Raw genomic sequence first — 70,589 nt, forward strand, 5'->3', positions numbered from 1 at the left:
CACTCTGGTATGAATTTATGAGGTTACTTAAAATGCCCTCTTCAGGACAATAAAATATCTTACACCTAGGAAACAAAGACCTGAAATTGTTTTTATTTAGGCCTATTTCCAACTTCTGCCAAACAACTCCTGATGAAACAGCATACCACCCTGCATACCACTGCTGGCTTGCTTCTGAAGCTAAGCAGGGTTGGTCCTGGTCAGTCCCTGGATGGGAGACCAGATGCTGCTGGAAGTGGTGTTGGAGGGCCAGTAGGAGGCACTCTTTCCTCTGGTCTAAAAAATATCCCAATGCCCCAGGGCAGTGATTGGGGACACTGTCCTGTATAGGGTGCCGTCTTTCGGATGGGACGTTAAACGGGTGTCCTGACTCTCTGAGGTCATTAAAGATCCCATGGCACTTATCGTAAGAGTAGGGGTGTTAACCCCGGTGTCCTGGCTAAATTCCCAATCTGGCCCTCAAACCATCATGGTCACCTAATAATCCCCAGTTTACAATTGGCTCATTCATCCCCCTCCTCTCCCCTGTAACTATTCCCCAGGTCGTTGCTGCAAATGAGAACGTGTTCTCAGTCAACTTACCTGGTAAAATAACGGTAAAATAAAAATAAAATAAAAAAAACAGGAGCAATAAGAGAAAGCAAGGGAAAGAGAGAAAAACAGATTGAAAAAGAGAGAATAGAGTATTGGTAACAATCCTTGCCTGGAGTTCTAAATGTGGTTGTAAGTCTCATTTCAATTCTGGAAAATGTACTGATCTCCTTAATCGCACCATTCATAAATCAATGACATATTTCACATTTTGTCACAAGGTCAGATTACTAAATAGGTAAATCAATGTGCAGTAATCCAGTACTCTCAGAAATAAATGCAACAGAGATGTTTATTGAAACATCAACAGCCATTACTTGCTTTAAAAAAGAAACGTGGATGGAATACTGTGTAACAACCCATAGTGCACTACTATTCAGTGATTTTTTATTTTAATTGACCAAAAACAAAATATATACCAGAAACTGGACTTAGACGCATTGCTGTGTAGAGTTGATCTTTATTTGCTCTGGAATATATCAATAGGTGCTATCCAATATCTCTAGAGATGGATTGTTGAGCAAGTTACATTCCATTTTCAATAGGTGCTATCCAATATCTCTAGAGATGGATTGTTGAGCAAGTTACATTCCATTTTCTTTTAATGCTTTTCATTGTCAGCAACGACCACTGCAAGCACTTTCATGTCCTAGTCCAGACAATTAATTAATATCACTTGTAAATAGTGAACCTGTAGTATGGCCAAATAGTATTTTTGGACAAACCAAACATGTAGAAAGTACTCATATTGTATATCGTCACTTTAACTGGGGGGATGGGTGCTATATGGATTCATAACTTATTGACACATTGACCTGCAACAGCTTTTCAAAACAAAGTATTTGTTGGAAAAGAGTGTGGAAAGCGGTCATCAAGGCAAGCTGTGGCTACTTTGAAGAATCTCAAATATAAAATATATTTTGGTTACTACATGATTTCATAGGTTTTATTTCATAGTTTCGATGTCTTCACTATTATTCTATATTGTAGAAAATAGTAAAAATAAAGAAAAATCCTGGAATGTGGTGTCCAAACTTTTGACAGGTACTATATAAAGTCTGGCATTCTCTGATTTTATGTAGCATCAAAAGATACCATGTTTGTATGCGACTTTATTAACGTAAGGATCTTTTTTTGTTGTTGATTGTTTGCAAACTGACATGTTACATGTATTAATGGCAAAATAACTTGCCAAACAGGCTATTTAATATATATGTATATATATATATATCCTTGCCCACAAGGATCGTCACACCACCTTCCTGTTCAAGTGAGCACAGCACAACAAGGTGAGTCAAAACATGTATTGTATACTGCCGCATAAATTATGTAATCTGCCAGGGAGATACAGTATATCACAAAAGTGAGTACACCCCTCACATTTTTGTCAATATTTTAGTATATCTTTATGTGACAACACTGAAGAAATGACACTTTGCTACAATGTAAAGCAGTGAGTGTACAGCTTGTATAACAGTGTAAATTTGCTGTCCCCTCAAAATAAGTCAACACACATCCATTAATGTCTAAACCGCTGGCAACAAAAGTGAGTACACCCCTAAGTGAAAATGTCCAAATTGGGCCCAATTAGCTCGTTGTCTTCTTATGCCATAGTTAGTACATCTCAATTGTCAGTAGAAAGCACATTTGTTTAAGCAAGTCAACCATATCGGCTATGTTTTTCTGCTTTGCTGCCAGACAAGGCTCCGCTGATAACCAGGTGGAGCAATGGTAAGGATTCACTCCATGGTGCTGAAAAGAAAGCTCTGCTGTCAGGACAGCTTTATGTAGGTCCTAACAGTTTGTGGGCACCTGTCACAATGGCGTGTATAAGTGGCAGAGGAAGTCAGGCGCAGGAGAGTCAAATAGAGTGTAGAATGGAGTACTTTAATTAAAGTCCCAGTAATCTGCTCCATAACACTCACGGAAAAAATATAAAACAAATCTGGGTACGAAGACCCGTCGCACACCTATACACAATCAACACAACGAACAATCTCTGACAAACACATGAAGGGAAACAGAGGGTTAAATACACAACAGGTAATGAATGGGATTGACAACAGGTGTGTGGGAAGACAAGACAAAACCAATGGAAAATGAAAAATGGATCGATGATGGCTAGAAGACCGGTGAAGTCGACCACCGAACACCGCCCGGACAAGGAGAGGCAACGACTTCGGCAGAAGTCGTGACATTACCCCCCCCCTGACGCGCGGCTCCAGCAGCGCGTCGACACCGGCCTCGGGGACGACCCGGAGGGCGAGGTGCAGGGCGATCCGGATGGAGGCGGTGGAATTCTTTTAACATGGAAGGATCTAAAACGTCCTCCACCGGAACCCAGCATCTCTCCTCCGGCCCGTACCCCTCCCAGTCCACGAGGTACTGAAGGCCCCTCGCCCGACGTCTCGAATCCAAAATGGATCGAATAGCGTACGCCGGAACCCCCTCGATGTCTAGAGGAGGCGGAGGAACTTCACGCACTTCAGCCTCCTGGAGCGGGCCAGCCACCACCGGCCTGAAGAGAGACACATGGAACGAGGGGTTAATACGGTAATTAGTGGGCAGTTGTAATCTATAACATACCTCGTTCACTCTCCTCAGGACTTTAAACGGCCCCACAAACCGCGGACACAGCTTCCGGCAGAGCAGGCGGAGGGGCAGGTTTCGGGTCGAGAGCCAGACCCTGTCCCCCGGTACGAACACCGGGGCCTCACTGCGGCGACGGTCTGCGCCAATTTTCTGGCGCCTTATGGCACGCTGAAGGTGGACGTGGGCTGCCTCCCAAGTTTCCTCAGCGTGCCGAAACCAATTGTCCACCGCAGGAGCTTCGGTCTGACTCTGATGCCAAGGAGCCAGAACCGGCTGATACCCTAATACACATTGAAAAGGGGTAAGGTTAGTGGAGGAGTGACGTAGCGAGTTCTGGGCTATCTCTGCCCAGGGCACGAACTTCGCCCACTCCCCTGGCCGGTCCTGGCAATAGGACCGCAGAAACCTGCCCACATCCTGGTTAACTCTCTCCACCTGCCCATTACTCTCGGGGTGAAAACCTGAGGTAAGACTAACCGAGATCCCCAGACGTTCCATGAACGCCTTCCAGACCCTTGACGTGAACTGGGGACCCCGATCAGACACTATATCCTCAGGCACCCCATAATGCCGGAAAACATGTGTAAACAGAGCCTCCGCAGTTTGTAAGGCCGCAGGGAGACCGGGCAAAGGGAGAAGACGACAGGACTTAGAGAACCGATCCACAACGACCAGGATCGTGGTGTAACCCTGTGAAGGTGGAAGATCAGTCACAAAATCCACTGACAGGTGCGACCACGGCCGTTGAGGAACGGGTAAAGGTAAAAGCTTACCTCTAGGCAGGTGTCTAGGAGCCTTGCACTGGGCGCACACCGAACAGGAGGAAACATAAATCCTCACGTCCTTAGCTAAAGTGGGCCACCAGTACCTCCCATCAAGACAGCGCATCGTCCGACCTATCCCAGGATAACCAGAGGAGGGTGATGTGTGAGCCCAATAGATCAATCGGTCGCGGACAGCAGACGGAACGTACAGACGACCAGCTGGACACTCAGGAGGAGAGGGCTCTGCACGTGACGCCCGCTCAATGTCCGCGTCCAGCTCCCACACTACTGGCGCCACCAAACACGACTCTGGGAGTATGGGAGTGGGCTCCATGGGTCGCTCCTCTGTGTCATACAGCCGAGACAATGCGTCTGCCTTGACGTTCTGGGAGCCTGGTCTGTAAGTAAGCGTAAACACAAAACGAGTGAAAAACATGGCCCACCTTGCCTGGCGAGGATTTAGTCTCTTCGCCTGCCGGATGTACTCCAGATTGCGGTGGTCAGTCCAGATGAGAAAAGGGTGATTAGCCCCCTCAAGCCAATGCCTCCACACCTTCAAGGCTTTTACGACAGCTAACAGCTCTCGGTCCCCCACATCATAGTTACGCTCCGCCGGGCTGAGCTTCTTCGAAAAGAAAGCACAGGGGCGAAGCTTCGGTGGCACACCCGAACGCTGAGAGAGCACTGCTCCTATCCCAGCTTCGGATGCGTCCACCTCTACTATGAATGGCAAAGAGGGATCCGGATGAGCCAACACAGGCGCCGAGGTAAACAGAGCCTTCAGTTTACCAAAAGCCCTATTCGCCTCGGCCGACCACTGCAAGCGCACCGGTCCCCCATTTAGCAGTGAGGTAATGGGAGCTGCAACCTGACCAAAACCCCGGATAAATCTCCGGTAGTAATTGGCAAACCCTAAAAAACGCTGCACCTCCTTTACCGTGGTTGGAGTCGGCCAATTACGCACGGCTGTAATGCGGTCGCTCTCCATTTCCACTCCTGAAGTGGAAATCTGATGCCCTAGGAAGGAGATGGATTGTTGGAAGAACAAGCATTTCTCAGCCTTGACATATAAATCATGCTCCAACAGGCGACCAAGCACCCTGCGCACCAAGGACACATGCTCAGCTCGTGTAGCAGAGTATATCAAAATATCATCGATATACACCACTACACCCTGCCCGTTCAGGTCCCTGAAGATCTCATCTACAAACGATTGGAAGACTGATGGAGCATTCATCAACCCATATGGCATGACCAGGTACTCATAATGACCTGAGGTGGTGCTAAATGCCGTCTTCCACTCATCACCCCTCCTAATACGCACCAGATTGTACGCACTCCTGAGATCCAATTTTGTGAAGAAGCGGGCCCCGCGCATTGACTCCATTACTGTATTGATCAAAGGTAGCGGGTAACTATATTTTACCGTGATTTTATTAAGGTCTCGATAATCAATGCACGGGCGTAAACCGCCATCCTTCTTCTTCACAAAAAAGAAACTCGAAGAGGCGGGTGAAATGGATGGCTTAATGAACCCCTGACGCAGGGATTCAGAGATATAATTATCCATAGCCACTGTCTCCGCTTGCGACAGAGGATACACATGACTCCTGGGATATGCAGCGTCTACCAGGAGATCTATCGCACAATCCCCCTGTCGATGGGGTGGTAATTGAGTCACCTTCTTTTTACAGAAGGCGAGTGCCAAATCGGCATATTCTGAGGGAATGCGCACGGTGGAAACCTGGTCTGGACTTTCCACCGTAGTAGCACCAACGGAAACCCCTACACACCTACCTGAGCACTCTCGCGACCACCCCGTGAGAGCCCTCTGTGGCCAAGAAACAGTGGGGTTATGAGTAGTTAACCAGGGTAGGCCTAACACCACAGAATACGCAGGGGAATCAATAAGGAAAAGACTAATCTTCTCCTTGTGACCCTCCTGCGTTATCATAGACAAAGGTGCGGTGACCTCCCTGATAAACCCTGACCCTATTGGTCGACTATCTAAGGCATGAATAGGGAAAGGCATATCCACAGAAACAACAGGAATCCCTAAACTATGAGCAAAATTTTTATTAATGAAATTCCCAGCCGCGCCTGAATCTACTAGCGCCTTATACTGGGAATGCAGGGGAAAATCCGGAAAGGTGACAGAGACAAACATAAGTGCAGCAGAGGGCTCTGGATGAGTATGGTGCCTACTCACCTGGGGTGATGCCAGAGTGCCCTGCCTGCCTTCTCTATTCCCAGAGGAACCAACCCGGCACCGATCAGCAGTGTGATCTCTGCGATCATAGATGGTGCTCAAGCGGGTACCCCCTCCGGTCTCCCTGCGCACCATCCCTCCCAATTCCATAGGTTCGGGAGAGAGAGTGCGGGAGGATGGAACAACCAGACCCCGATCTAGACGTCCCCGAGTAGCCAGCATGTTGTCCAGCCTGATGGACATATCCACCAGTTGGTCGAAGTTGAGGGTGGTGTCTCTACAGGCCAGCTCCCGACGGACGTCCTCGCGTAGACTACAACGGTAGTGGTCGATCAGGGCCCTGTCGCTCCATCCAGCGCCGGCAGCCAAAGTCCTAAACTCCAACGCGAACTCCTGAGCACTCCTCTTCCCCTGCCTCAGATGATAGAGGAGCTCACCTGCTGCTCTGCCTTCGGATGGGTGGTCGAATACCTTCCGGAAATGGCAGATGAGCTCCTCAAAATGGTCCAACGCCTTATCCTCTCCACACACAGCGTTGGCCCACTCCAGGGCTTTCCCGGTAAGGCATGAGACGAGGGCGGAGCTTTTCTCACGGTCTGATGGTACTGGAGAGACCGTGGCCAGATACAAGTTCAGTTTTAGGAGAAAACCCTGGCAGCTGGCAGTATCTCCATTGTATCCCGTGGGTAGGGATAACTGGATCCTGTTCTGTTCCGGAGGATAAAAAACGTTCAAAGGAATTCCAGGTGGTGGTGGAGGTACTGGACAAGCTCCCTGTCTCTCCCAGCGGTCCATACTCTGGACAATGCGATCCATGGCAGCGCACAGACTGTCAATCTCCGCCGCGTGTTCCAGGACGCGTTCCTCAACCTCCATTAGCGAAGTGCCTCCTCCTGCTGACTTCATTTTTTATGGTCAGAGATTCTGTCACAATGGCGTGTATAAGTGGCAGAGGAAGTCAGGCGCAGGAGAGTCAAATAGAGTGTAGAATGGAGTACTTTAATTAAAGTCCCAGTAATCTGCTCCATAACACTCACGGAAAAAATATAAAACAAATCTGGGTACGAAGACCCGTCGCACACCTATACACAATCAACACAACACTTGACAACGAACAATCTCTGACAAACACATGAAGGGAAACAGAGGGTTAAATACACAACAGGTAATGAATGGGATTGACAACAGGTGTGTGGGAAGACAAGACAAAACCAATGGAAAATGAAAAATGGATCGATGATGGCTAGAAGACCGGTGAAGTCGACCGCCGAACACCGCCCGGACAAGGAGAGGCAACGACTTCGGCAGAAGTCGTGACAGCACCATTTGTCACTGTTATAGTGCAATTAATGTATTGTTTAGTGTAGTGGCTTTGCTGGTATGCATCTAAAAACAGTTTGCCCGACCAAGATTTATCTGCAAAAATCGCCACTGATCATCACGCACAGCCTTGCTTGTATCCACAATAAGTCCGTTTGATGGAATCTGTCGCCAATTGGATGGAAACCTAGCTTGTGTCCGAAATGGCACCATATTCCCTATATTGTGCACTACTTATTACCAGTGCACTAGGTCATATGGTGCCATTTCAGATGCAGACATTTAACTGCATGTCTAGATATTGTCCATGTGATAGAAACACTTTGAAACAGTCATCCTGAACTAATGAATATCACTGGCCAAAACAATGCTGGTGATTGAAGACCAAGGTCAACCCAATTGACCCATACAAGAAGGAGGTGGCCATCATAGCTATGGCAGTCTTGAGAAGAGTGATCTGGAGCGTAAGAACACCTTAAGTCAATCACGGCCACTCCACAGTCCTATCTCCGGAACTTTCTGTTCTGTACATTCAACGGCCTTGACTCTGGCCTTGGTGTTTGAAGTCAGTAAACAAGGAAGGTAAAAAAGATTCAGATTTCAGATTTCTTGCTGTGAAACCATAGTCTCTGCTCACAAAAACAATCACTTTGCGTTATTCATCTGGCCAGGTCTTGCAAGCCCCTTGAAGACGTGAATCTTCCCAGTCCCGGTTAGTTCAAAGTTGTAGTCTATTGTGATGTAGGGAGTCTCTCCCACAATTCCTGTCTGTAATAGAAAGAGGATGTGGACTAAGGTAAAGCAAGGATATGTTGCAAGAATGAGTGACTGAACCAAAATAACCTGATAGCTAAAGCTGACACTGATGGAGAGGAACAGGACAGTCCTGCAATATTTGAATGGTTGGGTTTGGGCAGTTGTGATTTTTCAGTTTTTCATGTATATGTTTAATAATAGTTGATATTTGAGTGTCAAAGTCAAACAAAGACATCTTACAGATGATTGAGGAGTGGAGAGTACAACGCTGCATGCAGTGTTTAGATTGCTTAGTGTTTGGGATGTATCCTTTTGTCTTACCTGCCCTGTGAGGAGGATGTTGGGCAGTGTGACAGCACCCAGCAGACCTGACAGAGGACTGAGGGAGCTACAGGTGTACAGGCCACGGGCCATGTCCACTCCCCAAAGGACACCTGCTGAGAACAGAGGGAGATCCTCAATTGCATACTCCTCGCCTCCTTCTCAAAATCCATTGGAGGAGAAGGACCTCTGGATTTCTCATCCAATGGGTATTGAGAAGGAGGCGAGGACACGGGGAGTATGCAATTAAGATTCTCCCAGAAAGAAATGCAATTTAATAGATTACCCACACCTTAGAGTTTTGTTATCCCTCCATCCATTCAAAGAGTTATTCATCCATGATGGGGAGATGCCGAACTTTATTACTGTTCTCGGATAAATAGATGACAGTTGTCCACACAGAAAAGTGACAGACTAACATGTCAGAGGAGGCTGGTGGGAGAAGTTATAGGAGGACGGGGTCATTGTAATGGCTGGAATGGAATAAATCAATTCCATTCCAGCCATTACAATGAGCCAGTCCTATGGCTCCTCCCACCAGCTTCCTCTTTAACATGTGTATGGGTAATGGGCATAGACCTATATATACTTACCAAATCCCACGCAGGGACAGACAGGGGTTTGAGAGAGCAGAACTGGGCCTCCCCTGCCTGATACCTTCTCATTCAGACAGCACAGCCTCACCAGACTGGCATTGGCAGCGTAGAGCACATGAGCTGGTGCCACCTCACAGTGCGTCAACCCCACCGCCACTGCTGAATGGCGAACCTGTACGGAGAGAACAAGGGAGGGACGTAGTGGAATTAGTATATTCTAAAAGGTAAAAATATTACAGACTTGAATCCTATGCTTATCATACACAGACATTAATAAAAACTGATTTGACATGAGCAGGCCGGCAGAACACGGCACTTATCAATGACATCAGCGCTAGAGTGAGGCTACATTCTTCTCTAAAAGTTTGTATTATTTCTTACCTGGTAGGGGTGAAGCCGTGCAGGGGTTTGACGGAGCCTGGTTCAGGGGACTGCAGCTGGCTGAAGTAGCCCAGCAGAGCCAGGTCACGCTGCTCATTGCTACGCTGGTGTCTCCTGTGGAAGAAAAACACACACCAGAGGGGGGAGGAGACAGAGGGGTGAACTCAGAGAAGTAGGGCAAGAAAATCTCTGACAAAGGCTTATACATCAGCTTAATGAACATGTGATACTGGCAAGTGCAGAGTGGGTTTGTCTTTTCTCCAAATAAAATGGCAAGTAGCTTCCTTCAGCAGAAAAATGTATATCCATAGTCATGGCAACCAAGAAAGCTATTGTCTTGTTGGGACTCTTACATTTTGCCCGGGCGCCCCACTCCTTCAAACTCTGAGTGAATACTGAGTGTAACTCAGTGTAACTCCACTGGAGAGGATGGGATCCAGAGTTGTCCTCCCCCAGGGCTGACTGGGCAAGCGGGTGTGTCTGCCAGCCATGTGATGACCTCAGGAACTCAGGGGTGAGTTGGGGGCACATGACTTTATCCCCACTACTGAGCTGCACCACGTGAGAAACGGAGCAGAGGCGAATGATGTCCACCAGCAACTGAAAGCCAAAACCTGAAGAGGCAGACACATGTCAACAGGTCAGTATGAAGAATTCAACAACAAAAAAGTATTAATTACTACACATTATTACTATGCATTATTTATTTGTTGACATGTGTGCTTGCTTTCCCCCCTTTTTGAGGATTGGGTGAAACATGAACATGGCAGCTTGGGACAAATGTAGCTGTTTTTTCCCCAGGTGGCCAAGAATACTGCGTTACTGACCTTTGACCCAGCCCATTGTGTTGATGACTATGGGCATGTCTCTGTTATGCAAGCCCCACAGGGACTTGAGACTCCAGAGAGCATCCAGGTCCGTTTCACAGGACAACTGGCCATAGAATCAACTCAAACTTTATTTGTCACATGCGCCGAATACAACAAGTGTAGCCCTTACTGTGAAATGCTTACATACAAGCCCTTAACCAACAGTGCAGTTCAAGAGTTAAAAAAATATTTACCAAATAGACTAAAGTACAAAAAATAACAAAATAACAAAAAGTAAAACAAGATTAACAAAGCTATATATAGGGGGTACCGGTACCGGGGGGGGGGGGGGGGGGGGGGGTATTAATTGTTTAGCAGTCTTATGGCATGGGGGTAGAAGCTGTTGAGGAGCCTTCCAAGACTCGGCGCTCCGGTACCGTTTGCCGTGCGGTAGCAGAGGAGAAAACAGTCTAACCTGGGTGACTGGAGTCTCTGACAATTTTATGGACTTTCCTCTGACACCGCTGACACATAGGTCCTGGTTGGCAGGAAGTTTGGCTCCAGTGATGTACTGGGCCGTACGCACTACCCTCTGATACTTCCGGCGCCGACCAGCTTTGCGTTCATAGGAAAAATGCAGTAATTTGTTTTTTTATGTGGTATTCCTTACATTGGTACCCCAGGAAATCTTAGGTTTCATTACATGCAGTCGGGAGGAACTACTGAATATAAGAGCAACGTCAACTCACCATCGTTCCAACCAGGAATATGACTTTCCCGAAGCGGATCCAGTGTTTTGCCTTCCACCCAATACAATGGATCTGATCCCAGCCGGCGACCCTAAGCGACGCGGTAAAAGGGGCAAACGAGGGGGTCTCCTGGTCAGGCTTCGGAGACGGGCACATCGCGCTCCACTCCCTAGCATACTACTCGCCAATGTCCAGTCTTTTGACAATAAGGTTGATGAAATCTGAGCAAGGTTAACATTTCAGAGAGACATCAGAGATTGTAACGTTCTCTGCTTCACGGAAACATGGCTCACTCAAGAGACGCTAACGGAGTCTGTGCAGCCAGCTGGTTTCTTCACGCATCGCGCCGACAGAAACAAACATCTTTCTGGTAAGAAGAGGGGCGGGGGTGTATGCCTTATGATTAACGAGACGTGGTGTGATCATAACAACATACAGGAACTCAAGTCATTCTGTTCACCTGATCTAGAATTCCTCACAATCAAATGTCGACCGCATTCCAAGGGAATTCTCTTCGATTATAATCACAGCCGTATATATTCCCCCCCAAGCAGACACATCGATGGCCCTAAACGAACTTTATCTGACTCTTTGTAAACTGGAAACCAAACACCCTGAGGCTGCATTCATCGTAGCTGGGGATTTTAACAAGGCTAATCTGAAAACCAAACTCCCTAAATTCTATCAGCATATCGATTGTGCAACCAGGGCTGGTAAAACCTTGGATCATTGTTATACTAACTTCCGCGACGCATATAAGGCCCTCCCCCGCCCGTCAGTGATGTGTACACCGAGGAACTTAAAACTTTCCACCTTCTCCACTACTGTCCCATCGATGTGGATAGGGGGGTGCTCCCTCTGCTGTTTCCTGAAGTCCACAATCATCTCCTTTGTTTTGTTGACGTTGAGTGTGAGGTTATTTTCCTGACACCACACTCCGAGGGCCCTCACCTCCTCGCTGTAGGCCGTCTCATCGATTGAGTTGGAGGCGTGCATGGCCACGCAGTCGTGGGTGAACAGGGAGTACAGGAGAGGGCTCAGAACGCACCCTTGTGGGACCCCAGTATTGAGGATCAGCGGGGTGGAGATGTTGTTACCTACCCTCACCACCTGGGGGCGGCCCGTCAGGAAGTCCAGGACCCAGTTGCACAGGGCGGGGTCGAGACCCAGGGTCTGACGGGATGACGAGGGTCCCAGGGATGACGAGTTTGGAGGGTACTATGGTGTTAAATGCTGAGCTGTAGTCGATGAACAGCATTCTCACATAGGTATTCCTCTTATCCAGATGGGTTAGGGCAGTGTGCAGTGTGGTTGTGATTGCGTCGTCTGTGGACCTATTGGGTCGGTAAGCAAATTGGAGTGGGTCTAGGGTGTCAGGTAGGGTGGAGATGATATGGTCCTTGACTAGTCTCTCAAAGCACTTCATGATGACGGAAGTGAGTGCTACGGGGCGGTAGTCGTTTAGCTCAGTTACCTTAGCTTTCTTGGGAACAGGAACAATGGTGGCCCTCTTGAAGCATGAGGGAACAGCAGACTGGGATAAGGATTGATTGAATATGTCCTTAAACACACCAGCCAGCTGGTCTGCGCATGCTCTGAGGACGAGGCTGCGAATGCCGTCTGGGCCTGCAGCCATGCGAGGGTTAACACGTTTAAATGTTTTACTCACCTCGGCTGCAGTGAAGGAGAGCCCGCAGGTTTTGGTAGTGGGCCGTGTCAGTGGCACTGTATTGTCCTCAAAGCGAGCAAAAAAGTGATTTAGTCTGTCTGGGAGCAAGACATCCTGGTCCGCGAAGGAGCTGGTTTTCTTTTTGTAATCCGTGATTGACTGTAGACCCTGTCACATACCTCTTGTGCCTGAGCTGTTGAATTGCGACTCTACTTTGTCTCTATACTGGCACTTAGCTTGTTTGATTGCCTTGCGGAGGGGATAACTACACTGTTTGTATTCGGTCATGTTTCCGGTCACCTTTCCCTGGTTAAAAGCAGTGGTTCGCGCTTTCAGTTTCACGCGAATGCTGCCATCAATCCACGGTTTCTGGTTTGGGAATGTTTAAATCGTTGCTGTGGGTACGATATCGTCAATACACTTTCTAATGAACTCGCTCATCGAATCAGCGTATTCGTCAATGTTGTTGTTGGACGCAATGCGGAACATATCCCAATCCACGTGATCGAAGCAGTCTTGAAGCGTGGAATCAGATTGGTCGGACCAGCGTTGAACAGACCTGAGCGCGGGAGCTTGCTGTTTTAGTTTCTGTTTGTAGGCTGGAAGCAACAAAATGGAGTCGTGGTCAGCTTTTCCGAAAGGAGAGCGGGGGAGGGCCTATTTGCGTTGCGGAAGTTAGTATAACAATGATCCAAGGTTTTACCAGCCCTGGTAGCACAATCGATATGCTGATAGAATTTAGGGAGTTTTGTTTTCAGATTAGCCTTGTTAAAATCCCCAGCTACGATGAATGCAGCCTCAGGGTGTGTTGTTTCCAGTTTACATAGAGTCAGATAAAGTTCGTTCAGGGCCATCGATGTGTCTGCTTGGGGGGGGAATATATAGGGCTGTTATTATAATTGAAGAGAATTCCCTTGGTAGATAATGCGGTCGACATTTGATTGTGAGGAATTCTAGATCAGGTGAACAGAATGACTTGAGTTCCTGTATGTTGTTATGATCACACCACGTCTCGTTAATCATAAGGCATACACCCCCGCCCCTCTTCTTACCAGAAAGATGTTTGTTTCTGTCGGAGCGATGCGTGAAGAAACCAGCTGGCTGCACCGACTCTGTTAGCGTCTCTCGAGTGAGCCATGTTTCCGTGAAGCAAAGAGCGTTACAGTCTCTGATGTCTCTCTGGAATGTTACCCTTGCTCGGATTTCATCAACCTTGTTGTCAAGAGACTGGACATTGGCGAGTAGTATGCTAGGGAGTGGAGCGCGATGTGCCCGTCTCCGAAGCCTGACCAGAAGACCGCTTCATTTGCCCCTTTTACGGCGTCGTTGTTTAGGGTCGCCGGCTGGGATCAGATCCATTGTACTGGGTGGATGGCAAAATACAGGATCCGCTTCAGGAGAGTCATATTCCTGGTTGTAATAATGGTGAGTTGACATTGCTCTTATATTCAGTAGTTCCTCCCGACTGTATGTAATGAAACCTAAGATTACCTGGGGTAAGCCATCTAGCTCCTCTGTAAATGGAAAATAACAACAATCAATAAGTCATCTAGTTAAAACATCTCAGTATCCCTCATGTGGAATACAACGTTGTGGCGAAATCTTGTACGGAGCCTTCACCGTGCACTGCCACTTTAAGAGTGCATCAGCAGTCAGGACGGAGGAACTAAAGATAGCTTTTCCGGCTCTGTGTGGGGGCTCTCGGTTGGCGTGGCAGTTTTGACAGTTGGCCTAGCGTCGTCCGGGTTAGGCCGGTAGGGATATCCTTGTCTCATCACGCACCAGCGACTCCTGTGGCGGGCCGGGCGCAGTGTGTGCTAACCAAGGTAGCCAGGTGCACGGTGTTTCCTCCAACACATTGGTGCGGCTGGCTTCCGGGTTGGAGGCGCGCTGTGTTAAGAAGCAGTGCGGCTTGGTTGGGTTCTGTTTCGGAGGACGCATTGCTTTCGACCTTCGTCTCTCCCGAGCCGTACGGGAGTTGTAGCGATGAGACAAGATAGTAATTACTAACAATTGCATACCACGAAAAGGGGGTAAAATTTTATAAAATAATAAATAAAAAAAACAACAACACAGAGTTACTCATAAACAAACGTACAGTCAATAACACAATAGAAGAAAAATTGGGTGGGTGTTGCTATGGTGACCAGTGAGCTCAGATAAGGCGTGGCTTTACCTAGCAAAGACTTATAGATGACCTGGAACCAGTTTGGTTTGGCGACGAATATGTAGTGAGGGCCAGCCAATGAGAGCATACAGGTCGCAGTGGTGGGTAGTATATGGGGCTTTGGTGACAAAACGGATGGCACTGTGATAGACTACATACAGTTTGCAGAGTAGAGTGTTGGAGGCTATTTTGTAAATGATGCCAGAGAGCGATGTGTCCAGCAAGTCTGAGCTGTCTCTCTATCAATGAAATGTATTTATAAAGCCATTTTGACATCAGCAGTTGTCAGGGTAACTCTACAAAGAAGAGGCCTGTACAATAAAAGTCTATATGAAAAGGCTTTAGAGATAGATGTGACTGTCAGTGTCAACCCACCGAACTGAGTCCAAACAGCTCGTTGAGGTCTGAGAAACTAGTGAGGAACCACGTCAGAAGAGTATCCAAGGGCACCAGCAGGATCACACTGGAGTCTGAATCTACTTCACTAAACAGCCTCTTACGTGTCTCTAAACAGAACACAAAAAATAAAGAGTAGCATTTGAACTCTAAACAAAACAATCTACTGCTTCAAAGGTGATCTAACTAGGTCTAGAACTGTAAACAATCACTAAAAGAAGTCAGCCGAGTAAAGTATTATGCAAATAATTTCAAGGGTGGATGGTGTCATTCAAATTCTCTCCTTACCTGAGAGGTACTTGCGGACAATGGCTTTGGCCACTAGACGGCCTGCTTTCTTGGTCTTGTTGGGGTTAGGGCAGACCCCCAGTGTTGTGATGGTGAGGGGGCAATGTGAGGAGGGAGAGAACCGCGGGTAGGACTGCTGACTCTCCTCAATGGTGAAACCATACACCTCCAGTCGACCGTACAAACGTGATAGAAGGCACTTCCCCCTAAAACACAGGGTCTGCAGGAGAAAGACATCAAGATGATTTATAGAACTTTAATCCCACAGCATGGCCAAATTAATAATAAAATATATAAGAAACACAACACTGATGGTAATAGTGGGGGGGGATCAGAGCAGGTAGCTTATAGCCGGGAGTGTAGTTGCCACTGAAAAGTCAAAAGTGTAGCCTAAAAGCCTGCGCCCGTACCTGACTCTGTTGCATGACCAGCACTGTACGATTATGGACGTGGTCTTGCTCTGCACAGTGAAAGAAAGACGCTCCTCTATCCAGCCAGGAGCTGCATTGGCTGAGACAGAACTCTCCTGGCCCTCCATACTCTCTCCATCACCATTCTGATGTAGAACAGACTTGGCAAAGGAGCTCCAGTCTTGGGACTCATCTGACTCACTGCCCTGCTCTGATCCACCTGCTCCCCTGTTGGTCATGGGGTGACTGGGGGGTTATCCCTGTGTCTGCCAGAACCTTGACCTGTGAAACACACAGCCTTGGCCTTCTGCTTTAGTCTCTCCAGGTTATGCTGGTCCTTTCTAAGGTTAGATGCCTGGTGCTGTAGCTTGGCCATGGCAGTGCTTGGGCTTAGGTTTGACTCAACATTCTGTTGGGCTTGAACCACTTGTCCTTACAGTGTTGCCTCATGGACATCTGCTTGGCCTCGATTGAGCTTTGCGCACTTTCATGGTTCCTTATGGCTTTCCTTTTGCAAGTATGATGAATATGGGGGAACTCTGAAGAGAAGAGTACAAAATGAACACAACAAGTAATGCAATGAGCCAGCATATGTACACACTACTAGGCTAACGTTACATAGTTAGCAAGCTAACAGTGATTGTTTTTAGCTGACGTTAGCTAGTTAACGTTACTGTAAATAAAACGTGAGCTGGATAAGTTATCTATAAGTTAACTTAGCTCACTAGCTACTGTCAGTAACATCAATTGAGTTTCTTAGCTAAGTTGAATGAACACAGATGCTGCCCAATACTGCAGTTGAATGAATCTCTGGCTAGCTAGCCAACTAACGTCACAGGTATCTGAGGCAGCTAGCTGTTAGCTTAGCTACCTAGCCAGCAAACGTTATTGTGATGGATATCTTTTTTTAAATGTAACCTTTATTTAACTAGTCAGTAAGAACAAATTCTTATTTACAATGACGGCCTACCGTCATTGCAGTGGGTTAACGGCCTTGTTCATGGGAAGAATGACAGATTTTTACCTTGTCAGCTCGGGGATTCGATCCAGCAACCTTTCGGTCACTGGTTGCTGGCCCAACGCTCTTACTAGGCTACTTTAAAAATTTATATATATGTATACATATATATATATATATATATATATATATATATATATATATATATTTATATATTTATTTTATTTATTATTAGGAACACAAAAAATACAAAAAACAGAAATATACAAACAATAGTAAACCTAACAGACAGGGGTATTACAAATCAAGATTCATTTTCAATTTGTTAAATAGTTTTATGGTGAGTATTGCTTTTTTGTTTATACTGATCATTTCAAAATAATATTTAAATTATATCTTAAATAATGTGAAGAGGGGTTTGTTCTCTGCACACTTAATTTTATGGATAAGGAATCTTCCATGAAAGATAAACAAATTAACAATGAACGTTAAATCAGGGTCCATATCATTTGAATCAAAATAAAACATAATATCAGAGTCTCTCAGATTAACATTAATAGTCGTTTAATTTAAAATAAAATCTTCTAACTCACTTCAAAATCTTCTGACATAAGAAGTACTAGGATACCCGTTTACACCCTGATCAGCAAAAGTTGGATACCAAGCAGTACCTGCAAATCAGGTTGACACATTGCTTTATTGTTAACGAACGTAACGGTTCCACCATGTGAAGCAGCCAGTCGCCATCTGATTAAAGTTACATTATTACTCTCTTCTCTGTATGCATCAATGATGTCGCTCTTGCTGCTGGTGAGTCTCTGATCCACCTCTACGCAGACGACACTATTCTGTATACTTCTGGCCCTTCTTTTGACACTGTGTTAACAACCCTCCAGGCGAGCTTCAATGCCATACAACTCTCCTTCCATGGCCTCCAATTGCTCTTAAATACAAGTAAAACTAAATGCATGCTCTTCAACCGATCGCTGCCTGCACCTGCCCGCCTGTCCAACATCACTACTCTGGACGGTTCTGACTTAGAATATGTGGACAACTACAAATACCTAGGTGTCTGGTTAGACTGTAAACTCTCCTTCCAGACTCACATCAAACATCTCCAATCCAAAGTTAAATCTAGAATCGGCTTCCTATTCCGCAACAAAGCATCCTTCACTCATGCTGCCAAACATACCCTTGTAAAACTGACCATCCTACCAATCCTCGACTTTGGTGATGTCATTTACAAAATAGCCTCCAAAACCCTACTCAATAAATTGGATGCAGTCTATCACAGTGCCATCCGTTTTGTCACCAAAGCCCCATATACTACCCACCACTGCGACCTGTACACTCTCGTTGGCTGGCCCTCGCTTCATACTCGTCGCCAAACCCACTGGCTCCAGGTCATCTACAAGACCCTGCTAGGTAAAGTCCCCCCTTATCTCAGCTCGCTGGTCACCATAGCAGCACCTACCTGTAGCACGCGCTCCAGCAGGTATATCTCTCTGGTCACCCCCAAAACCAATTCTTCCTTTGGCCGCCTCTCCTTCCAGTTCTCTGCTGCCAATGACTGGAACGAACTACAAAAATCTCTGTAACTGGAAACACTTATCTCCCTCACTAGCTTTAAGCACCAGCTGTCAGAGCAGCTCATAGATTACTGCACCTGTACATAGCCCATCTATAATTTAACCCAAACAGCTACCTCTTTACATACTGTATTTATTTATTTTGCTCCTTTGCACCCCATTATTTCTATCTCTACTTTGCACATTCTTCCAATGCAAACCAACCATTCCAGTGTTTTTACTTGCTATATTGTATTTACTTCGCCACCATGGCCTTTTTTATATTTTTATTTATTTATATATATATTTAGTTTGCCTTCTCCTCCCTTATCTCACCTCACTTGCTCACATGGTACACTGCTCAAAAAAATAAAGGGAACACTTAAACAACACAATGTAACTCCAAGTCAATCACACTTCTGTGAAATCAAACTGTCCACTTAGGAAGCAACACTGATTGACAATAAATTCCACATGCTGTTGTGCAAATGGAATAGACAAAAGGTGGAAATTATAGGCAATTAGCAAGACACCCCCAATAAAGGAGTGGTTCTGCAGGTGGTGACCACAGACCACTTCTCAGTTCCTATTTTTCCTGGCTGATGTTTTTGTCACTTTTGAATGCTGGCGGTACTTTCACTCTAGTGGTAGCATGAGACGGAGTCTACAACCCACACAAGTGGCTCAGGTAGTGCAGCTCATCCAGGATGGCACATCAATGCGAGCTGTGGCAAGAAGGTTTGATGTGTCTGTCAGCGTAGTGTCCAGAGCATGGAGGCGCTACCAGGAGACTGGCCAGTACATCATGAGACGTGGAGGAGGCCATAGGAGGGCAACAACCCAGCAGCAGGACCGCTACCTCCGCCTTTGTGCAAGAAGGAGCAGGAGGAGCACTGCCAGAGCCCTGCAAAATGACCTCCAGCAGGCCACAAATGTGCATGTGTCTGCTCAAACGGTCAGAAACAGACTCCATGAGGGTGGTATGAGGGCCCGACGTCCACAGGTGGGGGTTGTGCTTACAGCCCAACACCGTGCAGGACGTTTGGCATTTGCCAGAGAACACCAAGATTCGCAATTTCGCCACTGGCGCCCTGTGCTCTTCACAGATGAAAGCAGGTTCACACTGAGCACATGTGACAGTCTGGAGACACCGGGGAGAACGTTCTGCTGCCTGCAACATCCTCCAGCATGACCGGTTTGGCGGTGGGTCAGTCATGGTGTGGGGTGGCATTTCTTTGGGGGGCCGCACAGCCCTCCATGGGCTCGCCAGAGGTAGCCTGACTGCCATTAGGTACCGAGATGAGATCCTCAGACCCCTTGTGAGACCATATGCTGGTGCGGTTGGCCCTGGGTTCCTCCTAATGTAAGACAATGCTAGACCTCATGTGGCTGGAGTGTGTCAGCAGTTCCTGCAAGAGGAAGGCATTGATGCTATGGACTGGCCCGCCCGTTCCCCAGACCTGAATCCAATTGAGCACATCTGGGACATCATGTCTCACTCCATCCACCAACGCCACGTTGCACCACAGACTGTCCAGGAGTTGGAGGATGCTTTAGTCCAGGTCTGGGAGGAGATCCCTCAGGAGACCATCCGCCACCTCATCAGGAGCATGCCCAGGCGTTGTAGGGAGGTCATACAGGCACGTGGAGGCCACACACACTACTGAGCCTCATTTTGACTTGTTTTAAGGACATTACATCAAAGTTGGATCAGCCTGTAGTGTGGTTTTCCACTTTAATTTTGAGTGTGACTCCAAATCCAGACCTCCGTGGGTTGATAAATTTGATTTCCATTGATAATTTTTGTGTGATTTTGTTGTCAGCACATTCAACTATGTAAAGAAAAAATTATTTAATAAGAATATTTCATTCATTCAGATCAAGGATGTGTTATTTTGGTGTTCCCTTTATTTTTTTGAGAAGTATATAGACTTATTTTTCACTGTATGTTTGTTTTACTCCATGTGTAACTATGTGTTGTTGTATGTGTCGAACTGCTTTGCTTAATCTTGGCCAGGTCGCAATTGTAAATGAGAACGTGTTCTCAACTTGCCTATCTGGTTAAATAAAGGTGAAATAAAAATAAAATAAATTTGGCTAACCGGCATCCCACCATAAACACCGGCACTTTAACTGCAAAACGAGCTTGCTATCTACCTCATATTAGTTAAGATACTTAAAATAGGGATCATTTGTGACAATAACCAGCAACGCAATCTGGACAAAATATTTACTATAGCTCAGACTACTACACGGTCAAAACAAAAATGTCGAGTCTTCGCTCGTTACCACAGCCACAAAGTCATGATTATGGCTAAACCCCGCCTATTTCTCTCATTGGAATATAATCATAACCTTAACCACACTGCTAACAGTATGCCTAACCGTACCCGTACGAAGACCAAAAAGCTATTTTTTGTTTTCAGAATTTTTTACGGCCATTTTGACTTTGTTCCTGTGGTAACTAGGGATATTGCTCAAATATAATGAACCTTCAAGGAGTTCACGCATGCTCAGCTGTTCACGTAGGGTGCGTTCGTATATTCCGTCTGGCTATTTATTCCTTTTTTAGAGTAACTGATGACTTTACGAACGCTCAACACCCGTAGAATATGGCCGGTGTCAGTAAACGTCGGCAAAAAAACGTAATTAAATGGTTGCCAGCAGTACAGTTACAGACACCAACGCTCTGGATAACATGGAAACAGCCTAACCACCTCTGCTAGGGCGAGTAAAGTAAAATGGTCAGAGTGAAGTGTTCTCTAATTTGTGTCTGGGAGTGGCTAGCTTGGGTGCTTGACTGCTGTTGTGTGGTCAGAACGCTCGAATCAACTCCAGCCAGAGCGTCTAGTGTACGCTCAGAGTACGAAACGCTCTGAATTTACGAAAGGACAATCTGACAACGCTCTGAATTTACGAACGCCCAGAGCGCACTCTGAGTGCACTCCAGATTGAATTTACGAACACACCCGTAGCTAGCTACTAGTGGAGTAGACAGACAGCTGACCATGCATCCACAAAACTGAACATAAACTCGAGAGAGAATTATCCAGTCAAACCCAAACTAATGCAATGATATAGCTATACGATCGTATAATTTAAACGTGATGTTTACATGCTAAGTTACACACGATTTCATTTCAATTTCACAGCACGACGCTAGCCTAAACGTCACATCCGGTCCCAACCGCCTGGCCTGGACTAAAAAGAACGCAATTCTTGTTCCTGAGACGTTAGTCAAAATAACTTTTTATACATTATATTATATTCACTGCACCATTCCGACAACTGATAGCAGTGATACGAATGTCAGCATCCTGCAAAGGTGAGGGTGACTCGCATCTCTGTTTCTGCTGGACAGATGAGTTTAGGGAGCGTCTGTATAATGTCTGAAACGTCGAGGTGCGTAGCTAGCTAGGGGTATAGGCCTAACGTTAACTAATAATGTATAAGTATTGTATTTGTCTGTGTCTAATCTTCAACTAATTCTATTTATTTGACTATTAAATTATTATCTCATATAGCCACATGTTGGTATATTTGAAACTGCTCAACACCCTTGTGCAAATGTCCCATAAAGTGAATATCTAGCTAATAATGCACTTCATCTGAAGTCTGGACTAATTTATACATTATGAATTGCTGATGATGCTATTGCATTTTCAAGAATGCTAATAGCCTAATGATATTAATATAAGTTACAGAAAATAACCTATTTTCTATCAGTTTTTCTGAATTTTCATCTGTTTTATGACCCTTTCAGTTGCATTACACTGAATCCAGTGTCCCTTGCAAGCCGCAATCTATTGTCAAGGGTGAGAAATGCATACGAAGGTGAGTAGCAACCATGCCCAACGGGTTTTGTCCTTTCTGAATGAGCAGAGGAGTCTCAGCTCCTTCTGTGATGCCAAGCTGACTGTAGGAGGAGGTGGGAGGGTGTACAATGCCCATCGCAATATCCTGGCCTGTTTCAGTGGGCGGTTCCAGGAGTCCGAGCCAACCACCACCATGGTTAAGGAGGTCTCCCTCCCAGAGGAGTTCCCCACTGATGGCCTGGAACTGCTTCTAGACTTTTTCTATACAGGGGAGTTAAACATTGACTCTCTGAATCTGGAGAATGTGCGACAGGCTGCAGACAGCTTATGTGTACCAGATGCGCTCGCACTTTGTCAGCAGTTTGCCACAGAAGGGACAGTTTCTCCAGAAGGACTGCAGTCTGCATGTCTTCTGAGACATCATTTTCAGCCAATCTCAGCTGTAACTTATGTGGAAACCAAGGTCACCCTAAAAAGAGGGAGGCCCCCTAAAAAAAGAGGGAGGCCCAAAAAATCCCAAACCCCTAGTAGCGGCTCAAGTAAGAAGGATCGTCTGGAAGCTACCGCCACCACAACTGCCATCACAACTCGCTCTGGGAGTAGGGTGAAGGCCTCCAGATGCCCGCTTGGAGAGGGCCCCGGTGTGCGTCTCCTGCTCCATGGGGAGACCACTAGCAGGGGGACTCCACCACTAGTTATTAGCCTAAAGGATAGGAGTGATGGGGCTGAGGGACAAAGCCTCCCTCAGCCTACAGATACAACAGAGGTAGGCTACAATATGTTACCTTATCCTAAAATGTAAGATTGAGTGTGGAGGGAATGTGCCTACAGATTTGTAGGTTTTATACTAGAACTATACAGTTGGCCTATACCTTACTACAAGCACTTAGGCTATAGCTACTATATGATGCATCAAATATTGTCTCCCAGTTGCAGGTGGATGGGCCAGAAGATGTGATGAATGACCGTAGAGATGATGATGATGATGATGATGATGATTCATTGTATTTGACAGGTAACAGATGTGTTCGGCAGCCTTGTACCAGATTTGAGCTACAAAGCTAATTCTCATCTGCAGCCTCTTGATGAAGAAGACTATGATGATGATGATGGCGGTGGTGGTGGTGGTGATTTGGTAGAGGGGGTAGCTGAGGACACTGATGAAGAGTATGTGCCCCATGCCCTGCCGTCTACCTCCTCCAGCCCCAAAGGCAGACGTAAAGGACCAACCAAAGCTGTCAATAAAGAGAACGGTGAACGGGCAGCCAAGGGGTCTACAAAGGGCTCTGTTCAGTGCCCCACCTGCAATAAGACCTTCCTCAGCAAGTATTACCTCAAAGTACACAACAGGTATATACATAACTGCTATCATATTGTATTGACTTTGCCAATCACCATGTCTATATTAAACCACCTTTGTCTTTACAGGTTTGTTCTATTTAGATAACTTATATTTTGCAAGAGAGACCTGAATAATGAAAAATACCGGTATTATTGAATGACTAGTGTGAATCGTGTGTGTTTTCTGTTCTTCCTGTGTTCCTCAGGTGTCATACAGGTGAGAAGCCCTTTCCATGCTCTAAGTGTGGGAGAAGGTACTACAGGAAGGAGAATCTGATGGACCACCAGGCCAGAAACTGCAACTGTGGTGAAAAAATAAAAGCAGTGAGTGACCAGCAGGACCAAGGCCTTGTTTACTAGGCATCAATAGGAAGGAAACTGAGCATAAAGGGGAGGGACTACCTTGACATTTATTTTTTTATTTTTTTTATTTCACCTTTATTTAACCAGGTAGGCTAGTTGAGAACAAGTTCTCATTTGCAACTGCGACCTGGCCAAGATAAAGCATAGCAGTGTGAACAGACAACAACACAGAGTTACACATGGAGTAAACAATAAACAAGTCAATAACATGGTAGAAAAAAAAGAGAATCTATATACAATGTGTGCAAAAGGCGTGAGGAGGTAGGCAATAAATCGAATAATTACAATTTAGCAGATTAACACTGGAGTGATAAATCATCAGATGATCATGTGCAAGTAGAGATACTGGTGTGCAAAAGAGCAGAAAAGTAAATAAATAAAAGCAGTATGGGGGGTGAGGTAGGTAAATTGGGTGGGCTATATACCGATGGACTATGTACAGCTGCAGCGATCGGTTAGCTGCTCGGATAGCAGATTTTTAAAGTTGTTGAGGGAGATAAAAGTCTCCAACTTCAGAGATTTTTGCAATTCGTTCCAGTCGCAGGCAGCAGAGAACTGGAAGGAAAGGCGTCCAAATGAGGTTTTGGCTTTAGGGATGATCAGTGAGATGCACCTGCTGGAGCGCGTGCTACGGGTGGGTGTAGCCATCGTGACCAGTGAACTGAGATAAGGCGGCACTTTACCTAGCATAGCCTTGTAGATGACCTGGAGCCAGTGGGTCTGACGACGAACATGTAGCGAGGGCCAGCCGACTAGGGCATACAGGTCGCAGTGGTGGGTCGTATAATGTGCTTTAGTAACAAAACGGATGGCACTGTGATAAACTGCATCCAGTTTGCTGAGTAGAGTATTGGAAGCTATTTTGTAGATGACATCGCCGAAGTCGAGGATCGGTAGGATAGTCAGTTTTACTAGGGTAAGTTTGGCGGCGTGAGTGAAGGAGGCTTTGTTGCGGAATAGAAAGCCGACTAGATTTGATTTTGGATTGGAGATGTTTGATATGAGTCTGGAAAGAGAGTTTGCAGTCTAGCCAGACACCTAGGTACTTATAGATGTCCACATATTCTAGGTCGGAACCGTCCAGGGTGGTGATGCTAGTCGGGCGTGCGGGTGCAGGCAGCAAACGGTTGAAAAGCATGCATTTGGTTTTTACTAGCGTTTAAGAGCAGTTGGAGGCCACGGAAGGAGTGTTGTATGGCATTGAAGCTCGTTTGGAGGTCAGATAGCACAGTGTCCAAGGAAGGGCCAGAAGTATACAGAATGGTGTTGTCTGCGTAGAGGTGGATCAGGGAATCGCCCGCAGCAAGAGCAACATCATTGATATATACAGAGAAAAGAGTCGGCCCGAGAATTGAACCCTGTGGTACCCCCATAGAGACTGCCAGAGGACCGGACAACATGCCCTCCGATTTGACACACTGAACTCTGTCTGCAAAGTAGTTGGTGAACCAGGCAAGGCAGTCATTAGAAAAACCGAGGCTACTGAGTCTGCCGATAAGAATATGGTGATTGAAGGAGTTGAACGTCTTGGCCAGGTCGATGAAGACGGCTGCACAGTACTGTCTTTTATCGATGGCGGTTATGATATCGTTTAGTACCTTGAGCGTGGCTGAGGTGCACCCGTGACCGGCTCGGAAACCGGATTGCACAGCGGAGAAGGTACGGTGGGATTCGAGATGGTCAGTGATCTGTTTGTTGACTTGGCTTTCGAAGACCTTAGATAGGCAGGGCAGGATGGATATAGGTCTGTAACAGTTTGGGTCCAGGGTGTCTCCCCCTTTGAAGAGGGGGATGACCGCAGCAGCTTTCCAATCCTTGGGGATCTCAGATGATACGAAGGAGAGGTTGAACAGGCTGGTAATAGGGGGTGCGACAATGGCGGAGGACAGTTTCAGAAATAGGGGGTCCAGATTGTCAAGCCCAGCTGATTTGTATGGGTCCAGGTTTTCCAGCTCTTTCAGAATATCTGCTATCTGGATTTGGGTAAAGGAGAAGCTGGAGAGGCTTGGGCGAGTAGCAGTGGGGGGGGGCGGGGCTGATGGCCAAGGTTGGAGTCGCCAGGAGGAAGGCATGGCCAGCCATTGAGAAATGCTTGTTGAAGTTTTCGATTATCACGGATTTATCGGTGGTGACCGTGTTACCTAGCCTCAGTGCAGAGGGCAGCTGGGAGGAGGTGCTCTTGTTCTCCATGGACTTAACAGTATCCCAGAACTTTTTGGAGTTAGAGCTACAGGATGCAAATTTCTGCTTGAAAAAGCTGGCCTTTGCTTTCCTGACTGACTGCGTGTATTGGTTCCTGACTTCCCTGAACAGTTGCATATCGCGGGGGCTCTTCGATGCTATTGCAGTTCGCCACAGGATGTTTTTGTGCTGGTCGAGGGCAGTCAGGTCTGGAGTGAACCAAGAGCTATATCTGTTCTTAGTTCTGCATTTTTTGAACGGAGCATGCTTCTCTAATATGGTGAGGAAGTAACTTTTAAAGAATGACCAGGCATCCTCAACTGACGGGATGAGGTCAATATCCTTCCAGGGTACCCGGGCCAGGTCGATTAGAAAGGCCTGCTCGCAGAAGTGTTTTAGGGAGCGTTTGACAGTGATGAGGGGTGGTCGTTTGACCGCGGACCCGTAGCGGATACAGGCAATGAGGCAGTGATCGCTGAGATCTTGATTGAAGACAGCAGAGGTGTATTTGGAGGGCAAGTTGGTCAGGATAATGTCTATTAGGGTGCCCATGTTTACGGATTTAGGGTTGTACCTGGTGGGTTCCTTGATGATTTGTGTGAGATTGAGGGCGTCTAGCTTAGATTGTAGGACTGCCGGGGTGTTAAGCATATCCCAGTTTATGTCACCTAACAGAACAAACTCTGAAGCTAGATGGGGAGCGATCAATTCACAGATGGTGTCCAGGGCACAGCTGGGAGCTGAGGGGGGTCGGTAGCAGGCGGCAACAGTGAGAGACTTATTTCTGGAGAGATTCATTTTAAAATTAGAAGTTCGAACTGTTTGGGCATAGACCTGGAAAGTATGACAGAACTTTGCAGGCTATCTCTGCAGTAGATTGCAACTCCTCCCCCTTTGGCAGTTCTATCTTGACGGAAAGTGTTATAGTTGGGTATGGAAATCTCCGAATTTTTGGTGGCCTTCCTAAGCCAGGATTCAGACATGGCAAGGACATCAGGGTTGGCAGAGTGTGCTAAAGCGGTGAGTAAGACAAACTTAGGGAGGAGGCTTCTGATGTTGACATGCATGAGGCCAAGGCTTTTTCGATCACAGAAGTCAACAAATGAGGGTGCCTGGGGACATGCAGGGCCTGGGTTTACCTCCACATCACCCGAGGAACAGAGGAGTAGTAGGATGAGGGTGCGGCTAAAGGCTATCAAAACTGGTCGCCTAGAGCGTTGGGGACAAGGAATAAAAGGAGCAGATTTATGGGCGTGGTAGAATAGATTCTGGGCATAATGTGCAGACAGGGGTATGGTGGGGCACGGGTACAGTGGAGGCAAGCCCAGGCACTGGGTGATGATGAGAGGTTGTATCTCTGGACATGCTGGTCTCAATGGGTGAGGTCACCGCATGTGTGGGAGATGGGACAAAGGAGGTATCAGAGGTACGGAGAGTGGAACTACGGGGTCCATTGCAAACCAAAACAATGATACTAGCCTGAACAACAGTATACAAGGCATATTGATATTTGAGAGAGACATACAGTAAGGCATAAAGTGATTGCAGGTCTTGATTGGGAGAGCTAGCTAAAACAACAGGTGAGATAACAGCAGCTAGTCAGCTAACACAGCAACAGCAGGTAAAAATGGCGCCGACTAGGCAGAGAGGGTCGGATTAACTACACACAGAGCCTGAGTTAAAACACAAATAAACAGAATGGAGTACCGTGAATTAATGGACAGTCCAGCAGGCATCAGCTATGTAGCCAAGTGATCATAGTGTCCAGGGGGCAGCCGTAGATGGAGCAGGGAAGCCGCCACTAAGCTAGCACGCGGCGTTTAAAGTTAGTAGCCCGGGGGGTGGTCTGCTCAGACGGAGGGGGTCTGCTCAGACGGAGGCCGGTTGAGGGCACAGCGGATGGGGTATTCGTCTGCAGACCAGACGTGGTCGTGTCGACAGAGAATCCAAGCTGGATGGCGATGGCGAACAAGAGGTTGTCATTGTAGAATTGTGTTTGCTAACTGGTGCTAGCTTCGTGGCAGTGGCGCTAGCTGCGCTAGCTGCGCTAGCTGCAAGCTAGCTGTGAGGATCAGAAGTAGTGGCTCAGGGATTTCGGCAGGAATCCGGCGTTGTTGTCGAGAGACAGTCCGATGCTGGTAAATTGGTGAGTAATATTCAGGCTAATAACAGGGCTGGTGTCTGTGTAGAAGGTAAAAGCTGCTAGTAGCGGCTAAAAATGACTAAATAGCTTGTAGCTGGTTAGCTACTGGGGGTTCTTGAATGTGTTCCAAAGTTAAAATGTCCAATAAGTAAGTAGCCTTGCACAAGCCTTGGCTAATGCAAGCTGGAAAGGCTTATATGGCAGGAGCCGATCTCCTGTTTGTGTAGCGTGAGGCAGCTTGATGTAGAAGTACACCTCCTGGACCGGACACTAGTCTATCGCAGGGCCTTACCCCCAATCTCCTTAATGTTAAGTGCCAAGCGGAGACTCATCAGGTCCCATTTTTACTCTTTGGTATGACTCGGCCAGGGATTGAACTCCCAATCTCAGGATGGACATTCTAACCCCAAGGCCACTGACTTGTCCAATAGGAAATACCATAAATGATACAATGCTTTAGGTTTTCCCTCATGTACTGTATGCGTGAATTCTTGTTTTTACTACAGGTACACAACTGCCTTCAATGCCACATGTCATTTGACAGATTGGGGGATCTACGTCTGCACACGGTCTTCCATACAGGGGAAATGCCCAATAAGGTCCAGTACCTACCACAAAATATTATTATTATTATTTAAATGTAACCTTTTATTTAACTAGACAAGGCAGTTAAGAACAAATTCTTATTTACAATGACAGCCTACCGGGGAACAGTGGGTTAACTGCCTTGTTTAGGGGCATAATGATAGATTTTTACCTTGTCAGCTCAGGGATTCGATCCAGCAACCTTTCAGTTACTAGCCCAACGTTCTAACCACTAGGCTACCTGCCGCCCCGATACACAGTACTGTGAAGATGCCATTAATTGACATTGTAAGACTTATCTCTGGTGTGGTTTGTATCAAACTCATATTGACTCATCGCTTGATGTTGTATCTATTTCAGTGTACGTCATGCTCGGAACAGTTCATGCATAAAAAAGATTTAAGAAGTCATGAAATCAAAATCCATGGTGCACCCAAACCACATGCAGTAAGTCTCTCTCTCCTTTGTGTTAATTGGTCTTCTTTTTCATGTATTCAATCCTTTATTCCTTCTGCATTATTGTCAAGATTTATGACTGCTTGCTTGCTGATCACCTTCTAACCTGTGATAATACTTTTTCCCACAGTGCTCTCTGTGCAGCAAAGCATACCTGTCTAAAACAGAGCTGCGTCTGCATGAGGCGTCCAAGCATCGCGGCGAAAAGCTCTTTGTGTGTGAGGAGTGTGACCATCGAGCCTCCAGCCGACACGGCCTGCAGATGCATATCAAAGCAATTCACAGGTGGGGCTGAGACTGGCCATGGTAGTGGAAGAGGGGTTTGTTACCATGGGGGAGCTAGAATGTTTGACTCAGCCTTACTGTCGTGTGACGTGTTAAATAATGTGACGTCCCTGTTTGTCTTAATTTCTCAGAAACGAGCGTCCATTTGTGTGTGAGTACTGCAACCGTGCGTTCACCCAGAAGGCTAACCTTAACATGCACTTGCGGGTTCACACTGGAGAGAAGCCCCATCAGTGCCACCTCTGTGGGAAGACCTTCCGGACACAAGGTAACAACTTCCTCCTGCCCGCCATCCTCTCACTAGGCCCTGTAGATGGCAGAGCAGGACAAACCCATTTCTAACAACAAACGTAGCTGCTCAGATCATATGTTATGATTTAGTCTCATAGTAATCGTTTAGAGACACACCGGTTCTGTCTCACAGACTAACACAAACTCTCACATTAACATCCAGTGTGCTTTCACACTGTCTATTCCAATGCTCAACATTGTGCTTGTGCCAATGCTTATGTCTGTTCATTGTGTGATTTCAGCCAGTCTTGACAAGCACCACCGCACCCACACGGGAGAGCGTCCTTACAGCTGTGAGTTCTGTAACCAGCGCTTCACAGAGAAAGGACCAATGCTCCGCCATGTTGCCAGCAAGCACCAGGAGGACCGCCCTCACTGTTGCAAGATATGTGGCAAGACCTTCAAGGGTGAGAATGGCCACATGAGATCGTGGCACCACAGTTAAAATATATTTATTTCCTGTCATGTTGAGTTTACAAAAAGCTTTGTAGTACTAAGATCTTTGCCTAAAACAGGCTTAAGATTATTTATTTTATATTTTATTTAGGCTTTATTTAACTAGGCAAGTCAGTTAAGAACAAATTCTTATTTACAATGGCGGCCTACCCCGGCCAACTCCTAACCCGGACGACGCTGGGCCAATTGTACGCCGCCTATGGGACTCCCAATCACGGCCGGTTGTGATACAGCCTGGAATCCAACCAGGGTCTGTAGTGACGCCTCTAGCACTGAGATGCAGTGCCTTAGACCGCTGCGCCACTCGGGAGCCATTATCATAGTGCTACAAAATGTTTGGGAATCTCACACCTAATCAGTAGATTGCTTCCAGAAGTGATTGCATCCCGACTTCAGTTGAACAAGACAAGTTTGCCATATGTTTTCTTATTGTCTTGTTTACTCCACTATCCGCCAGCCATCGAGCAGCTCCACGTACATGTGCGTCGCCATCAGGGCATGAGGAAGTTTGAGTGCGAAAAGTGTGGCTACAAGTTTACCAGACAGGTAGGCCATGCATTTCCAGTGTGCTAGCTTGGTTCTTCAAATTTCATGCATGCCTACTGCTCACCCAGCCACTGAGGGGATCATTAAATTTGTATTCAATTTATATGAACGCTGAAGTCTCCTCTTTTTTTCCAGGCTCACTTACGGCGTCATGTTCAGGTCCACACCCGTACAGAGAACTACAATCCACGGGAGAGAAAGCTACGGAACCTGATAGTGAAGGATGTGGGGTTGCCGGATGAGACTAGCCCCTCACAGATACCACCCACTGAGAAGGAGACACCCGAGGGGCCAGCGCCTGTCTCTGGACCCAGTGTCCCAGTCTCTGTTCCTGTCTCTGGACCTATACCTGGACCTGGAACTGTACTAGGAGCCAGTGACATCCTCAGGGTGGTGATCCAGCCCCTTACAGAGGAGGTGGTGTCCAGCCAAGGGCAGATGGAGGTGGGCTTTAACCAGGACCAAGTGGGCTTTACCCAGATTGGGGTGGCACAGGGACATGGCCAGGTGGATGTGATGTCCATCAGCCAGGGTTTGACTTTGGCGGGGCATAGCTTCAATGTGACAGATGTGATGGAGCAGACTCTCCTGGTTGCAGATTACCCCATCCCGGAGACCACGGTGGAACTGGAGGACATACAGGAGGATCCTCCTGCTAAGAGCAAGGCCTGAGGACTAAGAGCAAGGCCTGAGGACTAAGAGCAAGGCCTGAGGACTAAGAGCAAGGCCTGAGGACTAAGAGCAAGGCCTGAGGACTAAGAGCAAGGCCTGAGGACTAAGAGCAAGGCCTGAGGACTAAGAGCAAGGCCTGAGGACTAAGAGCAAGGCCTGAGTACAGGACAGACTGGTTAGTATCTCACACCACTAGACATTTTCATTGGAGAACACTAGAGCAGCTTGAGTACTGCAAGTCTTCAAGAACTCCCAGTGTGGCTACTCGCTCTGCTCTGCAGTCGAAGCATTCATTTAATTTCAGTCATTATTGTAACCATGTTTTCTGTCTAAATTACTGTACAGAAGAACTGGTTCCCACTCAGCCCAGTAGATGATGAACCCCTCAAGACATTCCCCTACTCTGTGGACATCATATTCATTTTGCCTGTGCATTGGGTCTGACAATGTAATATAAGTTGGCTTAGGTTTTATGAAGTTTGTTGTGTTTTTACACAATTTGATGAGATAAGGCAATAGGTCAGGTTGTGAGAAGTGAATGTAAATCAATGGGATTGTCTTGCATCAAGTCAAACGGTAAACAGAATAAAGTGGCAGTCCTGCCTGCAGTTTTATTGTAATCACACTGTAAGGATGACCTCACTGCATTCTAATCTTCAAATAATATTTTTGCAGGAATCTCCTTGCGAATGATTTTGCCGAAGATTGTATCTCCGAAGATTGATCAGCTATGAAAAGCCAACTGAAAATTATTCATGATTATTATTTGACCATGCTTGTCACTTATGAACATTTTTGAACATCTTGGCATAGTTCTCTTATAATCTCCACCCGGCACAGCCAGAAGAGGACTGGCCACCCCTCATAGCCTGGTTCCTCTCTAGGTTTCTTCCTAGGTTTTGGCCTTTCTAGGGAGTTTTTCCTAGCCACCGTGCTTCTACACCTGCATTCTAGCTGTTTGGGGTTTTAGGCTGGGTTTCTGTACAGCACTTCGAGATATTATCTGATGTACGAAGGGCTATATAAAATAAAATTGATTGATTGATTGACTACAGTATACAAACAACGCAAATATGAAAAACTGTGTTTGGACAACACAAACAACTTGTATGAAAACTAAGAAAACACACAACCGAATGGAATTACAGTAAGTAAACAATACTAAAATTAACTTTAGTCAAACACGTGTTGCATGAATAAATTGAGAATGTGTTACCACCTCCAGTTATCATAACAGCGGTTGTCACCGGTATCTATCTTCATATGTACCTCTGCCTCCTGTTGCACTAGGAAAACACACTAACATTATATGAACTAACACTACAAATGCATTTTCATAAATAAAACTAAACCATTCTAATAAAATATTAAAGCATCTATAGTAAAACAAATGTACCTTGAAAGAAAATATGACCAGTACTTCATGCAGGCTAGATTGGTAGTCGTGCCAATTAGGTGTAAACAGTCAGTCTGGCTGAGGGAGAGCAAAACGGTGATCAGCATCTGATAATCTATCATATCAATAAAACAGGGACACATCTATTTAATCTATCACTTTGATGTGGTTTTAGCAACCCAGTCCCGGTTGCATCACATGCTCTGATTCCATCCTACGGTTCCATAGTTGTACAGAACTGGACAAGTCTCCAGATTAATTTCTCAACCGTTATCAAAGCTGGTTAGTGCTGGAAAACATTGTGGTGGTTGTATTAGCTTTTGGAATGTATGGGGTCATGCCACTGATTATGAGCGATAATGTTGGCTCTCACGCTAAACAACCGGAAAGTGGAAAACAACTCTGTAGTTAGTTGATTAAGTAAGATAAAAAAATAAAAGATATACAGTTGAAGTCGGAAGTTTACATACACTTAGGTTGGAGTCATAAAAACTTGTTTTTCAACCACTCCATACATTTATTGTTAACAAACTATAGTTTTGGCAAGTCGGTTAGGACCTCTACTTTGCGCATGACACAAGTAATTTTTCCAACAATTGTTTACAGACAGATTATTTCACTTATAATTCACTGTATCACAATTCCAGTGGGTCAGAAGTTTACATACACTAAGTTGACTGTGCCTTTAAACAGCTTGGAAAATTCCAGAAAATGATGTCATGGCTTTAGAAGCTTCTGATAGGCTAATTGACATAATTTGAGTCAATCGGAGGTGTACCCGTGGATGTATTTCAAGGCCTACCTTCAAACTCAGTGCCTCTTTGCTTGACATCATGGGAAAATCAAAAGAAATCAGCCAAGACCTCAGATTTTTTTTTTTGTAGACCTCCACAAGTCTGGTTCATCCTTGGGAGAAATTTCCAAATGCCTGAAGGTACCATGTTCATCTGTACAAACAATAGTACGCAAGTATAAAAAGTATTTAGTCAGCCACCAATTGTGCAAGTTCTCCCACTTAAAAAGACGAGAGAGGCCTGTAATTTTCATCATAGGTACACTTCAACTATGACAGACAAAATGAGATTTTTTTTTCCAGAAAATCACATTGTAGGATTTTTAATTAGTTAATTTGCAAATTATGGTGGAAAATAAGTATTTGGTCAATAACAAAAGTTCATCTCAATACTTTGTTATATACCCTTTGTTGGCAATGACAGAGGTCAAATGTTTTCTGTAAGTCTTCACAAGGTTTTCACACACTGTTGCTGGTATTTTGTCCCATTCCTCCATGCAGATCTCCTCTAGAGCAGTGATGTTTTGGGGCTGTTGCTGGGCAACACGGACTTTCAACTCCCTCCAAAGATTTTCTATGGGGTTGAGATCTGGAGACTGGCTAGGCCACTCCAGGACCTTGAAATGCTTCTTACGAAGCCACTCCTTCGTTGCCCGGGCGGTGTGTTTGGGATCATTGTCATGCTGAAAGACAAAGTCCCCTTTTCATCTTCAATGCCCTTGCTGATGGAAGGAGGTTTTCACTCAAAATCTCACGATACATGGCCCCATTCATTCTTTCCTTTACACGGATCAGTCGTCCTGGTCCTTTTGCAGAAAAAACAGCCCCAAAGCATGATGTTTCCACCCCCATGCTTCACAGTAGGTATGGTCTTCTTTGGATGCAACTCAGCATTCTTTGTTCTCCAAACACGACGAGTTGAGTTTTTACCAAAAAGTTCTATTTTGGTTTCATCTGACCATATGACATTCTCCCAATCTTCTTCTGGATCATCAAAATGCTCTCTAGCAAACTTCAGACGGGCCTGGACATGTACTGGCTTAAGCAAGGGGACATGTCTGGCACTGCAGAATTTGAGTCCCTGGCGGCGTAGTGTGTTACTGATGGTAGGCTTTGTTACTTTGGTCCCAGCTCTGCAAGTCATTCACTAGGTCCCCCCGTGTGGTTCTGGGATTTTTGCTCACCGTTCTTGTGATCATTTTGACCCCACGGGGTGAGATCTTGCGTGGAGCCCCAGATCGAGGGAGATTATCAGTGGTCTTGTATGTCTTCCATTTCCTAATAATTGCTCCCACAGTTGATTTCTTCAAACCAAGCTGCTTACCTATTGCAGATTCAGTCTTCCCAGCCTGGTGCAGGTCTACAATTTTGTTTCTGGTGTCCTTTGATAGCTCTTTGGTCTTGGCCATAGTGGAGTGTGACTGTTTGAGGTTGTGGATAGGTGTCTTTTATACTGATAACAAGTTCAAACAGGTGCCATTAATACAGGTAATGAGTGGAGGACAGAGGAACCTCTTAAAGAAGAAGTTACAGGTCTGTGAGAGCCAGAAATCTTGCTTGTTTGTAGGTGACCAAATACTTATTTTCCACCATAATTTGTAAATAAATTCATTAAAAATCCTACAATGTGACTTTCTGGATTTTTTTTTCTCATTTTGTCTGTCATAGTTGAAGTGTACCTATGATGACAATTACAGGCCTCTCTCATCTTTTTAAGTGAGAGAACTTGCACAATTGGTGGCTGACTAAATACATTTTTGCCCCACTGTATCGTACTTTTGGAGAAATGTCCTCTGGTCTGATGAAACAAAAATGGAACTGTTCGGCCATAATGACCATCGTTATGTTTGGAGGAAAAAGGGGGATGCTTGCAAGCCGAAGAACACCCTCCCAAACGTGAAACACGAGGGTGGCAGCATCATGTTGTGGGGGTGCTTTGATGCAGGAGGGACTAGTGCACTTCACAAAATCGATGGCATCTTGAGGCAGGAAAATTATGTGGATATATTGAAGCAACATCTCAAGACATCAGTGAGGAAGTTAAAGCTTGGTCACAAATGGGTCTTCCAAATGGACAATGACCCCAAGCATAGTTCCAAAGTTGTGGCAAAATGGCTTAAAGACAACAAAGTCAAGGTATTGGAGTGGCCATCACAAAGCCCTGACCTCAATCCCATAGAAAATGTTTGGGCAGAACTGAAAAAGCGTGTGCGAGCAAGAAGGCCTACAAACCTGACTCAGTTACACCAGCTCTGTCAGACGGAATGGGCCAAAATTCACCCAACGTATAGGAAGCTTATGGAAGGCTACCCGAAACGTTTGACCCAAGTTAAACAATTTAAAGGCAGTGCTACTAAATACTAATTGAGTGTATGTAAACTTCTGACCCACTGGGAATGTGATGAAAGAAATAAAAGCTGAAATCAATCATTCTCCCTACTATTATTCTGACATTTCACATTCTTAAAATAAAGTGGTGATCCTAACTGACCTAAGACAGGGAATTGTTATGTTTTTATGAATTTTTAGGATTAAATGTCAGGAATTGTGAAAAACTGAGTTTAAATGGATTTGGCTAAGGTGTATGTAAACTTCCGACTTCAACTGTATAACCAAAATCTAGATAATACACTACTGCCTGCCGTAGATGTCCATGTATGTGTAGATTGTGCTTTCCCCAACATGAGACCTTCATACCCAGACAGTCTATTAGTCCAGTCAATAATATGCCCATTGATCATGATCAATGACAGTGTGGTAGGCAAGTGAATTACATGGGGATCACAAAATTGCACACATGTTCAGTCACATAAGCACAATGTAATGTAATTACAGTCCTATAGTGATCACATCCATGCAGGATCATTTGATCACTCTGTCTTTCCACCTTTTGTTCTTTAGCATCATAATGAGGTGTATGTTTTCACAGTAAACCTAAAATGGCTGAAACAGTGGTCAGTATGATATTCCCTGACCCATTTGTCCATGGAGTGTGTTACACTGGGTTGACGTCGTGGTTCTGGTTGAGGTTGTGGTTGTGCATGGCCTGGTTGCGGTGGTGTCGGTGCAGGTGGATGGAGTTAGCCTCGGGCAGGTCGATGGGTTCGAAAGCGTTGGATACGGCGGGCATGAGCTGCCGGAAGATGCTGACACTACCATGCCAGAAGGTGGGCTGGGGAAGGCGGCCTGCGGGTGTCCAGGTATGGGTGGAGGGGTTGTAGGCCTCCACCATGTCAGACAGCTCAAATGTGTTGTCATAGCCACCAGACACAAAGAGACGACCACCCAGGACTGCCACACTGCCTCCTACATGGACCTGAAGAAGGAAACAGTACATATTTTGATATAAATACTATAAAGGCAGAGGGAAAAATCTGTCAGGCCATAACATTAGCACCTCCTGTGTGTCACATACCTGTGTCATGGGGCTGATCTTGTCCCATTCATTCTTCTGAGGGTTATAGATGTCGACCTCTGCCGAGTCATCCCTAGAAAGCAAGAATCCAGAGTGAGGAATGTCACGCCTAGCCTGTGGCTGTTTGTAGAGCATGGCGCTTGCAATGCCAGGGTCGTGGAATCGATTCACACGGGACAATTATGAAACAAACTGAGACAGCCTATATGGAGGAGGTCAGAGACCTGGCAGTGTGACAAAGGAGCTGATCGTGGACTATAGGAAAAGGAGTGCCGAACAGGCCCCCATTATCATCGACAGGGCTGTAGTAGAGTGTGTCGAGGGTTTCAAGTTCTTCGTGTCTACATCACCAACAAACTATCATGGTTCAAACACACCAAGACAGTTGTGAAGAAAGCACGACAAAACTTTTTCCCCCTCAGACTGAAAAGATTTGGCATGGGTCCCCAGATCCGCAAAGTTATACTGCTGCACCATCGAGAGCATCCTGACTGGTTGCATCACTGCCTGGTATGGCAACTGCTCTGCATCCGACCATAAGGCGCTACAGAGGGTAGTGCATACGGCCCAATACATCACTGGGCCCAAGCTTCCTGCCATCCAGGACCTATATAATAGGCGGTGTCAGAGGAAAGCCCATAAAGTTGTCAGAGACTCCAGTCACCCAAGTCAGACTATTCTCTCTCCTACCGCACGGCAAGTGGTACCGGAGCGCCAAGTCCAGGTCCAAAAGGCTCCTTAACAGCTTCTACCCCCAAGCTATAAGACTGCTTAACAAGTATTCAAATGACCACCCGGACTAATTACATTGACACCCCCACCCTCCCTTGTTTTTACACTGCTGCTACTCGCTGTTTATTATCTATGCATAGTCACTTTACCCCAACTTACATGTACAAACTACCTCGACTAACCTGTATCCCCGCACATTCTCGGTACCCCCTCTATATAGCCCCGTTATTGTTATGTAATTTTATTGTTACCTTTTCTTTTTTACTTTATTGAGTAAATATTTTCTTAACTCTTTCTTGAACTGCATTGTTGGTTATGGGCTTGTAAGTAAGCATTTCACGGTAAGGTTGTATTCGGCACGTGACAAATAAAATTTGATTTGATGCATTCAACCAGTGTTGTAGTACTCGAGACCAGTCTCGAGATCACATATTAATCATCTTGGTCTTGATACATTTGTACTCGGTCTCGGACAATGAGGACTCGTCATTTCTTCCTGAGACCAGCCAAGACCAGTGGAGGAAAAAATGAATTAACAGCCCCTGTTCAGTCAGCACATGAGTCAGCTTTGCCAGGCCAGATATCCACACTCCTTTCATGACATATTTTTATATCTTATAGACTATTAAAACCTGGGATTTCTACTTTACTCAAAACATTACTGTCCTTTACTTTTATTGAAACATATCCTAAAACCTTGTCACGCTCTTTGGAATTTCTTTGCTCCCCTAGAAGAGGAGACGGGGAAATTATTTGAGAGTTGTGCACTCGCCTAGGGTAAGCCGGGTGAAATTGTAACATTTAGAATTTGTATCTGTTATTTAGAGACCATGGTTAGTGATGATTTGTCGTGGCTCTCTATTTGCCCTTATAATCAAATTTTTTACATTCTTACATTTACATCAGTCATTTTTACATTCTGAATGGCTAAAGAATCCATATGTTCTTCTGAAATATTGACACAGAAATACTGTACATTTTGAGCTCTTATTACTGTGGTCTTAAATTGGAATCACATTGTTCTGGTCCCGGTCTTGAGTATGTCTCGCCCCCGTCCCGTTCTTGACTGTGTCTCGCCCCCGTCCCGGTCTTGACTGTGTTTCACCCCCGTCCCGGTCTTGACTGTGTCTCGCCCCCGTCCCGGTCTTGACTGTGTCTCGCCCCCGTCCCGGTCTTGACTGTGTCTCGCCCCCGTCCCGGTCTTGACTGTGTTTCGCCCCCGTCCCGGTCTTGACTGTGTCTCGCCCCCGTCCCGGTCTTGACTGTGTCTCGCCCCCGTCCCGGTCTTGACTGTGTCTCGCCCCCGTCCCGGTCTTGACTGTGTCTCGCCCCCGTCCCAGTCTTGACCCTGTCTTGTCTTGGTCTTGACTGTGTCTCGCCCCCGTCCCGGTCTTGACCCTGTCTTGTCTTGGTCTTGACTAGGACTCGATTTGCCCCGGTCTTGGTCTTGATTCGGTCTCGCTAGGTGGTCTCGAACACAACATTGCACTCAATACTATAAGTTGCTCTGGATAAGTGTCTGCTAAATGACTAAATGTAAAACCATATACCATTCATCCTCTTTCTGTTTAACAGCTACAGCTGTCCTTAACATTAGGACAGAAATATTGACCTCTATGTACTTCCACATTATTTAGCAACTTTCTATCTCATCCAACCTTTTATAAAGTTGATCCCATTTAGATTTAAAATAATTTTCAAATACTTTTTCACTGTCCCACATTCCTGTCCATATTCTCCTCACCTGACAAAGTAGATGAGCCCATTGAGAGTGACCGTCTTGGGAGCGAAAGACCACGGTGGCAGCTCGCCACAGTTGACCAGGGTCCAGCGGTTGGTGTCCACATCGTAACACTGTATGGCCATGTTGTCCTCCCCTGTTGTGGTCATGGACCCGATGGCGTAGAGACGCCCCTTACAGGTGGTGGTGGAGCAGTTGTCCATGGAGTGCAGCATGGGGGGCAGGGCCTCCCAGCAGTCCAGCGCGTGGTCGTAGCGCTCCGTGCTGTCTGGCGCCACCACATATAGCTGACCTCTGAGGACACAGGAACTGTGGTACTCCCGGGCTTTGAGCATTGGCGACACCTCGGTCCACTCGTTAACACTGGAGTTGTAGCGCCACACGCCGTCATAGAGACGCGAACCGTCAGATCCTCCTAGGGTGCAAAGGACAGGAGAGAGGTGTGTTTGAGATGGAAGAGATCCACAAAAGACATGCTGTTCTTCACTAAGTGGTGCTAATTGAAAACCCATGCATCACCCTTGGGTGTTCTAGCACAGAGGAAATCACCAATAGGTCAGACATGAGATCTGAGTATAAGCTTTATTTGGAAGAATACTTGCCACATTTTATATGCCGAATAACTTAATAATATATCTTAATTTCAATACTTCTTTCAGTTTCCTCAACATGTGTTGTACTCATTCTATGTCTGTTTAGCAGCTGTAGCTTCACCTTGTAGGTTTAATGACAGTAAGGACGTTGAATCAACCTGTCACCTTTCATAACACTAGCCCATCTCCCAACCATGTGCTCTGTGCTGCAGCCCCCTGCTGTAAGGTATGAGAGCACTGCTAATGATTTATGACCCCCATCACTGTCCTGACAGAATTACAGGCAGCGTGTGAGGGCCTGAGATGTTTTCTCAATGGAAACACTCTTCCTGATCCTGAAAGCCATTCGCTGATGATGATGGCCTCTTTGAGAGACCTAGTTTCAAGTACTATTTAAAAGAGGTGATTGATTGAGCTAGCCTGGCTTAATTAATGAACCAATAGGATCGCCCTAAAACAGTCAAAACTGACCATCTCCAGGTGGGTTCAAATACACACTCAAAGTATATAAAATATTTCAAATAGTATTTGACCCCAGGTCTGTGTCTCAGTGAGCCCACCAACCACTGCTGCAGTCTTGGCAGGACAGCATGATCCTCCCACCTAGCTAGCTCACCTCAACGCTCCTCCCTCTCATATAGCCAGAGTGGCTGGCTGTGGTTTATTTAAACTCTTACTGCCTGCCTGCTATTTCATAAGATTCACTGACTGGAAGGCTGCAGAGCATTCTGGTAACAGTGACTAAGACATCACACAGCAACTGTAACCACTTATGTAAACTGCTGTGCGTAGTATATAAACACATCACACTGATGTAGATTGTGTTTTAAACATATAGACTAACCTACAGTATAAAGAAAGATTATATGCTGATATCCAGTGAAATTCAATACATTTTATACCCTTTCACATTTATAAACTACCAATTACCCTTCATTAATCCAATATAACATATACCTTGATAGTTATGTGTTACCAAACAGCATAAATAGTGTGTACAAGAGTGTATAACGAGCATTGTCAACCTACCTGTGACATACATATCATTGCCCAGAGCGGCCATACTGTAGCCCCCTCCCAGGTGATCGGGGAACTCGGCCAGGTAGCGCCACTGTCCAGTCTGAGGGTTGTAACAGTCCACAGTGACCAGCTCGTCACAGTCCTGGTCACAGCCTCCCACCACCACCAGGATCTCAGCCAGTCCGGTTGAGGGCCGTGGCCGCATGCGTTGGCAGGGTCTGTCGTGGCGGTCGTACTCACACGACTGGAAGCTCCGGGCCTCGCTCACCATCCTCAGACAGGAGGGGGAGAGGTAAACCAGGGGGTCGCTTTCCACGTGGGCGAGTAGATAGAACCGACGTACAAAGGGTAGTCTGACCTGCTCCAGCAGTGTGGGCCAGTAGTGGAGCCGCCTCTGTAAGTCTGCTTTGACCCAGCGCACCGCCATCTGATAGACCGTTTCCTCCTTGTCCACACACAGCGCATCGTCCGACACGAATTCCAGCAGCCGTTTCCAGGGCAACCGCTCAAAGTCCTTGCCTTTGGCTAGGTCCACAATGTTCTTGAGGACGAAGCTGCGGGCGCTGACGGCCAAGTCACGGCAGGCGTAGGCCTCTGCAAAGTCCTGGATCTCCAGGCAGTTGGAGACGTCTAATCTCTGCTCCAAGAAGGCACAGCAGGCCTCTTTGACGGAGGGGAACTGGAACAGGTCGGCCGTCTTCAGCAGGAGGTCTACATTATCCTGGGTGACTGTGACTCGGCCTGTATAACAGAAGTCCACCAGCAGGCCCAGTAGTTCAGCAGACACCTCGTGAAGGACCACACGGTCCATGGCGCTCTCTCTAAGTGTCCCGGCAAACATGGCCCTGAAGTAGGTGCTGGCTGCGGCCAACACAGTCCGGTGGCAGTGGAACTCGCGGCCCTCGGCGCAGAGCGTGACGTCAAAGAACTTGCGCTCTGCGCGGAGTTCATGGATCCCCCGGAGCAGGTTAAAGGCGTGGGCCGTGTCGAAGAAGGGCAATGTGGATGGCTGTGTCTGCATGATTGGCTTCTCAGACATCACTTCTCTCTCCATCACTCCTCCCTCCATCTCTTTTGTCTGGATCTCTCGAAGAGGTTGTACTTAGAAGACAGGGTTAATCTGAAAACAGAAACACCATTATAATTTCTGTTACAATCACTTCTAAATGGGTTCAGGTTCACAAACACTGTACCACACAATCTAAATATGAAGCCTACAAACCAAAATAACAACAACTAAATGAGCAACACTGTGTAGGTATTCAACAGAGTTAGCATAAGAATTAGCAAGTTCAGCTACTTACAGAAACCTCTGGTATTTTCAATACAAATAACAACCAGCTGAATTACAGTAAAGACAATGGTGAGGATCCCCTAACTGAAGAGCCCTACTGGGCGTAATAGGCGGTAAAACAACACAATAAACAAACAGTAGCCTGCCTTCTAGAAAGTAAGACTGTACATTGCACAGCTCCAGTGACTATGAGCAGCCCCCTGTCCGTGTTAAAGAAAGAGAGCTTTCCTGTGCTGTGGGTCTAAATATACTTTGACAGGCAGTGTCCATTTCCATTGGATAGAGGGGGGGTGGTACACCCCACATCAAATCCCTCCTCTTCTCATATACCTGTCTGCCTACCGTACGTCCTCCTATCCGCCCCCATGAGGTAGTCGTCAAACTAGAGCCTGCCAGCCTGCCTCTGGCCTGCTCACAGTCACCCTCAGACTCAATAATATCCGCAAATCAGCTTCCTAAAACCAACTGACAAACTAAATCAACCATCTGTTTTAATCAGGCCACACACAAGAAATACCTCTACTTGACGAAGAGAAAGTCTTAGTTATTTGACAACTGGTTTAACACTATAAATCACTGCGTCATGTCACAATATAATGAGAGCTCCCTGGTTTCTCACTGAAAAGTTATTACCAGCTGCTGTAATAAGGCCATACACAGAGAATTACCCCATCTTGACGAGCAGAGTCTCACAGTTTCTCAATGTTACAATGTGTTAGGATTTAAAAACTGTCAGCGTGTGTCATGACTCTTGCAAGGCTAATTTAAACTCCTGGGTTTCTCACTAAAAGCCAATTATTTTCAAAGGCTGCCATAGACTTGAATTAGCTGATTTTGATCAGTGTTATTCTACAGGTATGACATTGGGGCGCTTCAACAACAACCAGTCATCTGAAGGGCAAGTAAAAACTTTGGGATTGCTACATGCAGGGTTTGACTTTGACTGAAATAGGTGCTGGTACTCGTGTTGGGTGCCGGTACTGTTTATATTTAGGTGAAGGAGTTCCACAATATGTTTGAGCTAATATTCTATAAGAGGAACAGGAGCTTAAGCAGTAGAACATATGTGTGCTCCGGTGAGCTCCTGCCCAACAAGATTTCAGGTGGAATTACGGGATACTCATGTCTTCTTAAAGTACACAGGTATGTCTTTACAGAGATACGCTTCATGAAAGGCAAGGCAGCCATCTATCTCCTGGCCTTCTACGGCAGAAAAACCAACAAGCTGACGAGCATTGAGTCTCAGCCTAGTAGACAGCTCACATTCCACACCAGGATTAAACAATAGAGTCAGCCGTTGGTCGGTCAACAGAGCCCTGTGAGCGATGAGCCAACTCCCACCAAGGACAGCGCAGGGAAAGCAGGGATCGGGATCGGCTAGATTCAGCCGCGGGACGTTTTTTAAATTAATTTTTTGCTTTTGAGCAGATGGTCAGGGCTCCAGAACATACACTGACCAAAAATATAAACGCAACATGCAACAATTTCAAAGATTTTACCTAGTTACAGTTCATATAAGGAAATCAGTCAATTGAAATAAATTGATTAGGCCCAAATCTATGTATTTCACATCAGCGGGAGTACAGATATGCTTCTGTTTGTCACAGATACCTTTAAAAAAAAAGAAGGGTAGGGGCGTGAATCAGAAAACCGGTCAGTATTTACTGTGACCACCATTTGCCTCATGCAGAATGGCACATCTCCTTTCCATAGAGTTGATCAAGCTATTGATTGTGGCCTGTGGAACGATGTCCCACTCCTCTTCAATGGCTGTGTGAAGTTGCTGGATATTGGCGGGAACTGGAACACGCTATCGTACACGTTGATCCAGACAGAGCATCCCAAACAGAGGCTAAGCTACAGGATTGTTTTGCTAGCACAGACTGGAATATGTTCCGGGATTCCTCCGATGGCATTGAGGAGTACACCACATAAGTCATTGGCTTCATCAATAAGTGCATTGATGACGTTGTCCCCACAGTGACCGTACGTACATACCCATTCCAAAAGCCATGGATTACAGGCAACATCCGCACTGAGCTAAAGGCTAGAGCTGCCGCTTTCAAGGAGCAGGACTCTAACCCGGAAGCTTATAAGAAATCCCGCTATGCCCTCCGACGAACCATCAAACAGGCAAAGTGTCAATACAGGACTAAGATTGAATCGTACTACACCGGCTATGACGCTCGTCGGATGTGGCAGGGATTGCAAACCATAACAGACTACAAAGGGAAGCACAGCCGAGAGCTGCCCAGTGACACGAGCCTAGCAAACGAGCTAAACTACTTCTATGCTCGCGCATCAGCTGTTCCGGAAGACTGTGTGATCACGCTCTCCGCAGCCAATGTGAGTAAGACCTTTAAACAGGTCAACATTCACAAGGCCACAGGGCCAGACAGATTACCAGGATGTGTACTGCGAGCATGCGCTGACGAACTGGCAAGTTTCTTCACTGACATTTTCAACCTCTCCCTGTCCGAGTCTGTAATAGTCCCTGTGCCCAAGAACACTAAGGTAACATGCCTAAATGACTACCGACTTGTAGCACTCACGTCTGTAGCCATGACGTGCTTTGAAAGGCTGGTCATGGCTCACATCAACGCCATTATCCCAGAAACCCTAGACCCACTCCAATTTGCATACCACCCTAACAGATCCACAGATGATGCAATCTCTATTGCACTCCACAATGCCCTTTCCCACCTGGAAAAAAGGAACACCTATGTGAGAATGCTATTCATTGACTACAGCTCAGCGTTCAACACCATAGTGCCCTCAAAGCTCATCAATAAGCTAAGGACCCTGGGACTAAACACCTCCCTCTGCAACTGGATCCTGGACTTCCTAACGGGCCACCCCTAGGTGGTAAGGGTAGGTAACAACACATCCGCCACGCTGATCCTCAACACAGGGGCCCCTCAGGGGTGCGTGCTCAGTCCCCTCCTGTACTTCCTGTTCACTCATGATTGCACGGCCAGGCTCGACTCCAACACCATCATTAAGTTTGCCGATGACACAACAGTGGTAGGCCTGATCAACGACGGGACAGCCTATAGGGAGGAGATCAGAGACCTGGCCATGTGGTGCCAGAACAACAACCTCTACCCGAACGTGATCAAGACAAAGGAGATGATTGTGGACTACAGGAAAAAGAGGACTGAGCACTCCCCCATTCTCATCGACGGGGCTGTAGTGGAGCAGGTTGAGAGCTTCAGGTTCCTTGGTGTTCATCCCCCCTTTTACACCGCTGCAACCTGTTGTTATCATCTACGCATAGTCACTTTAATAACTCTACCTGCGTGTACATATTACCTCAACTAACCGGTGCCCCCGCACATTGACTCTGTACCGGTACCCCCCCCCCTGTGTATAGTCTCGCTATTGTTATTTTACTGCTGCTCTTTAAGTACTTGTTACTTTTATTTCTTATTCTTACTCATATATTTTTTTTAACTGCATTGTTGGTTAGGGGCTCAAAAGTACGCGTTTCACTGTAAGGTCAACACCTGTTGTATTTGGCGCATGTGACTAATAAAATTTGATTTGATACAGGCTTAATGGGTGACATGTCTGGTGAGTATGCAGGCCATGGAAGAACTGGGACAGTTTCTGCTTCCAGGAATTGTGTACAGATCCTTGCAACATGGTGCCGTGCATTATTGATAAGGAAATATGTTTTAATTGTGTTTTAATAAATGATTAGAATATTACACTCCTAAAACCATAAGTCTGAAACATTGTGATTGTATGAAATTGATTAGCCATATGATTGTATGAAATTGATTTGAATCATTAGATTATTATAATGCATGTATGTAAGTGATTAGAATCATTCGATTATTATAATACTGTGTGTGGTTTTAGTCAGTGGAATAATAATATATCCTGGAGTGTAGTTCTTAGTCAGAATCAACGTTTTGGGGACAATTTTGATAACAGACTGTCTGTCTGAGCCAGATTCGGGGCCGACCTTGGCTGGGACACTGAGAACTTCCCAGTCCCAGGTCTCTCCCTATCTTAGGGGAGGGCAGGAAGACACTATTTTCACGGACTCCCCTAATCTCTATTGGCGGGCGGATTTGATGGTTTGTGTGGAAGTATGTGTGTCACTATAAATTGAAGGTCTTTGTACTGTGCACGTTAGAACGTTCCATGAATAAACATTTAACTATTGTAGACTGGGCCTCTGTCTGTTTCATTTCTATCAGTATCATACAAATCCTGATAGAGCAGACTGAGTAATTAAATTGAATTGGTTAATGAACAGGAGAACATAATTCTCATAACAATTATCATGCTGAAACATGAGGTGATGGCGGCGGATGAATGAGATGGGCCTCAGGATCTCATCACAGTATTTCTGTGCATTCAAATTTCCATCAATAAAATGCAATTGTGTTCGTTGTCCGTATCTTATGCCTTCCCTACCATGTGGCACTTTGTTCAAAACATTGACATCACAACGTTGAAACTGGGATTCATCCGTGAAGAGCACACTTCTCCAGTGTGCAGTGGCAATCAAAGGTGAGCATTTGCCCACTGAAGTTGGTTACAACACCAGCCAAACTGAGCAATTTGAAGAGAAGGGTCTTGGTCAGGGAGGTGACCAAGAACCCGATGGTCACTCTGACCCGAGCTCCAGTTCCTCTGTGGCGATGCAAACAGTCAGGATGCTCTCAATGGTGCAGCTGTAGAACCTTCCAGAAGGTCAACCATCTCTGCATCACTCCACCAATCAGGCCTTTATGGTAGAGTGGCCAGACGGAAGCTACTCTTCAATAAAAGGCACATGACAGCCCACTTGGAGTTTGCCAAAAGGCACCTAAAGGACTCTCAGACCATGAGAAACAACATTCTCTGGTCTGATGAAACCAAGATTGAACTCTTTGGCCGGAATGCAAAGTGTCACGTCTGGAGCAAACCTGGCACCATCCCTAAGATAAAGCATGGTGGTGGCGGCATCATACTGTGGGGATGTTTTTCAGCAGCAGAACCTGGGAGACTAGGCGGGGTCAAGGAAAAGATGAACGGAGCAAAGTACAGAGAGATCTATGATGAAAACCTCCAGAGCGCTCAGGACCTCAAACTAGGGTGAAGGTTCACCTTCTAACAGGACAACGACCCTAAGCACACAGCCAAGACAACACAGCAGTGGCTTCGGGACAAGTCTCTGAATGTCCTTGAGTGGCCCAGCCAGAGCCCGGACTTGAGCCCGATCGAACATCTCTGGAGAGACCAGAAAATAGCTGTGCAGCAACGCTCCCCATCCAACCTGACAGAGCATGTGAAGATCTGCAGAGAAAAATGCGAGAAACTCCTAAAATACAGGTGGGCCAAGCTTTTATTTAAATGTTTTATTTATTTAACCTTTAACTAGGCAAGTCAGTTAAGAACAATTTGTTAATTACAATGACGGCCTACCAAAAGGCAAAAGGTCTCCTGCGGGGACAGGGGGTTAAAAATACTAAATGTATAAAATATAAATATAGCACAAACACATCACGCAACAGAGACAACACAACACTACATAAAGAGAGACCTTGTAACGATCTGGGTGTAGTGGGTGTGAAGTCAGGCGCAGGAAGCAGAGAGTTCAGTGGTAGTGGAAATTTAATGCACAAAACTCTGAACAAAAGCCACCCCACAAAACACAAGGCGCACACAAAACAAAATGCCCCAAAACCGGGGACTGCAACAGTCCAGCAAAACCCACAAAACACGTATACCTCAAACGTGCACCCTAATTACACAAAGAATCCCGCACAAATAGCAGGCGGGCCTGCTGGGTAATATAGCCCAACTAATTAACCAAACACAAAACAGGTGAAACCAATAAACAGAAAAGGTGAAAAAAGGATCAGTGGCAGCTAGTAGGCCGGTGACGACGAACGCCGAGCGCCACCCGAACAGGAAGGTGAGCCACCTTCATTAGGAATCGTGACAGACCTAAGACAACAAAATAGCAAGGCAGCAACACATGACAACACAGCATGGTAGCAACACAACATTACAACTGAACAGCTCCCGCGATATGCAACTTTTCAGGGAAATCAGGAACTAATACACTCAGTCAGTTAGGTAAGCTAAGGCTAGCTTTTTCAAACCGAAATTTGCTTCCTGTAGCACTAATTCCCAAAAACTTAGGGACACTGTAAAGTCCATGGAGAATAAGAGCACCTCATCCCAGCTGCCCACTGCACTGAGGATAGGAAACACTGTCACCACTGATAAATCTACAATAATCGATCATTCCAAAAACAATTTTTCCACGGCTGGCCATGCTTTCCACCTGGCAAACCATACCCTGGCCAACATCTCAGCACCCCCTGCAGCAACTTGCCCCCCACCCTTCTCCTTCACCCAAATCCAGACAGCTGATGTTCTGAAAGAACTGCAAAATCTGGATCCCTACAAATCAGCTGGGCTAGACAATCTGGACCCTCTCTTTCTAAAATGATCCGCCAAAATTGTTGCAACCCCTATTACTAGCCTATTCAACCTCTCTTTCGTATCGTCTGAGATCCCCCAAGATTGGAACGCTGCCGCGGTCATCCCCCTCTTCAAAGGGGGAGACACTCTAGACCCAAACTGTTATAGACCTATATTCATCCTGACCTGCCTTTCTAAAATCTTTGAAAGCCAAGTTAATAAACAGATCACTGACCATTTCGAATCCCACCTTACCTTCTCCACTATGCAATCTGGTTTCCGAGCTGGTCATGGGTGCACCTCAGCCACGCTCAAGGTCCTAAACGATATCATAACAGCCATCGATAAAATACTTTCTTTCGACTCTGTCAATCATCACATTCTTATCGGCAGACTCAATAGCCTTGGCTTCTCTAATGACTGCCTCGCCTGGTTCACCAACTACTTCTCAGATAGAGTTCAGTGTGTCAAATCGGAGGGCCTGTTGTCCGGATCTCTGGCAGTCTCTATGGGGGTGCCACAGGGTGCAATTCTCAGGCCGACTGTTTTCTCTGTATATATCAATAATGTCGCTCTTGCTGCTGGTGATTCTCTGATCCACCTCTACGCAGATGACATCATTCTGTATACTTCTGGCCCTTCTTTGGACACTGTGCTAACAAACCTCCAAACAAGCCTCAACGCCATACAACACTCCTTCCGTGGCCTCCAACTGCTTTTAAATGCTAGTAAAACTAAGTGCATGCTCTTCAACCAATTGCTGCCCGCAGCCTCCCGCCCGACTAGCATCACTACTCTGGACGGTTCTGGACAACTACAAATACCTAGGTGTCTGGTTAGACTGTAAACTCTCCTTCCAGACTCACATTAAGCATCTCCAATCCAAAATTAAATCTAGAATCGGCTTCCTATTTCGCAACAAAGCCTCCTTCACTCATGCCGCCAAACATACCCTCGTAAAACTGACTATCCTACCGATCCTTGTCTTCGGCGATGTCATTTACAAAATAGCCTCCAACACTCTACTCAGCAAACTGGATGTAGTCTATCACAGTGCCATCCGTTTTATCACCAAAGCCCCATATACTACCCACCACTGGGACCTGTATGCTCTCGTTGGCTGGCCCTCACTACATATCCGTCACCAAACCCACTGGCTCCAGGTCAACTATAAGTCTTTGCTTGGTAAAGCCCCGCCTTAACTCAGCTCACTGGTCACCATAGCAACACCCACCCGTAGTACGCGCTCCAGCAGGTATATTGCACTGGTCATCCCCAAAGCCAACACTTCCTTTAGCCGCCTTTTCTTCCAGTTCTCTGCTGCCAATGACTGGAACGAAATTAAAAAATCACTGAAGCTGGAGTCTTATATCTCCCTCCCTAACTTTAAGCATCAGCTGTCAGAGCAGCTTACCGATCATTGTACCTGTACACAGCCAATCTGTAAATAGCACACCCAACTACCTCATCCCCATATTATTACTTACCCTCTTGCTCTTTTGCACCCCAGTATCTCTACTTCCACATTCATCATCTGCACATCTATCACTCCAGTATTAATGCTAAATTGTAATTATTTTCGCTTCTAGGGCCTATTTATTGCCTACCTCCCTACTCTTCTACATTTGCACACACTGTACATATATTTTTCAATTTTTCTTTTCTTTTGTGTTATTGACTGTACATTTGTTTATGTGTAACTCTGTTGTTGTTTTTGTCGCACTGCTTTGCTTTATCTTGGCCAGGTCACAGTTGTAAATGAGAACCTGTTCTCAACTGGCCTACCTGGTTAAATAAAGGTGAAATAAAAATAAAAACAACAACATGGTAGCAACACAACAAGGTAGCAACACAAAACATGGTACAAACATTATTGTGCACAGACAACAGCACAAAAAGCACAAAAGACAACATCACACAAAGCAACCACAACTGTCAGTAAGAGTGTCCATGATTGAGTCCTTGAATGATGAGTTTGAAGAGAAAAAAAATCCAGTTTGAGTGTGTGTTGCAGCTCGTTCCAGTCGCTAGCTGCAGCAAACTGAAAAGAGGAGCGACCCAGGGATGTATGTGCTTTGGGGACTTTTAACAGAATGTGACTGGCAGAACGGGTGTTGTATGTGGAGGATGAGGGCTGCAGTAGATATCTCAGATAGGGGGGAGTGAAGCCTAAGAGGGTTTTATAAATAAGCATCAACCAGTGGGTCTTGCGACGGGTATACAGAGATGACCAGTTTACAGAGGAGTATAGAGTGCAGTGATGTGACCTATAAGGAGCATTGGTGGAAGATCTGATAGCCGCTCGAGAGTACCCTTACCTGCCAATCTTTAAATTACGTCTCCATAATCTAGCATGGGTAGGATGGTCATCTGAATCAGGGTTAGTTTGGCAGGGGTAAAAGAGGAGTGATTACGATAGAGGAAACCAAGTCTAGATTTAAACTTAGCCTGCAGCTTTGATATGTGTTGAGAGAAGAACAGTGTACCGTCTAGCCATACTCCCAAGTACTTGTATGAGGTGACTACCTCAGGCTCTAAACCCTCAGAGGTAGTAATCACACCTGTGGGGAGAGGAGCATTCTTCTTATCAAACCACATGACCTTTGTTTTGGAGATGTTCAGAACAAGGTTAAGGGTAGAGAAAGCTTGTTGGACACTAAGAAAGCTTTGTTGAAGAGCATTTAACACCAAATCCGGGGAGGGGCCAGCTGAGTATAAGACTATCATCTGCATATAAATGGATGAGAGAGCTTCCTACTGCCTGAAATATGTTGTTGATGTAAATTGAGAAGAGCTTGGGGCCTAGGATCGAGCCTTGGGGTACTCCCTTGGTGGCAATTCTTGAGCTGGAGTAACTCTGCAAGATCATGGTCGAACCAGGGGCTGAAACTGTTTTTTATTTCTCATTTCTTTATGGGGGCGTGTTTGTTAACAATACCACTGAAGATATAAAAAAATAAGGTCCAAGTGTCTTCGACAGAGGGGATCAAGCTGATTCTATACCATTTTACAGAGGCCAGTTCATGAAGGAAGGCTTGCTCATTAAAGTTTTTTTAGCAAGCGTTAATGACAAATCAGGACAGGTCGTTTCACTGAGCAGCCATTACGAACACAGGCTGTAAAACAGTGATCACTAAGGTCATTACAGAAAACACCAGACTGATACCTATCAGGATTATTTGTGAGGATAACATTGAGGAGAGTAGCCTTTTCTGGGTGTTTGGAGTCATACCTTGTGGTATTGGTAATAATCTGAGAAACATTTAGGGAGTCCCATTGCTTTAGAACTTGTCAGGTGGTTTAAGCATGTCCCAGTTTAGGTCACCTAGCAGGACAAATTCAGACTTAGTGTAAGGGGCCAGGAGAGAGCGTAGGGCAGGTAGGGGTCCCACCCAAGAAGATTAGAGGCTGTAATCGCTTCCTAAGGTGCTTCAACAAAGTACTGAGTAAAAGGTCTGAATACTTATGTAAATGTGATATTTTCAGTTCTTTTTTAATTATACATTTCCAACCATTTCTAAAAAAAATTTTTTTGCTTTGTCATTATGGGGTATTGTGTGTAGATTGATGAAACAATTTAATCAATTTTAGAATAAGGCAGAATGTGGAAATAGTCAAGGGGTCTGAATACTTTCCAAATGCACTGTAACTTGGGGGGCCAAATAAACCACCTGCGGGGCAAATTTGGCCGCAGGCCGCCAGTTGGGAAACCCTGCCCTAAAGGTTACTCTACAGAAGCAGGCCTGAAACCTGCTCTGGAGTTTAACTTCAGCTGTTCTATACTCCTGGGTAAGTGATTGTCAGGTTAAAAGGGATTATTGCATTTCCTTGCAAAAGGTTCTGGTTGATCAATTGTACATACGTTTATGAGGTCAATGTGTTAATTCATATGGTACAGTATTATTATACAAACTAACTACTGTAGTGCCTTTCTGGTTGTAAATTAAATAGGATAATATCAATCCACACTACTAGTCCTTCTTGCCCACGTCTTGTGTGCAAGTCAGTATGATACCCTACTCTGTAACTGTAGATGAACGACAACTGTCCAAAAACGAACATATCTGTTAGAACTAGATCAGTGGGTCACAACATAAAGAGTAGGTAAGTGTTTCCCAAAGACCCGAGAGGGGTATTGAGCAACTTATGGGTAGTGTGTTTACCATCCTAAAATAGCAGAGAGAAAGCGATTGCCTCACTCAGAGGGAGAAAGAGAGCAGAGGTGGGTGGACAAACTGGACGGTATGTCAGGACCGTGAGAGGAATACAGAGAGTAGTGTGACCATCAGGCACCATGTGACTAGAACTTACCCACCAACAGAAAGCATATAATGTATATTAGAATGCAGACTGATGCATGCCACTACCCTCACCACATTTCATTACAGTAGTTGCCTGTGTGACAGGCCCAGGAACTAGGAACTTGACTCATGCTCTATAGTTAGAGAGTATGGCCTCCTTGGCGAAACCCCTTAAGATAGGGCTAACATGGTCAGTCACAGATCTAGATAAACAGCCAGTCATCATCTAAAAAGTTTCTGGACTATTTACAGCAGTCTTGGGTGGAAATGAGGAATGGCTGATGATGAGCTAAGCTTGGTAATAATGGTAATATATGAGTTGCTAGGTATAATTTCCTTCTAAATACACTATTTGACATAAATTAATGTAGGGTTGACAGTAGAGGAAAATGTCACCACGTGGTTTCTCAAGAAGATAAAAGAACAAGGCCTCACTTTCAGCCTGAAAGTCTTCTTTAGGTTCTTTTTATAATATGGCTGAAGCTACAGGGTGTAAATGTAAACAAAACAATGTTTAAGTCCTCAAATGATACGAAAAGCTCCCAGAGAAGAAGGCTGGATTGTTCTTCATGAACATGTAGCCTACAGCCAAAATATGAATTATGTTATTAAGTGTGGTTTCAGAAAGTTCTCAAATCCAGCTATGGAATGTTTATTTGGAAGCTAAGCCTATTCTGTGTACATGGATGGAGAAAATCATAACCAGACTGAACCGTTTTGCTTAGAGCAGGTCCTTCTACTAGACTATTCAGCCAAAACAACATCTGTTGACCCCTGCTGATAGGACATGGTAAACACCAACTTAGCAACACCATTTATCTAACTACGCTCGGTTCAAAACCAAAACCATGGCTCCATAAAGTGCCTAGTCACCACTCAAAATGAGCTTCCACAGACACAAAGACCCATTAAAAAGAAAGAACAGTGATTAAAAACCCAGGATGCATTCTAAAAAGCCTGATGTCTAGTTTAACGCCGATGTGCAAAACCGATGTCAAAGCTGACGTGCATACCTATATAACGTAGGTACAGGACGTAATGACGCCACGTAAAATGTTGCGCTACACGTGCAAGACAGCATTCCTAACCTAGCCCACAATGTCTGCTGTGTGGATCGAGCAGTCAACAAGTCCAGCAGTCATTTGAAAGAGTAAGAACATTTTTGTGAGACAATTCAAAGGCGAAATACATTAACGCCAAGATAATGGAATTCATTGCCCTTGACAATCAACCGTTCTCTGTCGTGGGTGATGTTGGCTTTCACCGACTGGTCGAGCACGGTACACATTACCAAGTGTACTATTTTTCAGATGTTGCCCTACTGGAGTTACAGAGTTACACAGTAATAGCGTCACTGCTATTAGCTTCACGACATACATACTATGGAACGCCGTTTGGGTCTTTGCATGTCAAAAAAGATACACGTCAAATAACACTATTTGATGCATCAAATAACACTATTTAACCCGTTAAATACGTTTTTAATCTCACACGTCAATTACACAGTTCTATTATAGAATGTTGTATGTTCTGCATTTGCACATGCAAGCCAAGTGCCACCACTACTATCAGTAGCACTGTCAAAGCTGTACAAAAAAGTCTGCACACAAGCAAACACCGGCCAGGAACGATGTGTTTACAATACCGCGTTGGTAATAAAACATTATTTGTTAATCCACAAGTCTGAACACAATGACCAGCATAAACTGCAGTTATTTTCATTATTCTTAGCAATGCTTTAGGAATCCTTGTGAGTAGGTATTAGCTCGGTAGCCACTTGTTGTTCGCCTATTGAAATTGAACTTCAGTTCATGAAAATAAATAGCTAGCCAGCTACTTAACCCTGTTGCCCAAAGCTAACGTTATAAGCAGCCAGCTACCTTCATCAAATGAGAACTGTCTTATAATTAAGGCACCTAGCTATATAGTTAGCTCGCTAACTATAGCTACTGAAACCGATTATGTTGTTTTGCTATGTTTTTTATTTTTATTTTTTTATCCCCTTTTCTCCCCAATTTTCATGGTATCCAATCGCTAGTAATTACTATCTTGTCTCATCGCTACAACTCCCGTACGGGCTCGGGAGAGACGAAGGTCGAAAGCCATGCGTCCTCCGAAGCACAACCCAACCAAGCCGCACTGCTTCTTAACACAGCGCACCTCCAACCCGGAAGCCAGCCGCACCAATGTGTCGGAGGAAACACCGTGCACCCGCCCCCCTCGGTTAGCGCGTACTGCGCACGGCCCGCCACAGGAGTCGCTGGAGCGCGATGAGACAAGGATATCCCTACCGGCCAAACCCTCCCTAACCCGGACGACGCTAAGCCAATTGTGCGTCGCCCCACGGACATCCCGGTCGCGGCCGGCTGCGACAGAGCCTGGGCGCGAACCCAGAGACTCTGGTGGCGCAGCTAGCACTGCGATGCAGTGCTCTAGACCACTGTGCCACCCGGGAGGCCGTTTTGCTATGTTTTTGGGGAAGAACATTGTTTGCATCCATGAGTTAACTATAGCTTTTTTTATGACCAGCACTGTAAGTGCGCTAGACAACTTTACCAGCATCATAGCATACGCATCGATGAATCGTTGTGACATATGAAATACGAGTGATTGTGTAATCAATGTGTAATAACTACATTAAAAAATGTATGAACGCATTAAATTATTATGTGACGTGCAGTCATATTCAGGTCCTGATTGGTCAACAAGCTTATTTGACTCGTCAAATAGGGTTATTTGACACTGTATCTTTTTTGACACGCAAAGACCCAAACAGCGTTCCATAGAAATCCTGGTTGAGAATGAAACGACTGAACAAATGAACAACGAAACAGCACAGCAAGTAAGTGAAAGAAATAGGTTTTGATTATGTTTTACTGGTAATGGAGACATACGTAAATGCCAGAGGTGTGGACTCAAGTCACATGACTTGGACTCGAGTCAGACTCAAGTCACAAATATGATGACTTTCAACTCGACTTTGACTTTAACACCAATGACTCGTGACTTGACTTGGACTTGAGCCGACTCGACCTGACTTGATACCCTCCCCAAGTCCAAATATTAAAAATTATGCTATTAAAAAAAGTGTGCAGCACATCAACTCTTCATTTAACAGATTACAGTTTGAATCAGACAGCAGCCAATCAAATTGTGCCAGCTGAGAAAAAGTTGTGCGTGGCAGTGCAGAGGAACGTCGGCGGGTGAATTCAGATGGAGCCCTTGGAAAGATGATACCCAAAATTATTATTTTCGGATATATACGCTGTATCAACACAAAATGAATTGCAACTTGCAAAACATGCGGGAAGAAAATTATAGACGGAAGCGCAAAATTTCCAACTTTGTTCGACATTTGAAGCTGCACAAAGAACGGTATTTGAACTTGCAACCTTTCGATTGCTAGTCCAACGCTCTAACCGCTAGGCTACCCTGCGGTTAGAGCGTTGGACTAGCAATCGAAAGGTTGCAAGTTTAAATCCCCGAGCTGACAAGGTACAAATCTGTCGTTCTGCCCCTGAACAAGGCCGATAACCCACTGTTCCTAGGCCATCATTAAAAATAAGAATTTGTTCTTAACAGACCTGCCTACTTAAATAAAGGTAAAATAAAAAATAAAAAAATAAATAAATGATCAAGTTCCCGCAATGAAGAGTTGATGTGCTGCACACTTTTTTAAATAGCATCATTTTTAATATTTGGACTTGGGGAGGGTATCAAGTCAAGTCACCCAAGATTGAGCTACAATTGGCTAGGCAGTTGGTACCCTAAATCCTGCCCGATGTTACTACTGTTCCTAAAACCATTGACACACGTTAGCCTACTGTAACCACACAGAGAGAAAGAGTGTGTGTGTGTTAAGGTTGGGCGATTGTGTACAAGTCTACATCGCCTGATTGCGCCCCATAGCGATCGTCGATCACTATTCGGGGTGTCTTTCTCATGGCTACCCATGTATTTCCATGGAAATATAATGTTTATTTGGAAAGTAGTAAATATATAGATATTTTTAAAAGCATTCGTGATTTGCGTAAATGTAATATACTAACTATTACTCTTGTTAAAAATATGAAATGGTATTACATTTGGCGAAGAGCACATTATGACTTGTTTAGGACTCGAAACGCAAAGTTTAGGACTTGAGACTTGACTTGATACTTGACGGTCTTGACATGAGATTTGACTCGGACTTGCCTGTCTTGACTTGAGATTTGACTCGGACTTGCCTGTCTTGACTTGGGACTTGACTTGGAACTTGAGTGCCAAGATTTGTGACTTGTAAAACAATGACTTGGTCCCACCTCTGGTAAATGCCAACAAAATAACTTTCTGGTCAGTGTGGTGTGTGTGTGTAACCTTTATTTAACTAGGCAAGTCAGTTAAGAACAAATTCTTATTTACAATGACAGTCTACTCTGGCCAAACCCGGACGACGCTGGGCCAATTGTGTGCCGCCCTATGGGACTCCCAATCACGGCCTGGTGTGATACAGCCTGGATTCAAACCAGGGACTAGTGACACCTCTTGCACTGAGATGCAGTGCCTTAGACCACTGCATCCATGTGTGTGTGTTAACTATTTAACTGTACTATAATGCTTAAAACTAAAATGTTAAATATCGGTTATCGATATCGGGGTTTTTTGCAAGGAAAATATTGGATATCGGTATCGGCCAAAAATGGCATATTGGTGCATCACTATCTCTTTTCTCTTTTGCGAACTCTTATGGTCGGCAGGTAGCCTGGTGGTTAGAGCGTTGGACTTGTAACTGAAAACTGTTCACTGCTCTGGCACCCCAATGGTGGAACAAACTCCCTCACGACGCCAGGACAGCGGAGTCAATCACCACCTTCCGGAGACACCTGAAACCCCACCTCTTTAAGGAATACCTAGGATAGGATAAAGTAATCCTTCTGACCCCCCCCCCCCCCCCCCCTTAAAAGATTTAGATGCACTGTTGTAAAGTGGCTGTTCCTCTGGATATCTTAAGGTGAATGCACCAATTTGTAAGTCGCTCTGGATAAGAGCGTCTGCTAAATGACTTAAATGTAAAAATGTAAATGTAAATTGCAAGATTGAATTTGCCCCTGAATTTGCCCCTTGAATTGCCCCTGAACAAGGCAGTTATCCCACTGTTCCTAGGCCGTTATTGAAAATAAGACTTTGTTCATTACTGACTTGCCTAGTTAAATAAGGGAAGAAAAAAAATATATATATATATGATTAGGCAAGACATCACAAATCTGGGACCAGGCTAATATTGCACCTGGTAGGCAAATGTCCATGACAACACAGCTGCTACAGGGCCTGCATACCAGGGGCCATGAGAACCAACTGAGTGGAGTGAGCTAAAGCTCTGGGTTCTCCATAGCTGATCCCCATGCAGGCTCGTTTAGCCATAAAAAGGCAGGCTAGTCAACCACTGGTCACATTCCATCTGGAGAGAAGAGGGACAGTTTGATCCCTGCATGTGGGGCTACTTAGATAAGAGTAACACCGTTGGAGGTGGAGGACAAAGTCTGGTATGCTGACAGATGGGCACATTGTCTTTGCTCACACCAACGTATAACTTGAATGTACTTTTCCATAACGCCGATGGATAAGAATAATGTCCATAGTTAGGGACATATATTTACAACTAACTGTATGTACCTGCAACAAACATACTGCTTTCATTTCATTGTTTACGTTCTAGTCCACCAACCCAAATCTACAGTAAAACATAGCTGTGCCCATGAGCACTGTAATTGTTTGAATTTATGATAATGAAAACAAGTCCACATAGCTAAATTATCGTAAATTCCATGAATCTTTTTTTGGTCTGTCAGTACAGTAGGTCTATTCTTATTTAGATTCTGTTAATCATCAACAAGGAAAACTATTATGTATTGACGGGTGTGTCTAAGTAGAAACACGAGCAGCAATATCTGGTAGAAACAAAGAGACTAACATGCAGAACTCAGTTATTATTTTATATCAGACATGCCTACTGTCCAATCACAACTGTATATATCCTTTCCACCGAAGAAAAATCTTCGCAGACATAAAACAGATCAATCATTAAGTAAATATACTTACCAAATGTAACGTATTCTAGTCATCGAACGGGTTATAGTTTTAAACGTTTAAAAGTTGTTCACATTTCGTATCTGAAAATAAACGTTGATGTTGCTTCTCCAGTCATCTGCGTCATGATTCCGCGTCGTGTGAAGAATTGGTATAGCCTCTAAATGCTTCTCATTGGATACAGTAGTTGACACAGTGTGACGTCACAACTTTCAACGTGGTCTCAGATAATTTCGTATTATTCTGTAAGTAAATCGGGATATATTTTTAAACTAGGCAAGTCGGTTAAGAACAATTCTTATTTACAATGACGGCCTACCCGACCCAACCCGACGACCTGGGCCAATTGTGCACTGCCCTATGGGACTCCCAATCACGGCCAGATGTGTTACAGCCTGGATTCGAACCAGGTTCCATAGTGAAGCCTCTTGTACTGAGATGCAGTACCTTAGACCGCTGTGGTACTCCGATATACTCCAATTAAAATGATATGTTACATTTCATATGGTATGTGTTAATTTGTGGATGTCCATTGTCCATTTCGTATGGTATTGTAATGAAACAGCAGGGAGCAGGTCTCGAACACTAGACCTTCTAAGCCCGGAGCGGAGTCCAGCGCGCTATCGACTGTGCCGCAAAAGCATGCTCGAGAAAGTCGATATCCGTGCTTATAAACTCAGGGTCGTTACAGTACTCCATCCTTTCAAAGAGTGCGTCCTCGCGCTAGCTTGCGACTCAACGTCTTATAGGAACGCGCTCACCGGCCAAGCACACACGCTGTCGTGGATGCAAGGTCCGATCACTTCTGACACCAATGTAATGAAACAGACAGGGAGCAGGTCTCGAACCCTTGATATTCTAGCCCGAAGTCCAGCGCGCTATCGACTGTGCAGCAAAAGCATGCTCAAGCGGCAGAGTCAATATCCGCGCTTATAAACCCAGGGTCATTATACTATGTTATGATTTGGATTACAATTTGTGTGATATGTTCCGAATTTGCTAAATGTACAATATGTTCAAAATTCGCAAAACGTAAGATAAGTTACAAAATCCAATTTGGTTGTGGCTAACGTTAGCTAGGTGGTTAGGTGTCTAATGCTAACGCTAGCTAGCTGGCTAATGTTAGCTTTGTTAAGGAAAGGGTTAGCTAAAATGGTTAGGACTGGGGTTAGGGGAAGGGTTAGCTAACATGCCTAATAGTTGCAAAACCGTTAAAAAGTCAATTGCAAATTAGCTAAAATGCTAAAGTTGTCCGTGATGAGATTTGAACACGCAACCTTTTGGTTGCTAGACCATTATGCACCCACTCACCCCAACCAACCCACTTCTTTCATTTTTGTCGTAATTAACCTTCTATATAATGAAACCATACCAATTTGAGTGTCCCAGATTTACATTTAATTTGTTATGTGTAGTCTATGAGACCAGTCTGCAATTTGTTACAATGTAGTTACAATGTAGAAAGAACTGAAACCACTGGGAATTATTGAATTTTTTTCTAAATAGTAGGTTCTTGAACATTTTACCGTATGTTTCCTTGACAATTATGTTTTATGTTTGACCCTGGTTCGTTCCCAGGCTGTGATAGGGCGGCGCAGCGTTGTCCAGGTTAGGGGAGGGTTTGGCCGGGGGGGATAGGCCATCATTGTAAATAAGAATTTGTTTCCAAGTTAGATAAAAGTTAAATATATTTTTTAAGTATACACAGTAGCAATTTTTGTTTTTCATCAGTTGCTTTATGATTCTAAAACCTAATAAAATGCAATGTATTTGAACCAAAGTTCATATTCTATCAGGCAGATGGAGCTGACAGTGTATGGTTGTGACCATGGTGATTTCAATATTGTTTGTTTAAATCTGTCAAAAGTAGAGAACTTTACAGACCATGAGTGGTCTTGTTACACTACATGTAGTGAGGACATGAATAAGGGGTCCTGATGGAAAAGCTGACCCTGCTCATTGCTGATTAAAATATAGGATTTTAGACAAATCTGAGAGAGTTGGCCAAATCTATGGCCAAATCTTTTAGGAATCACAGTTTTGAGGGAAATATTCTTTAAAGTCACAGGGGCTGTTACAAGAAACTATATAAGCTATTTTTTTCAGTTAATATTTGTTATCTATTATTATTATTATTATTATACGTTAGAATGTTAAAAACTTTTTTCGAAAGTTTGAAATTGGGATCATTTCCTCCAGACAAGGGCATTTCCAGGCATAGAGCCGACATGGAAATTAATAATATTGAAAGTACAGTATTTTGACAAATGTTTCCTTATAAAATCCTCCCGCACACATTGTGTAATGAATGTCTGGATTGCAACTAAACCAGGCCTCATTATCATGGCTTTCTCCCAGCCAGGGCCCAGCTTGGAAAAAAATATTTACTCAGATAAAAGCTCTGCTTGAAGGCATATCCAACCCTATCTTGATTTTGGTAGAATTTTTTTAACGATATCACTACAGAAATTTGTATTACCATATCTTCAATTAGGATCACATCACAATTTAATGAATGGTTTAATGTTTTGACACTGATAGACACCGTTGATGGTCAATCAAAAGCTAATCCTCTTTGTAAACATCTCAGGAATCAAGAAATATAGCGTGTATAGGCTTCACTAGTCACTCAATTTTATTTTTTAAGCATATGAAGGACAACAATATGATAATAATGACCTCTATGCTTAATTTACAGAACTGCTTAAAATTCAGAGCATTCTTTGTACCACTACCACTCAATCATAAGTGAGCAAAAATAGTATAATGAGCGAAGAAAATGCATTCTTTAATCTAGAAAAAGTCTTCATGCGGGAAACCTTAGTTGCTACATCCATTTTTGGACTTATAAATTAATGATATATACCCATTGATTCTTAAAGAATATAACTTATAAATGCCTCTTGAGCTTAGTTCAACTGTCGTACCCCATCAGAACCTAAAATATAACCTTGTTTTACTCCAATGTTTGTAAATAACACTGTATAGCCTCAAAACATGATTCAAACTATACCTTTTGGTGTTATGGATGGTCAGTCCTTGCATCCATATCTCTGTCTATGAATTTGAGAGTGGTTACAATTCTCCAGGCCCATCCTTTCGCTTTAAAAAAAAACAGAGCCGGGGAGGACTTTTTGTTATTGTTTAAATGAAGTATTCTAGCTTTAAATCACCCCTTGCAGTGCAATTATAACTAGCCTCTCCATAAACCTCCTCTGGCCTCACTTGAGGATTCCTCAGGTCGTGTAGGCCAGGGAAATGCTGACCACAATACAGGCTCTACTTATAGAAGAAACATTGATTGCACTATCACTGCAGTTCCCAATCAATTACTTATGACACCTCAAGATACTGACAACAGATTGTAGTTTTTGTTTATTGCTGTTCTTCAATTTGTAAGATTCCTAATTAAAATCGTGGTTTAGATTTGCCTTTGGGAAAATATTTTCCAAATCCTATTTGTTCAAAGCATGTGTGTAATTTGTATCTGTGAGATTTACCTCATTATCTGCCTATTATGCTGACCCTTTGCATCATCCAAAATACTGAATTTTAGAGATTTGGACTGACAAACACTGTCCAGGGAATTTAGTAAATTAATAAACAAAATGTAATAATAGTAGATGTGATGAATTTTCTAAATGTTACCGTTCGGACACTAGATGGAGATATTCTTCACTTTGTGGTTTTTAACACCTTTGTCTCTCTTGACTGGTCAGGTTTGAATCAGGAGCTGTAAGAGAAGTATTTATTTCAAGCAGAAAATATATACGGCTGTGTTCAGTGAACTAAAATAATTCCCAAGTAGATTATATTATTTTCTTTTCCAATGGCTCATAATTTATTGTAGCAGTTGATTCGTGTCCAAAACTCACGTGCCCTAAAATTACATCTTTAAATTTTTCTTTCAAACGTATGGCTCATAAGTGTATGCCAATTATATTGATTTTATCTGTAAAGTGATGTATTTCTCTTAGTTTGCATTAGTCACATTCTACATAGAGTAGATGATAATAATTTATTCCGACAGCAGGATATTACCAGAGGTAAAAAGCCCATCATTAAGAACTTTGACTGATGTCCTCCTCACTAATCACCAGACACTCTGCAATATGTCTCTGTTTGATGGAAATGTACTAGAATACCTGACAAGGATCAAAGAGCATTTAATGAAAAAATATTAGTCCCTATTTAGTTAAAATTCAGTAAATGTCAGAAAAAGATGGAGTACCATGGCTAAGGGCTGTTCTTTTCCACGACGCAATGTGGAGTGCCTGGATACAGCCCTTAGCAGTGGTATATTGGCCATATATCACAAACACAGAGGTGCCTTTATGCTATAATAAACTGGTTAATAACGTAATTAGAGCAGTAAAAATAAAGGTTTTGTCATACCTGTAATTTACCATCTGATATACCACGGCTGTTAGCCAATCAGCATTCAGGGCTCGAACCACCTACTTTATAAACATCTGTAAACCACACATTACTCTGCAAGTAGTTGGATGGTCCAGCAGGACTGATTAATGTAAGTAAGGCTTGTTAGACATCCGTCCTCATGACAACTTTACACTGAGTCCAGACGTTTTAGAATTCAGCACACTCAATGTGTAAATTATTGATATGACGGTTCAAGTGTGGCTTTGAATATCAATAAACACCTCAGGAGGGGAGCGGAGAGGAGAGGTGGAGAGGGGAGAGGAGAGGAGAGGAACTAAGGAAGACACAGTATGGGGTAGGGACAGGGGACAGACAATCATAGCCTGCTTAGCTAGTAGTATACACAGAATGTGGCCATGCATGTTTCATCTGAGCACACTTTAATTTCAGACAATAATAATCATCTTCTTAATTATATTCCCTGCTAATTGTTTTATAGTATTGCTCTTCCATGGGGTGGAAGCTTTAGGGAGTTTAATAATAACACACCTTGACTTTCCTTTACCAGGCAGACAAAAAGGGGTGAATTCCTGTGAATTTCCACAGAAATGCTTATTATGTATGATCCCAAGTGTGGTGCATTTTAATGGCCTCCTACTGGAATTTAAGTGGTTAATTTCAGCGTGCATAAGCCTCATCCAGGCAGAACATATTTCTATGAGCTCCCATTCCAAGTAGAGAATCAATGGACCATTTTCACTATTCATCAAACCCAAACAATGCCTTGTTCAATTGGTCATGTTCAACTTTTACTGTAGTGGGCTAAATCAGGGTCACAGAGTGATTCTTGGTAGTTGAAGTTTATTTTTACAATTTTTACAGGGACAGTGCACATTAATCAACATCTTAAACAGATTTTACTTTGAAGCAAAAGTATACATTTCACACACATGGTTATGGGCTTAAAAAAAGAAGACAACTGTACCATGTCAGATATAGAGTTTACATTTATTCAATTTTGAGTTTGCATCCCAATAATACACTTTATATACATCACAGAAGACTGAAATATAACAAAACTGTTTGACATAAAAACACTTATTTGTATATTTTTTTTTTTATCTTCATGAATTAGGAAATTAGGAAAAATATTAACAACATTTCACCCATGAGGTTAAAGAGGGCACTTTTGGTCATTGCCTGCAGGAAAGTGCTACACCTGCCATCATAGATGCACATAGTGTCTTAGCTCAATATAGAAGAGGAATAAGCAGTGTGTGGATTTCCACCACAATTCTATGGCAGCCTCTGTAAACACATTGACAATCTGTGTAAAAGGTTAGATTGAATGTACACAGGGGGGAAGATTGAACAGATGATTGTGTTGTCTTTGACATTGAAACACTTAACATCAAATGCTAGGCCTACCAGTGGTTCCTTCTTTTGTCCATACAGTGTCATCTAAGCAAACCTGTTATTAGGATAACTTTCCAATTTTAATAAATACATAATTCTCTTCAAGAGAAGGCATTGGTGTTGGCTGCAACATTGGGCCAGTAATCGAATACCGGAGACTACAAGGTAAAAAATAATAATATCTGTTTCTGTGGCCCGAAGCCTCCAGTGATGATCCATGGCCCGAAGCCTCCAGTGATGATCCATGGCCCGAAGCCTCCAGTGATGATCCATGGCCCCAAGCCTCCAGTGATGATCCATGGCCCCAAGCCTCCAGTGATGATCCATGGCCCGAAGCCTCCAGTGATGATCCATGGCCCGAAGCCTGCAGTGATGATCCATGGCCCGAAGCCTCCAGTGATGATCCATGGCCCCAAGCCTCCAGTGATGATCCATGGCCCGAAGCCTCCAGTGATGATCCATGGCCCGAAGCCTCCAGTGATGATCTATGGCCCGAAGCCTCCAGTGATGATCCATGGCCCGAAGCCTGCAGTGATGATCCATGGCCCGGAGCCTCCAGTGATGATCCACGGCCCGAAGCCTGCAGTGATGATCCATGGCCCGAAGCCTCCAGTGATGATCCATGGCCCGAAGCCTCCAGTGATGATCCATGGCCTGAAGCCTGCAGTGATGATCCATGGCCCGAAGCCTCCAGTGATGATCCATGGCACGAAGCCTCCTGAGACGGTCCACAGTCCGGAACCTCCTGAGACGGTCCACAGTCCGGAACCTCCTGAGACGGTCCACAGTCCGGAACTTCCTGAGATGGTCCATAGTCCGGAACCTCCTGAGACGATCCACAGTATGGAACCTCCTGAGACGGTCTGCATTTCAGAGTCTCCAGCGATGATCCACGGTCCGGAGTCTCCGGCGACGATCCACGGTCCGGTTCCACGGAAGTGGAGGGATAAGCTTGCGGAGCGGGGGTTTGTCCCGACCCGGAGCCGCCACCGAGGATAGATGCCCACCCGGACCCTCCCCTATAGAGTCAGGTTTTGCGCCGGAGTCCACACCTTTGGGGGGGGTACTGTCACGCCCTGACCTTAGAGAGCCTTTTTATTTCTCTATTTGGTTAGGTCAGGGTGTGATTTGGGTGGGCATTCTAGTTTGTCTATTTCTTTGTTGGCCGGGTATGGTTCCCAATCAGAGACAGCTGTCTATCGTTGTCTCTGATTAGGGATCATACTTAGGCAGCCCTTTTTCCCACCTTCAGTTGTGGGATCTTGTTTGTGTGTAGTTGCTTTCAGCACTGCATATAGCTTTATGTTCGTTTTTGTTTTTTGTTGTTTTTCGGTGTCATTTTAATAAAGGAAAAATGTACGCCTACAACGCTGCACCTTGGTCTCATTCTCTCAACGAGCGTGACAGAGTTGGGATATGCAAAAAAATAAATGATAAAACATTTCCATTACACACTTGTTCTTAACGGGACAAATATAAGCACCCCAGAAAATATTATTATTATTAATAATAATAAGGCACTTACGTTTATACTTTACAATAGTCCTAATGTCTTCAATTACCATAGTTGCCATGTATGTATAAGAGGATAGCGCTCAGCCAGTGCTATTGACTAGCCTTGTGTGTATGTGCATTGTCTTAGCGCAAAGATTTCACTTGTAACTGTCGATTGAGGGACAAGCATTGCGTTGGAGTGACGCCACCTCACCTGAGTAAGACGATGACTGTATGTGCTGTTGAACTTTAGGGTCAGGTGGGCAACCTGCGTGCTCAATTGGTTGTTTGTTGATCCGTGCTGCCTTAGCCCATACTGCTAGCTTTCTGTCAAGCATGTCACAAATGATGTCTTTCATTTAGAGGGCAAAGCCACTGCTTTTGTTTCGCGTTGCCTCATTGGATGACAATCATAAGCCAAAGATCTGTACCCTTGTGGACTATTGCTGACTGTCAGCCCTTGGTTTTAAGGTCATTATTAACCTTTATTGCTCATTATTCCTAAAGGCAATAGACTGTACATGTTTCAATTCAAACTAGACACATCCACATGGGATGGAAATTATTTATCTCAGTACAACCATTCAACAATCTGGTTTAATGTTGTCTTTCATGAAAAAGGACACAAGTCTGCTTAATTATCATGATAAATCATATCTTATGTCAGATTTTCTGAACTCTGGACTCTAAAGGTGCACACAAGTTGATGTGCATTTCAAGACACTACTAATATTACCTCGTGTTACACCTCTGTGATATCATATTATACCACTAATATTACCTCTGCAATATCAACTTACACCTCTGTGATATCATATTACACCACTAATATTACCTCTGTGATATCATATTACACCTCTAATATTACCTCTGTGATATCATATTACACCACTAATATTACCGCTGTGATATCATATTACACCACTAATATTACCTCTGTGATACCATATTACACCACTAATATTACCTCTGTGATATCATATTACACCTCTAATATTACCTCTGTGATATCATATTACACCACTAATATTACCTCTGTGATATCATATTACACCTTGGGTATATATCCTCTGTGATATCATATTACACCACTAATATGATCTCTTTGATATCATATTACATCACTAATATTACCTCTGTGATATCGTTTTACACCACTAATATTACCTCCGTGATATCATACCAAACAACACTTTGGATATTCTCTGCTGGTACATCTGCAGCCACTGAGTCCTACTGCATAGAAGTAAAGAATAGATGGAATTAGTGAAAATATAGAGTACCAGTCAAAAGTTTGGACACACCTACTTATTCAAGGTAGTGAATACATCAAATCTATGGAATAACACATCTGGAATCATGTAGTAACCAAATAAGTGTTTTACAAATCTCAAAATATATTTTATATTTGAGATTCTTCAAAGTAGCCACCCTTTGCCTTGATGACAGCTTTGTCACACCCTGATCTGTTTAACCTGTCCTTGTGATTGTCTCCACCCCCCTCCAGGTGTCGCCCATCTTCCCCATTATCCCCTGTGTATTTATACCTGTGTTCTCTGTTTGTCCGTTGCCAATTCGTCTTGATAGTCAAGTCAACCAGCGTTTTTGTTATCAGCTCCTGCTTTTCCCAGTCTCTCTTTTTCTCACCCCTCTGGTTATGACCCTTGCCTGTCCTGACTCTGAGCCTGCCTGCCTGACCACTCTTCCTGACCTTGAGCCTGCCTGCCAACCTGTACCTTTGCCTCACCTCTGGATTGTTGACCTCTGCCTACCCTGACCCTGAGCCTGCCTGCTGACCTGTCTATTGCCTGCCCCTGTTGGAATATTAAACCATTGTCAATTCGATGTGTCTGCATCTGGGTCTTACCTTGATTCCTGATACTGCTTTATTATCATGAGGAATCATATCTTAAGTCACATTTTTTGGACTCTGATAGTACTCACATAAAATCAAAATATATTTTAGATTTTAGATTCTTTAGAGTAGCCACCCTTTGCTTTGACAGATTTGCACACTCTTGGCATTCTCTCAACTACCTTCACCTGGAATGCTTTTCCAACAGTCTTGAAGGAGTTCCCACATATGATGAGCACTTTTTGGCTGCTTCTCCTTCACTCTGTGGTCCAACTCATCCCAAACCATCTCAATTGGGTCTAGGTCGTGGGATTGTGGAGACCAGGTCATCTGATGCAGCACTCCATCACTCTCCTTCTTGGTCAAATAGCCCTTACATGGTGTTTTTTAATTATTTTATTTTATTTCAACAACAAAAAATTCCCCTTTATTTAACCAGGTAGGTCAGTTGAGAACAAGTTCTCATTTACAACTGCGACCTGGCCAAGAAAAAGCAAAGCGGTGCGACAAAAACAACAACACCGAGTTACACATGGGATAAACAAACGTCAGTTAATAACACAATAGAAAAATCTGTATACAGTGTGTGCAATGAAGTAAAGAGGTAAGGCAATAAATAGGCCAATAGTGGTGAAATAATTACAGTTTAGAAATTTACACTGGAGTGATATATGTGCAGATGAGGATGTGCAAGTAGAAATAATGGTGCGCAAAAGAGCAGAAAAACAAAAACAAATATGGGGATGAGGTAGGTAGTTGGTTGGATGGGCTACTTACAGATGGGCTGTGTAGAGCTGCATCAATCGGTAAGCTGCTCTGACAGCTGACGCTTAAAGTTAGTGAGGGAGACATAAGTCTCCAACTTCAGTGATTTTTGCATTTCGTTCAAGTCATTGGCAGCAGAGAACTGGAAGGAAAGGCAGCCAAAGCTGGTGTTGGTTTTGGGGATGACCAGTGAAATATACCTGCTGGAGCGCGTGATATGGGTGGGTGTTGCTATGGTGACCAGTGAGCTGAGATAAGGCGGAGCTATACCTAGCAAAGACTTATAGATGACCTGGAGACAGTGGGTTTGGCGATGAATATGTAGCGAGGACCAGCCAACGAGAGCATATAGGTAGCAGTGGGGGCTTTGGTGAGAAAACGGATGGCACTGTGATAGACTGCACCCAATTTGCTGAGTAGAGTGTTGGAGGCTAAATTGTTTAATGAGGGTAAGTTTGGTAGCATGAGCGGAGGAGGCTTTGTTGCGAAATAGGAAGCCGATTCTATATTTAACTTTGGATTGGAGATGCTTAATGTGAGTCTGGAAGGAGAGTTTACAGTCTAGCCAGACACCTAGGTATTTATAGTTGTCCACATATTCTAAGTCAGAACTGTCCAGAGTAGCGATGCTAGTCGTGCGTGCAGGTGCGGGCAGCGATCAGTTGAAGAGCATGCATTTCGTTTTACTAGCATTTAAGAGCAGTTGGAGGAGGGAGTGTTGTATGGCGTTGAAGCTCGTTTGGAGGTTTGTTAACACAGTGTCCAACGAAGGGCCAGAAGTATACAGAATGGTTTCATCTGCGTAGAGGTGGATCAAAGAATCACCCCGCAGCAAGAGCAACATCATTGATATATACAGAGAAAAGAGTCGGCTCGAGAATTGAACCCTGTGGCACCCCCATAGAGACTGCCAGTGGTCTGGACACCAGGCCCTCCGATTTGACACATTGAACTCTATCTGAGAAGGAGTTACTGAAGCAGGCGAGGCAGTCATTAGAGAAACCAAGGCTGTTGAGTCTGCCAATAAGAATACGGTGATTGACAGAGTCGAAAGCCTTGGCCAGGTCGATGAAGACGGCCGCACAGTACTGTCTTTTATCGATGGCGGTTATGATATCGTTTAGTACCTTGAGCGTGGCTGAGGTGCACCCGTGACCAGCTCGGAAACCAGATTGCATAGCAGAGAAGGTACGGTGGGATTCAAAATGGTCGGTGATCTGT

The 70,589-nt window shown here is 44.7% G+C and overlaps 2 protein-coding genes and 1 pseudogene across 4 annotated transcripts; 1 reads left to right on the plus strand and 2 right to left on the minus strand.

Annotated features, from left to right (window-relative positions):
- Nucleotides 1–913: 913 nt before the first annotated feature.
- Nucleotides 914–16,577, minus strand: LOC129829841 (polynucleotide 5'-hydroxyl-kinase NOL9-like; annotated as a pseudogene).
- Nucleotides 16,578–20,912: 4,335 nt separating this feature from the next.
- LOC129829780 (telomere zinc finger-associated protein-like) lies at nucleotides 20,913–32,298 on the plus strand. 3 transcript variants are annotated; one of them, XM_055891692.1, is made up of 11 exons: nucleotides 20,913–21,869; nucleotides 22,308–23,125; nucleotides 23,438–23,709; nucleotides 23,907–24,024; nucleotides 28,894–28,986; nucleotides 29,333–29,419; nucleotides 29,559–29,713; nucleotides 29,845–29,981; nucleotides 30,247–30,411; nucleotides 30,918–31,006; nucleotides 31,142–32,298. In XM_055891692.1, exons 2-11 carry the CDS (start codon nucleotides 22,367–22,369, stop codon nucleotides 31,676–31,678), a joined length of 2,412 nt encoding a protein of 803 aa, XP_055747667.1. In that variant the 5' UTR covers nucleotides 20,913–21,869; nucleotides 22,308–22,366; the 3' UTR covers nucleotides 31,679–32,298. The 3 variants fall into 3 exon arrangements, with proteins under 3 accessions (XP_055747667.1, XP_055747664.1, XP_055747665.1); XM_055891689.1 differs by having other exon boundaries at nucleotides 20,914–21,869; nucleotides 23,375–23,709; XM_055891690.1 differs by lacking the exon at nucleotides 20,913–21,869 and adding an exon at nucleotides 21,908–21,946 and having other exon boundaries at nucleotides 23,375–23,709.
- Nucleotides 32,265–59,611, minus strand: LOC129829781 (kelch-like protein 21). Its single transcript, XM_055891693.1, has 5 exons — nucleotides 59,471–59,611; nucleotides 41,378–42,488; nucleotides 39,759–40,170; nucleotides 37,283–37,355; nucleotides 32,265–37,183 (listed from the first exon to the last, which is right to left on the minus strand). Exons 2-5 carry the CDS (start codon nucleotides 42,435–42,437, stop codon nucleotides 36,863–36,865), a joined length of 1,866 nt encoding a protein of 621 aa, XP_055747668.1. The 5' UTR covers nucleotides 42,438–42,488; nucleotides 59,471–59,611; the 3' UTR covers nucleotides 32,265–36,862.
- Nucleotides 59,612–70,589: the final 10,978 nt, after the last annotated feature.

Source organism: Salvelinus fontinalis, chromosome 31 (genome assembly GCF_029448725.1).
Source record: "Salvelinus fontinalis isolate EN_2023a chromosome 31, ASM2944872v1, whole genome shotgun sequence".
Lineage (NCBI taxonomy): Eukaryota > Metazoa > Chordata > Actinopteri > Salmoniformes > Salmonidae > Salvelinus > Salvelinus fontinalis.

What these genes read in the sequence shown, in the direction of transcription:
- LOC129829780 (XM_055891689.1), top strand. Translation starts at nt 22,367, where the DNA reads ATGCATACGAAGGTGAGTAGCAACCATGCCCAACGGGTTTTGTCCTTT. An exon ending in TACCTCAAAGTACACAACAG is followed by an intron (nt 23,710 to 23,906) that starts GTATATACATAA and finishes TGTGTTCCTCAG; the next exon opens with GTGTCATACAGGTGAGAAGC. An exon ending in CATATCAAAGCAATTCACAG is followed by an intron (nt 29,714 to 29,844) that starts GTGGGGCTGAGA and finishes TTAATTTCTCAG; the next exon opens with AAACGAGCGTCCATTTGTGT.
- LOC129829781 (XM_055891693.1), bottom strand. Translation starts at nt 42,437, where the DNA reads ATGGAGGGAGGAGTGATGGAGAGAGAAGTGATGTCTGAGAAGCCAATC. An exon ending in GGGCTCATCTACTTTGTCAG is followed by an intron (nt 37,356 to 39,758) that starts GTGAGGAGAATA and finishes CTTGCTTTCTAG; the next exon opens with GGATGACTCGGCAGAGGTCG. An exon ending in AGATCAGCCCCATGACACAG is followed by an intron (nt 37,184 to 37,282) that starts GTATGTGACACA and finishes TTCCTTCTTCAG; the next exon opens with GTCCATGTAGGAGGCAGTGT.